Source organism: Puccinia triticina, chromosome 10A (genome assembly GCF_026914185.1).
Source record: "Puccinia triticina chromosome 10A, complete sequence".
Taxonomy (NCBI): Eukaryota; Fungi; Basidiomycota; class Pucciniomycetes; order Pucciniales; family Pucciniaceae; genus Puccinia; species Puccinia triticina.
The window spans coordinates 5,192,106-5,264,194 of NC_070567.1; the positions used below are offsets into that span (position 1 = coordinate 5,192,106).

The 72,089-nt window shown below is 47.5% G+C and overlaps 4 protein-coding genes across 4 annotated transcripts; 2 read left to right on the forward strand and 2 right to left on the reverse strand.

Annotated features, from left to right (window-relative positions):
- Nucleotides 1–20,910: 20,910 nt before the first annotated feature.
- PtA15_10A520 (uncharacterized protein) lies at nt 20,911–27,707 on the forward strand (the record flags this gene model as incomplete). Its single annotated transcript, XM_053160704.1, has 9 exons — nt 20,911–21,362; nt 21,465–21,747; nt 21,859–23,204; nt 23,275–24,747; nt 25,835–26,555; nt 26,615–26,740; nt 26,865–27,164; nt 27,259–27,497; nt 27,581–27,707. 9 exons carry the CDS (start codon nt 20,911–20,913, stop codon nt 27,705–27,707), a joined length of 5,067 nt encoding a protein of 1,688 aa, XP_053024651.1.
- Nucleotides 27,708–32,546: 4,839 nt separating this feature from the next.
- On the forward strand, nt 32,547–34,906 carry PtA15_10A521 (uncharacterized protein; the record flags this gene model as incomplete). Its single annotated transcript, XM_053160705.1, has 10 exons — nt 32,547–32,607; nt 32,759–32,869; nt 32,996–33,317; nt 33,397–33,490; nt 33,560–33,624; nt 33,694–33,795; nt 33,879–33,998; nt 34,087–34,491; nt 34,560–34,634; nt 34,696–34,906. 10 exons carry the CDS (start codon nt 32,547–32,549, stop codon nt 34,904–34,906), a joined length of 1,566 nt encoding a protein of 521 aa, XP_053024652.1.
- An 8,622-nt stretch (nt 34,907–43,528) lies between these two features.
- PtA15_10A522 (uncharacterized protein) lies at nt 43,529–43,819 on the reverse strand (the record flags this gene model as incomplete). The annotated part of the gene is made up of 2 exons (XM_053160706.1): nt 43,529–43,538; nt 43,611–43,819. The coding sequence occupies 2 exons, from the start codon at nt 43,817–43,819 to the stop codon at nt 43,529–43,531; spliced, it is 219 nt and encodes a 72-aa protein (XP_053024653.1).
- A 13,459-nt stretch (nt 43,820–57,278) lies between these two features.
- Nucleotides 57,279–57,747, reverse strand: PtA15_10A523 (uncharacterized protein; the record flags this gene model as incomplete). The annotated part of the gene is made up of 3 exons (XM_053160707.1): nt 57,279–57,414; nt 57,479–57,607; nt 57,677–57,747. 3 exons carry the CDS (start codon nt 57,745–57,747, stop codon nt 57,279–57,281), a joined length of 336 nt encoding a protein of 111 aa, XP_053024654.1.
- Between the last annotated feature and the right edge of the window lie 14,342 nt (nt 57,748–72,089).

Below are 72,089 nucleotides of genomic sequence, written 5' to 3' on the forward strand. Positions count from 1 at the left end.
GCCCAAATCCTACATTTCTGCTGGTTTTCAATGATTTTTTTAACGTAGAAGAATGCTTCAAAAAACTCCCAAAAAATTCAGAGAGGCCAATGAGAAGCCTGTCTATTGATTGGTCAAAAAAAAACTTCAAAAAGTTGCGTATTTTACCCGCAGTGCGCGAAGTGTTTGGGAATTTGCGCACTGTGCAGTGCGCAAAGTGTTTTTCACAGTGCGCGAAGTATGTCCGAAAAAAAAATGATCAATATAATACAATCAATATATGCCATATTGATCAATATATGCCTTCCCAAATTCATCCATGTTTGTAGTGAAGGTCACGGGACTGGGCGCTGTTTCGAGCTCAAGAAGGACAAGGAAGCCAATCTGGTCGAGCAGAAGGGCAATAATTTTTTCTTGCCCAATGGGGCACTTATTCCGTTCGATTCCTCGCGGCCCATACGTCACGTGGTTGCCTCTTATCAACCTCCCGCGACCGCAAGTGTAGTCACACCAGAGTTTCGCGCTACATGCGGTTCTCTCGACCCCTGGTACCCCCCAGCTGTCTCTTCTCAATCCTTTTCTGGTTCCTATGAAGCGGACCCGGCACGGAAGAAGCATGAGGCGCCTAAGCCTTATAAGGCGCCCGCAGTTCCCCTTTCTGCTGCGCGGAAGCCATCCAAACAGTCTACGGCGCGTGCTCCTAGTCCCGATGTAGATGACTCGGATATGGAAGCCGAATTGTTTGAGAGGGTTCCAGCTCCTCCGGTAGTGGACCTTTCCCCCCCGGAGCCGACTTCTTCCGAACAACCAGCCAAGCCGACTAGCGCTGCGCCCAAGGTGCGCTTCGAGCGCGGTATCTCCAAGGATCATCCAAATGCCGTTGAAGGCGTGCTCAAGAAGATTTCCGGCCTCAAGGTTCCGGATCTATCGGTTTCGGAGCTTTTAGCGGTGGCGCCATCTGTTGCGGAAGGCATGAAGCGATGGGTATCGCGCAAGCGCGTCGAGGTTGGCTCGGAAGAGCTGAAGGTTTCTTCAGGTACTTTGGCCGAGGGTGTGGACTTCAAGGCAAATGGATTCGAGCCTCGTCTCTATTCGTGCCCGTTGGGCTATTTGCCGTGCCTGGTGGGAGATGAGGAGAGTAATGCATCTCCTTTGGTGGATTCTGGATCTCAGCTTAACCTTATCTCGGATATGATGGCTAACAAATTCAATATCAGCCCGCGCGTTAACTTCAGCTCAGCAGTCTATGGGATTGGCAACCAAGCCTGTGAACTGGTTGGCGTTGCTGAGGACGTTCCGCTTCGCATCGGCAAGTCCATCGTGGGCACGTGCCACTTCTGGATCACTCAAATGGCGGGCCCCACGATTTTGGGCCGACCCTTTCTCATGGATTTTGACGCCACTCTTAGTTTTTCTGCAGAGGTTGGCGAGAGGATTTTACTACCAGACTCAAATGGGAGAAGGATAGAGGTCTCTCTCTGCGCGACGGATTCGGGACGATGGGAGCGCGAATTTCCTGGAAAGGGAAAGAAGGCTATCCTGACGCGCTCCAACACGGCGCGCGACGGCCCGATCGAGGGGCGTCGTTTTTTATGAGTCAAGTTGATTCGTCGAGCGGCCGTGTTAATCTAGGATCTCGCCCACGCGCCGCTGGATCAACTCTTCATCAAGAGATTCATCGGTCTTGTTTTTCTTTCTCATCAAATCATCAAAACACCAAATCTAAAAAACATGAAGAAAACGCTAAAACCCTCAAAAACATAACATCAGATCTTAGTTCACTTTCTCCCTCCGACTCTCTTGGCTCGTCTCTTCTGGAATCTTTTTCTCTCGTTGGCTCGGTTCTTGGCGCGTTTTCTTTTGGCAGTGGTTTATTGGCGCAGGATGGAATGGAGGATATGGGAAATCCACGGAGGTTTGGGAGCCAGGAAGTAAGTTCCTCCCAGTTATGCACCTCCCAGGGCTCTACTGCACCGTCGTTAGCATTACATGCCACATCTGTGAGCCCCGCTGGTTATTTGCCCCACTTTTCTGTTCCAGGTGGCCTTCCAACGTCTTGACCTCGTCTCCGTGAAGAGAATAAACTAGATACGTCCTATGGCGTCCTCCGCAATGAGGGTAATCTAGCTAGACTCCGCGATGAGCCTAAACTCCCAAGCCTCCGCAACGAGGAAAAACTAAAGATCCTCCGAAATGAGGTAAAACTACGGTTTTCCTTGAATTGTGAGGATGACGTGGTGGGATTTGGCGTTCCGTGGAGGCAATTGGGAATAGAAGTAAGTTCCTCCCAATGTGCACCTCCGAGGCGTGATGCTGCGCAATTTTTCAAAACCCTACCCCGTGCCACACTTGTGAGCGAAGTCTTTCCGTTTGGTTTTGCGTTCTCAGATAAGGCGGCTTTCCAGGATGGTGCGGAGCATCGCACTTGGAGTTTGATGGAGCGCGGTCTGCGCTATTGCGAGCAGATGTTGTTGGCGGATTCGTGGGCGCGTGGGGAGTTCCTTTCCTTCGCCACAAAATACAAACCGGTGGCGCGCAAGATCAAACCAGTCAATCAAGCGATGCCTCAAGGTTTGAATCCCCCCTTGCAAAGTCCGCCGCTTTCACGTGATCCGTATCGCGGTCTTCCTCGTTCTCTCGCTGGCCCTTTTTTTCCGAAGGGGCGCGTCACGGAGGAGCGGCTTGCTGTCGTTAATTTTGGCCCGGAAGGCTGGCTCAGGCCGGCCGAGTTGGATTTGATCAAGAACGTCTTGGCAGAGCGGAACCTTTCCATAGCATTCTCGCCGGAAGAAAGGGGTCTGCTCAAGGAGACCTACGGCTTGCCTTATATCATCCCCGTCGTGGAGCACGAGCCGTGGCAGAAGCGCAAAATTCCCATTCCCGCGGCGAAGTTGGATGAATTCATTAAGGTCATCCAAGAGCGCGTCAATACAGGCCTTTACGAGCAGTCGACGTCGAGTTATTCTTCACCGGTCTTCTGCGTTCTCAAGAGTAACGGCAATTTACGTGTGGTCCACGACCTTCAACCGCTGAATAGAGTTACGATCAAAGACGCCGGTGTTCCTCCGGCCACGGAGGAGTTTGTGGAGTCTTTCGCCGGCCGTGCCTGCTATGGGCTAGGGGACATTATGGGCGGCTACGATGAGCGCGCGTTACATCCAATCTCCCGACCTCTCACCACTTTTGACACCCCTCTTGGCAGGTTTCAGCTCACGCGGTTGCCCCAGGGAGCAACTAACTTGGTTGCGGTCTACCAAGCTCAGATGGTTTGGATTCTCCAGGACGAGATTCCGGATCACGCGGGAATCTTCATTGACGACGGCGGTATTAAAGGCCCCGTATCCGATTATGACAACGAGGTCCTTCCTTGGCATTCCGGCATACGCCGCTTCATCTGGGAATACGCGACTACCTTAGAATGTGTCCTTTTTCGAATTGAAGAATCAGGGCTTACGGTTTCCGCATCCAAGTTGGCGGCTTGCGTGCCTGCGCTGGAGATCGTGGGGCACGTTGTGTGTAAGGAAGGACAAAGGATGGCGAAGGGCAAGGTCAACAAAATTCTTTCCTGGCCGACACCCGTCGATGCGTCTGAGATCCGCGGCTTTCTGGGCGTAGTGGTTTATGTGCGCATCTTTATCCCCGCCTTATCCGAAATCTGCCTCCCTCTTCGACGCCTGACGCGCAAGGACGCGGAGTGGATCTGGTCGCCAGAGTGTGAAGAGGCCTTTCAGAAACTCAAGACCATCGTGGGTCAGGATATCGTCCTAGTCAAGATTGCCTACGGACCCGACGCGGGCAAGATCAAACTAGCTGTGGACTCCAGTTTCTACGCCGCCGGAGCCGTGCTCACCCAGGAGGATTCCAACGGCCTGGATAGCCCCGCTCTCTATGAGTCTTTACTGTTTTCCGACGTGGAGTCTCGGTACTCACAGCCCAAGCTGGAGTTGTGCGGCGTAGCACGGGTCCTCAAGAAACTTCAGACGGTCCTTTGGGGACAACACTTCGAGCTTCAAGTTGATGCACAATCCCTCATCCAGATGATCAACGCCCCGAGCTTACCCAACGCGCCGATGACGCGCTGGGTCGCGTTTATTCAGTTGTTTTCCTTTGATATTGTCCACCGCCCGGGCAAGTCATTCACGATGCCGGACAGCCTTTCGAGGAGGCCCATGGACAAAGATGAGTTCATTCCAGAGTCTGATTTTGATGAAGACAAGCCGCACATTCGACCTTTAGCCTTCTCCTTAACAGCTGCTAATGGCGAGTATTCAGGCTATCAGCAGGGATTTTGGAGGCATCTGGAGCAATATCTCTTGGATTTCGAGGTGCCGGATGGCATGCACATCGACGACTTTTGGGCACTGAAGCGCAAGTCTGTCGATTTCTTTGTTCAGGCGGGCCTCCCCGTGCCCGCGGATTGTGATCACCATCCCTTTAAAACAAGATGAAGTACTCGAGAGTTTGCACGAGGGTTTGGGCCATTGTGGAGAGGTGGAGACGTATCGGCGAGTCTCGGAGAGATTCTGGTGGCCGTCTCTGAAGAAGAGCGTGGTGCGCTGGTGCAAGAGCTGTGAAGCATGCCAGAAGCGCGATCTTCGCCGGCCAATGGAGCTTTGCGGACCTTCAGGCGAGAATTCTGTTTTCAGACGTGTAGCCATGGACGTCGTGCACATCAAGGCGGCTGGTGCCCAATATCTCATCGTGGCGCGCGACGATTTTTCGGGCTGGGTGGAGGCCAAGTTTTTAAACACCCTGAGTTTGGAGGCCGTGGCCACTTTCCTTCATGAAAATTGGACTATGCGCTATGGTTTGGCGCGTTCTTACTCGACGGACGGTGGCTCTGAGTTCGGTGGGAAGCTCGCGGAGATGCTGCGAGAACTCCCGGGCCAGCATCGCGTCTCGACTCCCTATTATCCTGAAGGTCAAGGCATGGTTGAACGCGGTCACGGTCCTCTCAAGGCCGCTCTTGTCAAGCTCGCCGGAGAAAGTGAGAAGAATTGTAGGAAGTATCTTCCCCTAGTCTTGTTTGCCGATAGGATTTCAACCAAGCGCTCGACTGGGTACTCCCCGTACGAGCTCGTCTTCGGCCAAAGGGCCGTACTGCCCATCAATCTCGAGATGGAGTCGTACCTTGGGATTGATTGGGATGAAGTTCAAGACACGGCCGATCTTTTAGCAGCGCGCTCTCGGCAACTGGAGCGCAGCGAGGACGTGCGCGAGCTAGCGCACCAGAAGATGATGAAAGCTTGTGAAGAATCCATCAAGTTTTGGGAAGAGAAGTCTGCAGGTCGGCTCAGGACGCCGTTGAAGCCTGACGACGTGGTGCTCGCCTACAACCGCGCTCTCGAGGTTCAATGGGGCAAGTTATTTGCCAATTGTTGGAGCTTCCCCTTTCGCGTGGTTCGGCAGGTGCGCGGTGGGTCTTACATTCTGGAGGAGCTCGACGGAACACAGTTGGCGCGGCGCTTTTCAGCGGACCAGGTCAAGAGGTATTACTCCCGCGGAGGAAGAGGAGACCAGAAGTAAGTCCTCCCAATGTATGCATCTCCGGGTAGCTACTACCGCTTTTCAAACCCTACTCTATGCCACATTCATGAGCACCGCCGGCGCGGCGGTCCTTGGTCTTTCCTCTTTCCTGGCTTTCTTCAGGATCTTTAGGCGCGGTTTTTTTTCTTCCAAATTTCGACGGCAGGCGCGGAGCAGTCTAGGGACAGACTGCATTTGGGGAGGAGATGTGGTGCGCTATCTGGTACACGCGGTGTCAGGATCAAATTCGTCGATGGTGCGCGGACGGGCGCGCAGTTTCTTTTCTCCTATGTAGTGTGGTGGCCTCTCTTTATTTTATTTCCTTCTTTTATGTTTCTTCCCTTTCTACATTTGTTCTGTTGTTTTGTTTCTTATCGGCGCGTGTTGGATGGTTTGGGCTAGGTGGTGGGTTGGTTTTGTCTGAGTTTAGTTGTTTTGGTTTTGTTCTTTGTCTGTTTCCTCTTTTGTGTTTGTTGCACGCGCGAGTGTATGATGAAGGTCCTGCTGCATGCTGCGCCCGGAGTCTAAGTTCTGTCCGAACTTAGACAATGGAACGGCATGGGAGAGCCTCTGAACCATATTTTCCATCAAAATTCTATCGATCTTCATTTATCCATCACAATCCTGAGCATTTTTCTGGGAGCTTTATCCATCCCGCCAACTTGCAGGACTCTTATCACGCACGTGGCGTAGCTTGTCGATCTTCCTCCTGTCTGACTCCGCCTTCCGGCGCCCTTCGACGATCTCCTTATTTCCCACTTTCCTCATCCTTCCCGGCTTTTTCTTCCCTTTCTCTTCTCAACTCACAACCCCGCCGACGCGCGCTCAACGTCGTCGTAAATCAAAAACCCCCCTACCTCATCGCTCTCAGATCCCCCCTTCTTTCCGCGACCATCCCCGGAGGGCATTTTCCCTAAAATCTTTCCCCTCCAACAACTGCCGCCGCCTGGCACGGACGGAGTTCCACACCGACGAGTCAGGACAATTTACGACACCATGCCTAGACAAACGACAGGGGGCCGCAACCGGCCGGCAGCAACCCCGACCGCATCCACTGACAGTCCTTCAAACACTGAGGGGAGGTACAATGGCCTACCTCAAAAAGAGTACTTCTGGCGCATACACGCATATCTCGATTCCGTTGGCCTCTGTCACTTCTACAAACGCCACTGCGGCACGGCACCCGGAAACTGCCCAGGACCGATGGACCGCACCCGAGTTATCGTCCCGGCCGACTTCCGACATCCAGCGAAGCCGGACAACTACACAAGGCCTAAAGCATGGAGTAGCCCACAAGGACCCTCGGCAGCACGCAGTGCCACAGGACCGGGCTGCCCGACAGGACAACCGGCGGGAGTGGCAGGAGTCGTGGAGGAGGATGAGTGGGATGAAGACGAGGAAGACCTGTTCCCCATCTGGATGTAACCTCAGCTGCAGCCCTGGGGATGTTGGACGCACACATCCCATACTCGGCCAAAGACATCACCGACTTGATCACGGAAGACATGGAAGAAACCGCAGTCCAACGGCTGACCAATTCCTCCCCTTATTTTGACGCCGCACTCAAAGCCCGCGTAGCGGTCATCCTCGGCCCTCTGTCAGATGAACAGTACGTACACCCCACAATGTCCCCCACACGCAAGCTCCACTTATTGCATAAGGGCAGGTGCTTACGGGGACACATTTGCACAGTCCGGCCCCCTCGACTCCCAGTGAAGCACCCACAGACCAAACGAAAACCTCTTAATCAAGATCGGGCCTCGCGCGCCCCCAATCCCTGCCCTTTTTTCCTTATCCCCATGCACTCGCCGACCCCTCTCTTCTTCCTATGTGCAAACGCCACGGTCGATCAGACACCGCAGCCCCCCGCGGCCCCGTTACCGCCACAATCAGACGGATCAACGCCACCTCGCCATTTGCACAGTTACCCCGACACTCAGACCACCACTCCCTCCGATACCTCACCGCCTTCCTTTCATTCTATGCCTCCTGCGATATTCAACCCTCATCACGGCCTCCAACCGCTCCACAGTTCTGGGTCTTCCCATAGGGGAGGAGATTGTAACCCCCCCCTTCGGAGGTGTCACAAGCAGGATCACAGGATCCCAAATAACGATCCCGCTTATAGTCTCGCCCTTCCCCCGCCCCTCCTGACTTGGCAGAGATTGTCTTGACATCTCTCCCGAGTCAGGTAAGCCCAGTCTTTTCCTATTGCTTCCTTCCCCCTCGATATTGTGTATTTAGACTAACAGAGATTGTCTTGACATCTCTCCCGAGTCAGTCTGCAATCCACTCCACCGCGGTTCTAGAAACCGCTCGAGGCTCTGCCTCTGCGCCCTGAGTCCCTGTCCCAGTGAAGAGCTCCGCCCCCGGTAGCGGGCTCTTACAGTGCACCAGAATGGAATTTGGGTTCTTGACTCCAGCTTGAGCTGAGGCTTGATTCAAGCTTGCTGCATCTCAACTGCAAGCAGTTTCTAGAGTTTGTCTTGCAGTGAAAAGTGCTGTGCTGACTCTCCAAACTGGGGAAATTTTCTTTTGGGTGGTTGGAGATCTGGGGAGGCTGGCTGGCTGCTGGGTGGGTAAGTCCAATTGGGCGGGGAGGTGGGGCTGGGTCGGGGGGCATTTTGGTGGGGGGGGGAGGGCGGGGGTATGGGAGAGAAGGAGTGCAAAGAGTGGAATATTTGGAAGAATACAGGGGAGGGGGCTGAGAAAATAAATTTTGTGTGTTGGATTCTCAGGCTGCTGGAACCACAAGCTTTTTGAGAATGGCTTTACAAGAAAAGTATGCATGTACTTATCCTTATGTTGTGCCAAGAAGCAACAAAGGGTAGTTACGCTACGCTTAACGCGTAGATAACGGTAACATAACAGAATTTTTTTATCTACACGTTACGCGTAACGGTGGTGCAATTACGTTATTGCACCACATTAAGCCGGGTTTTTTCATGCTTGTTGCGTTATCCGGGCGCGCGGATCCCCTGAGAACGGACAAAAAATGCGGCTAAAAAGCCTTAAATGGTCTGTTATTGCGTTATCCGGGGGATAATGTGATAATGGGCCTCAAAAATGAGGCCCGTTACGTTACGCGCGGGGCCTAAAATGGCCCCGTTACTAGTAAAGTAATGGGGGGCCCTGGATAACGGGGATAGTTACGTTACCAAAATTGCGCGGATAACGCACCAGGGGAGAATTTGACGCACTCTCCAGAGAGTGCCTGACTGTAATTTTATGTTGTTCTGGGTCTGATGTCAGTCAGATGTGTATTAGGAAATGATTGATAAATTATTCAGAAGTCAATTGGAAGTCTGTCATAATTTATGAGGAAGTATCACAGGACCTCATGCAATGTGGTATACAACTGTTGCATTCTTTAAGGATAACTCAATTACAACCTATACTGAAATGATAGTTACTCAATGCCCAATTATTAATCATTTATGGTGAATTTATGTTGATCAATTTGTCTATCTGCAAGAGGTTTCACACAACATAAATGTGACTAGCTGTGGCTTTACTGGCTTTCTGACCAGTTTTTACTTGACATGGAGCTGTGAAAGGCCCCTCTGGTGATCTGTCACCCCAATGTACGCGCGTACACAAAGGTGACATTGTAAAAATGGAAAACAGATCACATGCATGTGCGTGGAGAAATTGTAAAAAAAAAAACCATAAAAACAACTCACAAGCTTATATGAGGCTGTCTAGCTGAAATCTGGGACCAATTACAGCCTCCAAGCTTGACTTGACACATACTTTCACCCTATTTTCATCCTTTTTTTGTAAAGCCCGCGCTCCGCACAGACTTCACAAAGGTATCACAACCCCTGTCACGGGTTCATCCTCTGGCCTACACGTAGTCCCTCCTCCCCTTACCTAGCTTGGCAGAGAATCATTGGACGACCTCTCTGTTGACGCTAGGTAAGAGTTTTCCTTTTCTCCCTTCATCCAGTTGTAGATAGAAACTAATGAGAGAATCATTGGACAACCTCTCTGTCAACGCTAGAAATAAATCATCCGACCGTTATGGAGCTCCGCTCGGTGCTAGGCAGGCGGCAGCGCTGGGAGGGGAATGGTGTTGGGTGACTGCCCTCACGGATGGTCCGGATGAGTTGTAGGGATTTGGGTTGATAGCGTTGGGGAAGTGGTTTTGAGATGTTTTGCCGGGGTTTGGATCCTCGGCGGCGGTTTGTTTTGATGGGAAAGGATCTGGGGAAAGCGGGATGGATTCTTAGGAAGGGACTCTTGATGGATTCTTTGGACTTGGATTCGGAAAAAAAAAAGATCGATGAATTGATAACCCCTGACTTGGATCAGAACAGGTGCTATGGCCTCCCCTCCTCCAAGTTCGCCTGGAACTTGGATTCCTGGAGACCTGTCACAGACATGTCATCATCTCACCCACAACAGACAACAGAGGAAAAGGAAGAAAAAGACAACACAAAGAAAGAAAAAGGAAGAGAAATGAAACCAAGAACTACAGAACATGAAACCAAAAAAAGACAAATCAAGGAATAAGGAGGAACCAAGAATAATGGAATAAACATGATTGAGAAAAACAAGGCAGAAACAAAACCAGAAAAGACAACAACTAGGAATAAATCCACAGACAGATCTGTGTTAGGACCAAGAAAGAGAAGATGAGGAAAACCAGAAGGGAAGTGAGGATAGGAAGAAAAGAGAGAGGGGAGCTGAGAGGGCTTGGGAAGATGAGTCTTGAGGTTTGAGGATCTTGAGGCTTGAGTCTTGATCTTGAGGGTGGTTTTCTTGAGGGCTGATCTTGAAGATTGAAACTGAAGCTGACTACCTTTTTTTTTTTTTAAAAAAAGTGCTATTGATTTCACATACCGCACTATTAATCTAACTACTGATATGTATATACAACTATACGTTCTAGTATACTGGTGGAATAATGTCATGAAACATGTGACGTAACAAGACACATGTGATAACCAGCAGTGTGTGTAGATGAAATGTATGAAAAGGAAGAAATAGAAAGATGAGAGAGAAGAAATCCAAGGGTGAAGAAGTAGAAATAAAATATAATCTGTACGAGAGGAAAGAGATAGAGGAGGCCCACGGATTGAAACAAACTGAAAAAGAAGAAAATAAAATTTATGACAGAGGATGAGTAGGATAACTAGTAGCTCTGGAGTTTGGAAAAACCCCAGCCCGTCATCCCATCCCACCATGTGTTTGTTGATTCAGTGCGCTTTGAAAGGCCCCCGCCACCTTGAGCAAGCAGCTGAGAAGAAATAGAAAAAGGGACTACTTGGGTTATCCCCCAATAACCCAAGGCCCGTCGGTCTTCCAGGAATCTGGGCTGAGGTCCCTAGTCCATCGCATGTACGTACAGGATAGGAAAACTTATAACCAATGAAGAAAAATTAAGAAGGAAACGGAAAATTAGACGGGCGTAGATCATTCAACGATGTATTTCCTGATGTTGGGAAACCCCTCGGTAGTGAGTATGAAGCGTGCCACTTCGTCCATTGCTCTGGGGTTATCCATGATTGATCGGAAAGAGTCCGGGTTGACCCTGCATTCGGCGCACCAAAGATTTCTTTTCAAGTCCGCTCGAGCTTTCTTGTATCGGCTACAGAACATCAGGAAATGGGCTGCGTTTTCTGGGACAAAACAGTTAGTGCACCTGGGGTCTAAAATGGATTTGATTTTGAATAAGAAATTTCTTAGAGGGGCACTGGTCTGCCCTCAGTTGAAAGATATTCGCCGCCAGGCCTTTCTCTTGATTGTTGAGCGCTTGTATCACTTTTGTGCAGTCTTTGGAGAAAGGAAAGCGGCGGTCTTTGTTGTCCGGCAAAGTAACCTGTTCCTTGAGCTGGGTTTGGCATTGTTGTCTTGCCTTGAGGCTTGAGTCTTGATCTTGAGGGTGGTTTTCTTGAGGGCTGATCTTGAAGATTGAAACTGAAGCTGACTACCATTTTGACCACCACACTGTTGGAGCTAGAAACCCTAGGCTCATCGCCCGTCCCCCAAGCCCCTGAGACGTTCCAGTGAAGGACTTGTCCGAGTCCTTACACTTTTTTTTCTACTCCAAACCAAAGCAACGACATTCGCCCGTCCCGTCCCGCCCCGCTCATCCCGTCCCGCCCCGCTCATCCCGTCCCGCCCGCCCCGTCCCACCCAATCCTGCCCGCCTCGCAAACTCCCTGAGTTTACCACTGGATCAACCCTGGGCGCCGTTCTATGACAACAAGACAGTCGAATACCGAGCCCCTTGTACCATTCTCAGACCCCGAAGCCGTTATCCGTGCTGCTAACAACAAACGCCGCAGACAAACACAATTTGACGCCCTCCTGCGGAACAATCCAACTAATCCGACTTCTATCACCCTCCCACAATGTCTTCCCCCAACAATCAACAACCGGAGGCTGGAGACGGTCAAAGTGGCTTGGTTATTGAGGAGATGCTGGCAGCCATGTTGGCCCTCCAGAAAACCACCCAGATCTAACTGCAAGCCGCACAGAAACTGAACAACTCCTGCCTTGATAGGCTGGAAGCAACTGCAACCACCTCAAACATCAAATCCAAAACGTCTCCCTCAGCAGCTTTGGATGAACCCAAATCCGACCGCATCGACTTGCGCCGTTTCAAATCGCATGGACCCAAGTTCCGCGGTCCGTTCCAAGCCGTGGAACCCTTTTTGAACTGGATCCGCGGGGTCCAGATCCACTTCACCACACGAGCCATAACCAACGACAATGACAAACTGCACGTCATCAGCGGCCTCCTCGAGGAGACTAATCTTCTTGCCTTTTACGCCACCAAGGTCAACAACTACATGGGTAAACCTTGGTCTGACTTCAAGACCAGACTTTTCGAATATGCCCTCCCGCAGTCTTGGAGAAGTGATCTCAAGGAGAAGATCCAACATATTGCAATGTCGGAAACCGAGTCTTTCGCCACCTACAGCACCCGGGCCCGTACGCTACAGAGTATGTTCAATTTCGATAAAAAGAGCGCTATCTGACCATGCCTTGGCAGAGCTGGTGGTCTATTGTATGCCTCCAGACCTCAAGGCAAAGGTCAAGGAGTGGCAACTCCTCGACTCTCCCGACTTCAATTACAGCGCTTTTGAGCAGCGCTGCAGCTTATTCTATGAAAACCTCCCACAACACCGTTTCAGCCCTACCAATGCAGCTCTCCCACCCTACGACTGCAACGACCCTGATATCATGTGGCGCATCCACACCTACCTCAATTCGGTAGGCAGATGTCACTTCTGTAAGAAGACCTGCGGAAATGCGGCAGGCACCTGTCCGGGTCCTTGCGATCAGAACCGCGTTATGATCCCCGACTTGTTTGTCACTCCCCCTAAACCTCCCAACTACTCAGCAACCCGGGCTTGGAACAGCCCTCAACCACCACCTAGACCTCCGTCCTCCGCGCCGGGTCGACCCTTGGGACGGCCAGCGGGGGTAGCGACCTTAACCGACGAAGCTAACGAGTGCCCTGCCCTGTCTGCAAGTGCTATTGCGCTGTACTCTGAGGTTGATGGAGCTGTTCAATTGAATGCGCTTGCGGGCCTCACCCTTGACGAAATCGTGGAAAACGAGTGTCACCCCTTGTCCGACGCTGACTTCATTAACGACACCACTGAGAACCCCGTCTACTATGAGGATTGTGGCCTCGCAACAGCCACTGTTTCTGGAGAAGATCACGCGGACCCCGCCTTCAATGAAGATTGTCTTGGACATTTATTAGTGGACAAGACCAAGTGGGTTCCCCCCTCTCTTTCTCCCGCCCGCCCACTTCACCAATTTCACAATGGACGTTGCTTACGTGGTTGTGTCCGCAATATAGGACATCAACTTAGCGCTTTCTTATGCAAATCTCACACCTCACCACACCAGTTACACACTCGTCTCCCTATTGCGGTTGCCATTCCGATGCACTCATCAACACCTATGTTCCTTCTCTGCTCAACCAGTCCTCGCCGTCCGTCTTCCCCGGCACCTTGTCTACCTTGGCAACCTCAGACGCCCAGGACTACTACCACAAGACCGGATTCGGTATCAACAACTCAATCTGTGCAACGGAAGCGCCCCGCCCCGCCTTGTAGCAGTCTGCAATCACCTTTCCCTATGACCCCCCTTTCTTGTTCATTTATTGGTCCCTTCCTTTTTTTTCTTCCTTTCCTTCTTCCTCTCCTTTTATAGGAGGGGAGACTGTAAAGCCCGCGCTCCGCACAGACTTCACAAAGGTATCACGACCCCTGTCACGGGTTCATCTTCCGCCCTACACGTAGTCCCTCCTCCCCTTACCTAGCTTGGCAGAGAATCATCGGACAACCTCTCTGTTGACGCTAGGTAAGAGTTTTGCTTTTCTTTCTTCATCCAGTTGTAGATAGAAACTAATGAGAGAATCATTGGACGACCTCTCTGTCGACGCTAGAAATACATCATCCAACCGTTGGAGCTAGAAACCCTAGGCTCAGCGCCCGTCCCCCGAGCCCCTGAGACATTCCAGTGAAGGACTCATCCAAGTCCTTACAGTTTTGGCTCAATTATAGATGATACCTGCCTTTTTTTAGGGAAATATTCCAATTCAGCCGGGCATTTCAAATAATTCTCACCGGTGTGTACATGTTGTTGATCTGGAAGAGGCCCAGCCTGTAATTTTTAACAACCTTTTATGCGCACACATGAGGGAAAAATTAGCAAAGTGAAAACAACAAAAACCTTCATTAGCATGTGAATAATATGAATTGAACCCCAAGAAATCATCCCCATCAACAAACAGTTCAAATTGAGTTATGATTTGATTGTGGCAATTGTGTTTTAGTGGTTTCAACTGTGTTCTGATTGATTTACAGTTGACTTCTGCATGAATTCTTGATGATTGATGGATGAATACAAGATCAGTTTCAGAACAGCTGTGGATGAGTTCAAGCATTGTTCATTATTTCTTACACTAACTTTACCAAAAGCATCCAGTGCAGTTCTGGAAAAAGGGTATGGTATGGCACTCTCTGGAGAGTGCGTCAAAATCACCCCTGGTGACGCAACGTAACGTAACTGGGATATGATCCAGAAGACTTTAGATGTGAAAATCAACAAGCATGTCTCCATATTTAATAATACATGTTATTATCTGAGTCTGCATGACTTGATTGGACATGTGGGTCAACTGACATCCTTCTGCTTGATTTTGCAATTGACTGACAAATTATCTCCTCTGACATTTTATTTCCCAGGAATTGGCAAATCCCATTGTTCACCCACATATGCAATTCTACCCACATGACACCAAAGGGAATAACATCAGGGCTCTGTACCAAAGTGAAAAGTGGCGTGAAAGTCTTAACCGAGAACACCGCGTCCAAATGGCACCTTACAATGGCAAACACTACTATATATTTGAGCCAATAACTTTGATGGATCACCCAGATAGTCGCATTGTGGTGCCAATATTTTTCTACCAGTATCAAGATGAAATATGGGGCAAGTGTTTTCGTGCCAAATTTTCCAGACCAAATCAGTCTGGTAACATGATATTCTACATACGGGCAAATATTGGATATAACGACCAAGATTTGCTTGATATTCCTGTCAGGAAGTTCAACAAGTTATACTCAGAAATCCGCCATCAAGATGGATCATTGCTTATGTCAAAGTGTGATAATTTGCTATATGGTAAGCAGTTAATGAAACTCTTCACATGATAGTATCACCCCTACTTTTTGTCTTGTTTTGACAAGTATCACCCCACCTTTTTGTGTTGTTTTGACAGAACATGGCGCCCCAATTGGGGCCGACCCTATTTGCATACCCAATCCCTGGAGAGAGAGGGCACGTAAAAAGATCATTCGACATGTCCCCATTACCCTCTACTCTCTTTTTTTTTGTATCTATTTTTTGAGAGGGGTTTCTTTTTTTTTCTTAAAAGACACTTCAGGTAACCAGTCTCAGAGATGGAACAAACATATTTCTTACTATTTCACATTGGGAGGACTGCCGCCTGAAATGACCAACATGGAATACAATTGTCATTTTATTGCAACCTCCAATGTTGCTTCAGCTTTGGAGATTGGTGAGCCCATTGTTTCAGAGATCAAGTGAGTGAACAACACATAATGTATAGTTCCTTTCATTGTCTCTGACATTGTATAATATCCACACAGACATTTGGCAACTCAAGGTAGCATAGCATTTGATGCAGGTCTGAAACACGAAGTATTGTATATGGTGGTCCCACTTGCTTTCCTTGCGGACTCACCTATGTCTGCAGAAATTACAAGCACATTCAACCCAGGTCAAGCCAATAACCCTTGCAGGATGTGTCATCTCAGTACTCAATCAAAAGAACACCGGTGCAGTTTGGAATTCCTCCTTGCCTTTTTTGGCCTACCAGCTTTACCCATTGCTAGAAAGTGGCATGAAACCAAGAGTTGATCTCATGAACTTTGGGAGCTATACTATACAAAATCCAAGAATCAATTCAAGTTGAAAACTGCAGAGTATGGATTGAAGGACCAAATAACACACAGGTTGATGGAATTGCATACTCAGAAGGTCCATGAACGGGTCAGAATTGCCCAACTTGCAGAACACTCCAACCAAGAATATTCAACTCTTATTTGGAACTAGCATCATTTGATGGATGTAATGACACCCCAGTGGAGATAATACATGTAGTACTCCTAGGATGTGTCAAATATCTTATGGCTGACCTTATGACAAATAGGATACCCAAGAGCAAATTGAAAGAAGTGGAGGCCCGCTTGCAATCATTCAACACCGATGCCCTCAACTTTCCACAACTTCAGGCAACTTACATGATGGCCCACCATTGACCCTTCATTGGTAAAGATTTCCAAATCATCTTGCAGGTTGCAGCATTTGTGTTGTTTCCTTACATGACCGAAGACATGAAGAATTTTTGGTACTCAATGTGCTTTATGTCAAGTATGGTTTTTCAGACAGTCATTCCTGACATGGAAACCTATATCGAACAACTGGAAGGGGTTATACGGGAGTCCATGTATCACATATCAAAAATGTCTGGCAGGTGGTCAAATAAACCCAAGATCCACATGCTGTTACACCTACCTCAATCAATTAGACGATTTGGGCCCCCAATCCTATTTTCCACTGAGAAATTTGAAAGTTATAACGGAATAGTCCGCACTGCATCAATCCATTCCAACAGACAAGCACCAAGTCACGATTTAGCCCTGACTTTCAGCAACTATCACATTGAGAGGCTATTATACTCTGGCGCCTACCTTCATGATTCCAAGACAGGGGAATACTTTCAAGCCAAACCTAATGTTACCAACATATTTAAATCAAATGTCATGATCCAAAAATTATTTGGGTACAACTCCACCTTAGTCAACACCATGAAATCATACCCCTGCTTACACTCAAATAAACCAAATATCCCAGAGGCAGAACTTGAACTACTGCAAGACTCAACCCAAACAGCAGTGTTAGACAAGTATCTACTATCCATCTGAATGCCAAGGAAACAATTCACAAGGGGATGTTTTATTTGGTATGCTAACCACAGGAAAATTTTAATTATGCTATCATACAAAAATGCACTGACAACCTAATTTTGTGTGAATAGGAGCAAGGGGGTCCAAATCAAGTTGAAGTTATTGCATGTGTCCAATAGTTGTGGGAGGTCACCCCAGGGAATCACTATTATGTGAGACGTGTGGAATGTCAGAGAGGACACATCAATTGTCATACCTGAATGCCTACACTGCAGAAGAGGTCCAGCTATGCTATTGTACCTGTCCCAGTAAGTAAATTATACATAAACCTCAAACATTATGTCACCAGGAAAATTGACAGCAAAATCATTTGATCAGTGGATTAAGTGTTGCCTCAACATACAGCATAATTGCATTGAAGGAGGGTGTGCTGCAGTGGAGGCAGCTGTGCCAGTGAACAAGCGACAAGACGGCACATCTGTCTGTTATCACATCCAACACACTAATCACAATAGTTATCTGTTGAATGCATTTGCACATCACGAGGCTCAACGCCACCGCCAGCTATCAGGATTGCGGCACATGGTTGTTACTGGATCACAGATGATGCAAGCATTGACCGAGGGACTTCAGAAGTGGCAAGGAGAAAATGATGGTGATGACGTCAGTGATTAGATGTGAATCCAAGCAATTAGATGTGAATCCAAGCTGGTAGTTATTGTTATTGTGTGTGAAATCAGCAAATTATGAAAAAAAATCTTTGGTACTTGTGTAAATGTTTTACTGTTTTTATTTCTCTTACCCTACCCCTGTGGAGGCTGTTTGGCCTTATATTTTACCTTACAATTTTACCTTACACCTGTGTATATTTTAAAGCATGTTCAACTTGTCACCAGATTATACTGCATGATGGTGTTGAATTGACTCAGAGTTACTCTTCAGACTTAAGTTGGCAGAGATATGATAAGCAAAATTTATCATATCTATTTTTAAGGAAGCACCCAAGAAATCATATAAAATTATCTGGAGAATAAGATAAAGAATGCAGCAGCATACAACACAAAGTTTTCTGACCAGTAGCAGAAAATAAAATTCAGGACAAGCCTGGAAAAGATAGGTGGAAGTGTAAGATACACCACCGGGCCTGTTTCTGACATCCCAGACCGTTGCTGCAACGGTCTGGTTCAGCAGACATGTTCCCAACGGGCCTGCATCGTCTATGTCAAGCGACCCGTCGAGCATGCGGAGGTCTGACCGCTGCAACAACGGATGGAAATAATCCGTTGTGCAGACGAGTTTTCAACGCAAAGACAATGTTTGGTGTCTTGATGAAGACTCTGACCCCAGGAATCGAACCCAGGACCTTCATGGGGACCTACATATGTCGCAATTCCGGTTGCTCACTTCAACCGATTGTGCATGGTGTTTGCTAATTGCACCATGCCCTGTGCCCCCCCTGCGGGTACCGGCGAACCACTATGCCTCAGTCCTGAGTTGTGTCCCCTTTTTGCGCGCTCAGATTCCCCGCCCGACCGATTGCAAACCGCGGTCCCACCAATAAACCAACGGTCTGGTGGGCCCAACGTTTATCAGAATGACATGAGTGCCATGTTTTAACGGAAGCCGCTGCAGGCGGCCCCTCCGAAGCCAAATCAGTGGGAGAACATTGTCCCATCGGTGAATTGCGCCCGTGGTGTAAGCAAGAAAAAAAACATCGCCAATGGAGGATGAACAGGGGAGGGGGGGGGAGCAAGGCATGTGCAGAACAAGGGATTTCCAGGACAGGATTGGGAATGTTAATCCTGGTGCAGTCTCTTCATGGCTTCGTGGACCCCGCCCTTGAGCAAGACTGCCGGGCCATAGCAGATCCCCAGTTTGCAGAGCCTTCGGATCGAGGTGGTCTTGAAGATTGACCAGTGGTAGAGGGAGTGCCTCTCAATCGCCGCATGAGTGTGGGAGTCGCCGGGCTGGATGTGGCAGAGGTCGAGATAGGCCTCCATTGTGAGGTCACCATCAGAGGGGGGGGAACTGGAGCTTGACTTTGCGCGCTTCGGGTTTGGCGGGGTTGAAGAGCCTGATGACTGAAGTTGGTCGACAAGTAAAGACGGCAACGGCTTGCAATCTTTGGCCTCGGCACGTGACGGGTTGAACATGTCCGGGCAGAGTGCCTGAAGCCTCTCGATGGTAGACTTGCGCTTCCGAGGTACCAGGCGCCACGGGGGAGGGGGTCTGTCATCGTCGCCTGAGAGTCCGTCATTGTCGCCTGGGAGAGGGGCCGGAGCCTCATTGCGGCGAGGCTGCAATTGGGCCTGAGCCGGGTGGTGCGAGCCATCAGTGCATGGCCCAAATGGTTATCAATATCAGGGCCAAGATGGGAGGGAGTTAACTTACGTTTTGGGAGATACCACTCTGGTTTTCTCCTCCTCCGTCGTCGTGGTGTGAGCTACACCACGGGTGCAATTCACCGATGGGACAATGTTCTCCCACCGGTTTGCCTTCGGAGGGGCCGCCTGCAGCGGTTTCCGTTAAAACATGGCACTCATGTCATTCTGATGAACGTTGGGCCCACCAGACCGTTGGTTTATTGGTGGGACCACGGTTTGCAATTGGTCGGGCGGGGCGTCTGAGCGTGCAAAAGGGGGTGCCACACCTCGGGACCAAGGCATGGTGGTTCGCTGGTCCCCGCAGGGCAATCTGTGATCACGAGGGCACAGGGCATGGTGCAATCAGCAAGCAACATGGGCAATTGGTTGGAGTGCACACCCGGAATTGCAACCTATGTAGGTCCCCAGGAAGGTCCTGGGTTTGATTCCTGGGGTCAGAGTCTTCATCAAGACACCAAACGTTGTCTTTGCGTTGAAAACTCGTCTGCACAACGGATTATTTCCATCCGTTGTTGCAGCGGTCAGACCTCCGCATGCTTGACGGGTCGCTTGACATAGACAATGCAGGCCCGTTGGGAACATGTCTGCTGAACCAGACTGTTGCAACAACGGTCTGGGATGTCAGAAACAGGCCCGGTGGTGTAGGTTCCCGGTTTTCCATAACGTGCAAGGTGGGTCGGAGGCAAGCTGGGAGGGCGAGTTTGCGATGCGGAGACGAATCGCAATGGGGGAGATATCCATGTTGGATGCTTGACTTGAGTTCATATCCTGCTGGCGATGATCGATTTTTGAACGAATATTTCTGGCGATGTTTGAATTCTGTTCGATTGTCGGTGGCTGAGGATGATAGTCGAAGTGGAATCAAAATGGCCTCGAAAGCGGTTCGGAGGGCAATCAAATGAGTTTCGAATGGCAGTTGAATAAGGTTTTCACCGGAGTTTCTCCGGCAAATCCGGCGGATATCCCGGATATTTGCCGGATTGAGTTTCCACTCGATTATTCCTCGAATTATTTCCCAAAAATTGGGAAAAAAATCGAGGAGTATTCGAAATCCCAACAAGTGGGGCCACTTAGAATTTCTTTCGATAATTTTCCGTCACTTCGAACGGCGTTCGGAAAAGACGCAACGAAGTGCGTCCGTGGTGTATAAGGTCCTTTCGGAGACGCAGGCTTAGTTACTCGGGTCACCCTGCGATACTATGAAGAAGACCCTACATAGCACGTCCTGACAAATTTCAAGTGTGACCTAGTATGTAAGCCCGGGACTCCGGAGACCTTTCATGAATCGAAACACCAGAAGACACCATCAGAAACCGGTCAAACGAGCGGGTTCGACCAGCCAGCTCTGAGGTGTTCTACGCCCTGTTGGATACAGGTCTTGACATGTTGATGAATCTTCATAAATACTTCTCCTTTTGCCTACTCACACCTGATACACGTCCCAGTTACACTGTAGGGAAAACCTCCGTATATTCCTCGTGAGATCATGGCTGATCACGAGCGCTCCCTCAAGTCAAGTTTGCTTCCGTCACAGCCGCTCACTCTGGTTCTCAGCTGCTATGATACACTTGCCTCAGCGGAACTCTTTACGATCCATCTTTTGTGGCCTGTTGGCCTTTGTCGATCTCAAGGGCGTGATTCCCGGATCCCAAGAGGCAATCACGACCGACCTTATAGGAACTGCCCTTGAGCAAGGTCCGGCCATCCCGACAACTCCACCATCTACCAACGAGCTAAGCAATGCTGCTCAGCGAACATACTCTCCCCACTTCAATGATGATCGATTCTACTTACAGGAGCCCTCTTCGCCGGCTGGCTATCACGAGAGCACCTGTCCTGGAGATTTATCCAATTATTACTCGGCCACAATTGTATCCCTCCCATCTAGCCCCACGACGGTGGTTACACCCAGGGGCTCTTCAATGCACATGAGACACCAGATATCAATGCAGAAATTGTTCAATCCTGAGCTGGCACAAAGAATCCTCAACTGTGTGCCATTTACACCAGGGTGAGCAACTTCAATGCTTATACACATATTACGAGAAGCTCCGGCACCTCCCGTTTCTGAATTGACATAAATATATCTTTGAAAAAAATACCAAAAAATAAGGTATCAAAAAGACGAGGATGACTTTCAAATCCACGATAGCATTCAGAACCAAGCCAAAATCGGAAATCAGGTAAAAGATCCGCAAAAGCCTAAAGACAATCCAGTCATCCCGTCAAAGGTTCCCTTTGGACCAAAAAAAACCACTGAGATCCGATCATCAACAAATTGTGGCCTTGAGATGGATCCTGACCGCTTTATGAAAGTCAAGAATTTCATCAAAACATTTGGGGTTGTTATCCCCTCTGCAGTGGCTTACAACAAGCGGCCCGGGTCCAATTCGCCTGTAAGTTGTGTTTCTTGTTTGTCTTGCCTTATCATCGTACGATTCCGCTCTGCTTTGCGGGGCAAGCATTGGGATAACATCTTCTTTTGCAACTCCTAAATTCTCTCAAAGCATGGCTCCAAAGAATGCCTCTCGAAAAATCCCAAGGTCGGCGGGCTTGAAGAAAACGCAGATCGGCTAGATGAAACTTCAGCCTCAAGTCACACGGAGTGCTCATCAGTATCCGACATTCTTTCACAGGAACACCTTCGTGTAAAAACTCCGGGTGATCGAATTTGGAGAGCAAAGCGTCAGAAAAAATTGAACAAGAAGATGCGCATGAGTTCTAAAGCTACCGACTCGAAGAGCACCCCAGAACAGCCCCCGCGCGGGTATGAAATTGAGTATCCGAGCCTGACGCCTTTGTCTGAAGAAAGTAATGCCGCACAGCGAGGACAATCAATTCATCCACGCCAACAAGAAATCAAAGATGAGGAAGCAGCTCCAAACCACATAAGACAACAAAAGCAGGAATATCTCCGGAAATCTGATCAACAATTTCCACTCGCAAAGTCTCACGGTTTGAATGAAAATATTGATTCACCCCAAATCTCTCAGCCTACGGTATCTCTTACGTTGAAACAGAAAGGTGATAAAGTAAAGGGATCACCGCGTCAAAGGCCATCACAATTATTGGGACAGTCAAAAGGAACAGGCACAGAACCTTTGCAACCCTCTCGGAGTATCTTGGACCAAGATGACCCCCAGGCCAAAGAAAAAACACGAATTCTGATGGGAATAGTGCAACCAATAAGTATAGACTCAGCTCCTCAAACCCCAATCCAGCCAGCGACGCCCCGCAAGACCAAACAACTACACGCTTCTAGCGGCTGGCTTTTTCAACAAGCCAAGAAAGAGGTCTCCACAAAATCAAATGAAAAACATGAAAGAAATAAGATAAAAGTTGTTTCTAAGGATCCTAGGGATAGCTTAACAAAACTTATCCATGAGAGAGTGCATCCTTTAGCTGGAAAATCAAGCTCCACAGCCACTCAAAAATCTTTACTGCCACAAAATTCTGTCCAAGAGCCTAAACATCACTCAAAAACTTCTACCAACCCTGATAGAATTTCAGCCTTGAATAATGAAGGTCTTTCTAACTTACCCAAATCACCATTGCCAGTCTTTGCCCAAATCATCAAATCAGATTCAGGAATTAAAACCATACCCTTGCAAGCAAGCCAAATTACTCATTCTCCTGCTGATTCTCTGGAATCTGTGTTGTTGAAAACTTTAACTGTAAAAGAGCACATACAAGATCCAATCAATGGTCCTGAACCAATCAGGATTCCAAATACTCAGGCTATTGAAACACTTCAGAAACAGCTTGACCAGCTTACATCAGAGAGAAAAGAGGAAACATCCCAAGACATAAACAACACTCTGAAAGGTTCATCAATACCTGCCCACAGCCCTCAGTGAGTCTATTGATTTATTGCAAACGTTTTGACCAAATCAATGACTAATTGTTGCATCAAAAACAAACAGACATCCTGCTCAATTGAAATATCACCATATTTCAACATCAAATCTCATTCCAACACAATCCATTCCGCCAATGGGTTTGAGCGAGAGAAGGCCTACCAAAATATCTAGGCTGATGTTCAGTCTCACCCAAAGAAAAGACAACCCACTGAATAAGATCACTCCAGAAATCAAGGCACTCAGAGACTCAAGTTTGGAACCACAAAGCTCATCAATGGCCCCAGAAAATCTTAAGGCACATGCAAATAGCAAGCTCTTGCATTCACCCCCAAGCTTCACAACTGATGATCCCAATCAGACAAGAAGTTGCCATGGCATCATTTCACTTGAAAGCGCTTTTGGAGACATCATTGGATGGAAGAATTCAGAGAGTCGTCGAAGCCCTAAAAATAATGTGAAAGGTGGTGTTCATTTGGGTCCAATGCTACCTCTGAGACGATTCTTCCGCGTTGAAAATCGCTCGACACATGTACAAGTGGGATTCATTACAAAGGATGATTACGACATACTTCGTTCACTCTGGAGAAAGGACAGCAGCGGATATAAATCAGCTGAAAGTAGCATCAGGGATGAAATAGGAACCTTCGAGGGTACCCGGAGACTTATTGCCCTTCGACGTCAGATTCTCAGTCACACAATCTCCCGTGAGTGGGCTGCGGTCCGCGAGTTATGGTATGGCGGTAAAACCAAGAGTCGAAAGCTTTCCATTTCTTTTGAAGACCTGTATGGCTTGTCTTCTGACCCTTGGAAAGTCCGAGAAATTCCGATATCTAGTACATTGGCAAGATCAAGCAAAGAGATATGGGAGGCGAAACCTTATTGCGTGGACACATGGGGCAATGCTGAAATGGATCGGCAGATCAACATGCGATCATATCTTGCGCATAGAACTAACCCATTCTCCTGGTGGGAAGACTATTATCTGAATGATGAAAGCAAATTGTTTGGTTTGGACATTACGACGATTCTCAAAGTAGGCGACTCGCTACAATTCGGGGCCAAGTTCCTGGTTGGTCGAGGTTTTGGAAGGCTTTCGATCGACTCGGCATACGCTCTTTTACTCGAAGTGATGACGGACACCAATCGACCACTACCATGGATCGAGTCTTCAGAGCGGGCATGGCTCTCCCGGTTGCCTGAAGGTTTATACGAGGAACGACTTCGCCGACTGAGTCAACTTATTTCGGATCGGAAACCCCAAATGAACCCGCTTTCAACGGAAATACTGGCTCGGAAGATGGGTACAAACTACTTGAAGATTGTCCGTGGCGCTGAATACCGGATGGGCGAAGAGTTGATTTGGGTTGACAAAGGATACCCGTTGAATGAATTATTGGAAGAGATGGAAAACAGAAGGCCGACGGTCTTTAATCGAATGCCTGATCTTCCAGAACCACGGCGAATTCCGACATGGGAGGAATTCAAAGATATACTAACTACCAGTGCTCATTATTTCTTGAATTTTTATTATAGAATGTGGGCATAAGTATCTATTAAAAAAGTTGTTTAGATTATCTTCTTACAAGTTTGGAAACAAACGGTAAAGGAAAAAGGACGCTTCTGGACGTACCCGTGTCGCATATAGATGAGCCCGCACTGCACAGGAACACCCCTTGAGAGCCGACCGACTAAGTGGGATTTTCCATCGACATGTTGGCGCAGACATACTTCAGCTTGGCGGAGAGAAATCCTGTTTGACAATCAGGTACTGGGCACATCTTGTACCTGCCCGCGGGCCACTGAGGAAAAATATCTTACTCATACCTCAGATTGGCGGGGAGCATTGAGTTGGATGTCACTGCTCGCTGGGTAGAAACCGTTCTCGGAAAGTATCCAAGGTATTTTATGAGGCGGCGTGCTACGCGGCGAGCGAACACACCAAGTGGCTATAAGGGCCTGTACCACAGGGTATGAAAGTTGCAACAAAAGTTAACAAGGAGATAGCCGAGGAGGAAGCCTCCCCGGGAGCAGGGCACACTACTCGCTGGGCAGGACTAATCTTCCTCCGAATAATCTGCAAGCCGAAGAAGGCCCAAGTATTTAGGAAGATGTAGCCCAGGACCTGCTGGCCGAGAGCACCTCGTACCAGCTGTTTGCCAAGGAAAATTCATCAGTCAGCGGGTGGAAAGTGCTTGCCTATGAATAAGATCCATCCCCTTCGATTCCATAAACAGGTACGAAGGTCTAATACTGGGAAGGCCAAGCATTATAAGAATGTTCTGAGATATCATATCCGAATCCGCGCGCCTGCCGGAGAGATCACGGTGCCGGCCCAGCAGGTGCGCCCGCCGCAGCAGGGCGAAGGTCGAAGTGGTATGTAGTTGCCACCACACCCGGCATGAACAAAAAACACCACCCAGCGCCCACCACCCGGCCAGCACACGATGAACATCAGAACCAAACCCAGCCTGGTCCTGCCCAACCTCAACCCAGCAGCCGAGCCCAGCCAGCCAGCAGCCGCCGCCGCCTCAAGCTCCTCATCCCCACCCGCCTCCTCGTCCCGCCCCGGCTCCCGCAGACCGCCGCTGACCATCGCCTCCGTCTCATCCGTCTCCCGCAACAGGAACCTCTCCGTCAGCAGCCAAGTCAGCCACCATCGCTCCCAGAACTCCATATCCAGCTCGATTGGCGGCCATGACCAGCCGGCTCACTCCCCCTCGAGCACAAGCAACCGGTCGATCGGCGCAAGCGTCTACCCGACCACCTTCTCATCCACCTTCGACCCACTCGCTGAGGACGGCGGCAAGCTCAACGACCCCCAGAAGATCATCGAAGATATCCAGGCGGCCATGAACGGCATCAGCTCCACCAGCCTCAATCCGATCGTCCAGGACGGAAGACCCTGCTCGAACAGGACTCGCTCCGGTAGCTCGACCTCTGTCATCAGACCCATCTCCGCCCGAAGACCAAGAACAGCGGAGACGATCAACAAGACCCACAAGCTCGTTGACCCCAACTCCTCAAACTCACTAACCGTCCCCTCCGGAAGCACAGACAATCTATCCGCACCAACATCAACACCCTCCACATCCTCCTCGTTATCCTCAGTACCTTCGACAACTACCCGAGCAACCAATCATGACCCTGCAAACACTACCATCCATCCAGTACATCAATCCACAGACCACCACGATCATTCGGAAGATTTCTCAGAGGATCAAGGATTTGAGGAAATCGAATTCGAACCATCTGATCTAGAGGTCTTGAACTCGCTTGGTGAAGGCGCGGGGGGTGAGGTTAGGAAAGTACTACACCGGCCTTCTGGCTTGTACATGGCTAAGAAGGTTTGTTGTTCTCTCTCTATCTCTCTTTGAACTGTCAGCTGACACATTCATCCTCCCAGACAATCCCTACCTCGCCAAACCCTTCTCTTCATCGACAGATCTTGAGAGAACTCGCTTTCAATAGAGAAGTCGCTGATGGAGAATCGCCTTCAATCGTTAAATACTATGGCGCATTTTTGGAAGAGGTTGGTTGATTGGTTCTTGGGCAGAAATTGCGCTCGTCAGAAACTACATCATTCTCGAAACAGTTAAGAAACTGAGCTTGATTTCATTTTTGAACCCTCCACAAAAAATACAAAAACTGAACAGAATAATACCCAGATAGCCATCCTAATGGAATACTGTGAGGGAGGATCATTAGAGGCGATCTACAAGAGAATCAAGCATCGGAAGGGAAGAATCGGGGAGAAGATCCTAGGCAAGGTAGCCGAATCAGTGCTCTCCGGGCTGAGCTATCTGCACACTAGACATATCATCCATCGGGATATCAAGCCCTCTAATATCCTTGTCACCAGAGACGGCCTGATCAAGATCTGCGATCTCGGCGTCTCCGGTGAACTGATCGGCTCGATGGCTGGCACTTTCATGGGCACGTCTGCTTACATGGCTGTCCGTCCTTCTCTCCTCCATTCCCTTCTCTTGTCTCCCAGAACACACAAAACTCATGCAGAGCGCAATTCACCTGTTGATTTTCAATACACAGCCCGAACGGATCCGCGGGGAGACATATTCGATCACGTCCGACGTCTGGTCCCTAGGCCTAACGCTATTGGAACTAGCCATGAACCGGTTCCCGTTAGTGAACATGCACGAGGACGGATCGGCGACGCCTTTACAGCCGTTCGAGTTACTCCAGACGGTCGTGACTTTTGAGATGCCATCGATGAACGAAGAGGAAGGGATCGTCTGGACGAAAAGCTTGCAACACTTCATCAAGACTTGGTCCGTCCTTTCCTTGCTCTTCTCTTTCGCATTGTCACATCTTTCGCTCATCAATCCCCCCCCCCCCCCCCCTCGTTGTACAGTCTGGATAAGAATCCTAACCAAAGACCAGGCCCTAAAATCCTACTCGAGCAGCACCCTTGGATCACTAAATCTAGGACCTGGACCCCTGACGTCAAGACCTGGCTGATCAAAGTTTGGGACTGGTGATCCCCTTAACATCCTCCCCACTTTTCTCTTTTTATACATCATCCACCTTTTTTCTGTGTATGTACTTGTGTATAGTGTCTTTATATAGTTTTACACCTATGGACGTGGTTTTCTCCTTGTTTGTTTGTTTGTTTGTTTGTTTGTTTGTTTGTTTGTTTGTTTGTTTTTTGCGGAGGGGAGAAGTAACAACACTGTGTACATAGATGATAAGGGGAACTCTTCTAATTATGTTACCAGGGATCAGATTAACTTCCTGAAACCAAATAGACTCTGGAACCTCAATTGCAAAGTTACAGGGTCTAACTTGAAATAATGTTACAGGGTCTAACTTGAAATAAAGATGCAGATGAAAAGTGGAGGACACTGAGAGGCTTGAGCGCACTGGTCCCAGTTGCTTGAGACCAATTGAAATCTATGTACTAATTCACCAGTACAACCCTATGAATCTTCCACAACAGAGTGTCACGGTCTAGTCTATGGAGAGAAAGAGAGTCTGAGGTCTGGGGTTCTGGGAGTTCTGGATCCTAAGACAGTACATTATGAAAAAAACTCAAGAAAGTGCTGTCAGTTGACATGCAGCATACCTGAGTTCATTCCTAGTTGAGACCAGGCCCATACAAATGAATCCCAGGGTGGTACACCCTGAAAAGTTTGGAATTTCCTCAGCTCAAGTCCATAGTTCAAAATGCACTAGACTGAGGTACAGGAAGCTTGGTCTGAGGTGCACAGACTCAGTCCAGAGGCAAATGCTCAGCTGCCCCTGACTCATCCAAAGTCCCTTGCATTGGAGGTCACGGGTACAGGCTTGACCTCCCCATCCCTCTGGGTCAACAAGAGTAAGCGCCCTTGTTGACAAATAGGAATCCCACCTGGTCAAAAGCTATATACAACGACTTCAACTGGGAGGAATCCCTCCTGGTCAATAACATTACTGGGAGGAGTCCCTCCTGGTCAACTGCCATACACAGCAGCCAACTGGGAGGAGTCCCTCCTGGTCAGCTGCCATATTGAGCAGTCAACTGGGAGTAATCCCTCCCCACTGGGAGGGATTCCTCCCAGTGGACTGCTGTGTGTGGCAGTCAACCGGGAGGGACTCCTCCCAGTGGACCGCTGTGTATGGAAGTTGACTGGGAGGGACTCCTCCCAGTAATTTTATTGAACAGGAGGGATTCCTCCAAGTCAAAGTTGTTGTATAGCAGTTGACTGCAAGGGATTACTCCCAGTCAACTATTGTATCATATTGTGGACTGGTCTCCCTCCAGGTCAACATGGGCCCCAAGTATGCCCTTGTTGACCACAAGGCATTCCTCCTAGTTGACATGTGCACTCATTCTTGTTGATGGGGAGGAATCCTTCCCAAGGTTGGTCAAAAAGGAGTAAACACCCTTGTTGATGATCAATGAGCACCAGTACTGTGCAGGTGTTGAGGCAGATGGCTCAGGGACCCTAGGCAGATGCAAAGACTGTGCGCCAAGTCCAAAACTGAGCTACAGTCTTAAACCATACTCACTATCTTCTTTTGATGCTGAGCTACTCCATGATATATCATGGAATGAACATGGATGAACTTAAAGTCTCACCCTGGATTGTGCATGTCAACTGACAGCAATTGCTTGATTTTTTTCATAGTGGTAGATTGCAGGATGAGGAATCAGTCTGGATCTTCAGACTCTTGTGTAAGCTATGTACATGGCAGTCTGAGCTGCAGAGACTCTGCTACAGCTCATAACAGAGATAACATAACTACCCCTCACTTTGTTTGGCCCCAGCTGTGTTCACTTTTCAGAGCTAAATTTAAGGCCTTTGTGGGTATATGTTGAAAGAATATGGAAGACTAAGATTGATTTCTTATTAGAAATTCTGTCTACGCTAGATGCAACTTTTAGTTTTAGATAAATAAAAGTTGTTGTTACCTAAGAGCAAGCAATAGACCGCTGTCTACTAGTTGTATGATTTAATGTGAAATAAAAGGATAAGAACAGTGTTCTTTCTCCGACTTGGTGAGATTGTCCTGCTTTGACACACCAATCATCAGCTCAAGTAGTTTTATCACTTAATAGACCTCTTTGGTCCTTACTAGGGTGGAGCTTTCCGCTCCCACTGTCCGGCTTGTTTAGCTTGAGTTAAACAATGTATGAGTAACAAACCATTGTCTGTTTCAGACACAAAACTGTGCTCTCATTTATTCTGATATTTATCTCCTTTTGCTTAGCTTAGGACTGAGAAACTTACCGATTGTCTCTTCTACTCTTTGAGTGGAATCAGTTCGTTCTGCCTGTTCCTTTTCAAATTTTTCTAAAGGAGATAATGATTTTGCCTTCTTAGCTTTTACATCCAGATCAACACAGCAGTTAGAAACTAAGCTGCTTACCTTTGGCACTTAATTTGGTTATCCTAGCTGCAAGTGACTTGCGGCCGGGATTTTCCTCAAGCCTAATCTTCCTTCCCGTGTGGCTAGAACCTGCATTCATCAAATGATGTGATCAGTTTTTTCTGCCCCACTGTGGCGGGTTGGGCTGTGGTACAAGGTTTGCTTTGCTTACCTGTATCCCCAGCTGTTTGAGATCACGACCTCTTTCTCAATTCATGAGATTGAGGCCGTCCACCTAGGTATGTAACTTCACATATATGATATGGTTATTAGTAACATAACAGTACCATAGCAATTTTGGGTCTGTTATTGTTACCAATAACAGTAACGCATACATGCACAATACAGTACAGCTTTTGTGGGAGGCATGTATTTTAGATTCTGTTGCAATTCTGCCAGTGCAGAAGGGTAGATATCAGACAAGATATGACTTGGAGAGGGCCCTCTTTATCTTGTTATATAGCAGTTAGTGTGTTACTAGTAACATAACACAAGTAACACAGCAAAAAATTGGTCTGTTACAATACAGGCCAGGGATTAAGATTGGCCGTTACTAAAACCAATAACACCTGAGAGTGTTAATGCAAGGTGTCACACTACACGGATAACGGTGGTTATTGTAGCATATTGTAGCTACCCACTGTTGCCTTAATGTTTTTTTTTTTTTAAAAAATTGTTAAAATACACAGCAGCAAATAATACTGATCAATCAGTGCAATTGATCAATTTTTTAAAAAAATGTTCATAAACACCTTAAAATGTGTCCTAAAAAAGTTTTGTAAATTTCAATTGTGAACCCCCCTAATGAATGCCTCCTGCTGTTAAAGCTCAACAAGTGTCACCCTTTATCCGCCAAGCGCGCCCAAACTTGCAGATGCCAGCATGCCAACCCACCTGGAGCAGTGCAGATGTATTTCTTGATGGTGGCAGCTGGCCTGGTAACTGGTGGTCCCCTAGCAGGGGCTACTTTAGTTCATTTATTGCAGTAAAGCTGGGCATAAATTGCCTGTGTGTGCAGCTGGTTCATAATTGGCACTGATTTCAGCCACTTTTGGAACCACTTTTTAACTCTGTATTTAACCAGAGAGAAGCTATAGCTGAACTTCAAAATAACTGGAAATATCTTCAAAGAAAGTCCTGATTATTGTTTATAATTGGGGCCTTAACTGCTTTGTTCCCTTCCCCTCATTGCCTAGCTCACAGGGTTTGATGTTATACAGCTTGAAACCCCAGTCAAAGGAACTGCAAATGAACTATATATAAAGCCCTTGTCCTCAGGCTCCAAGTTTAGCTCACAGCCCACCCATCAGGTTATCTGACATCAAAATTTCAGCTGTCAAAGCAATGGATCACACCAAAGTTCCATTCTTATAACAAATGTTTGACAGTCAATGAGTGATGTGTGGGTTGGAGCCTGTTGGTGCTTATTATTTGAATAGCCCCGTTCACGTTGGATGTTTAGCATTGTTTGTATCGCACGAAATTTTCAAGCTTGTCGTAGTCTTCTGAAACCACTAATAGTAATCCTGATGGCTGATAAAATGTGATGAAAACAGTATTCATTTCTTGGATCTTGACAAAAACCACATTGTCTCCAAAATAGTTTTAATGAGGAGAACAAGGTAAATGCACAAGGCTAGTGATCTACGACCTGTTATTGGATCTCTGCCACGAAAAATATTGATTATTCCGCAACATGTTCTGGATGCAAATGCAAATCTGTTTTCTATGGCCGGTCCTAGTACTTCTCCCGAGACCGGTGGTCGACAAATCGGGCAGTTTTCATGTGGTGTGACGCAATTCATGTGGAATTCGTGGCCACATGAGTTCCATCGTCTGCTTTCTTCACCTGCAATCCATCCTTGCCGGCAGGTCTGACAGCGTCTTTCTATCGGTGTTGCATGAGGATCTACTGCTTCTTCCTGTCCGCCGGGTACATTAGCAGAAACCTCTTCATTGAGTCGTGGATGAGATCGCCACTCGAACCCGACCCAACCGATCATGAAAAGGCACGATCGCGAAGCATCTTCCAGCGAGAATCTATTGAAAAATGAAATATAGTACACTGCCTCAGATTCTATAAAAAAAGGGGAACAGCAATGAAAGGCCCCCAATACCAGGTGAAAAATCAACTGGGCGGCTATGTGGTATGGGTTAATTGAGTGATCGGATTCAAAGCCGGGCCTATTATCCAAGAGCGCAAGGCGTGGTTGTGAATGAATGTCTGGTGTTTGATTCGATTGTATGTTTGCAATAGTTTGCTGGAAAGACACGAGAGGAACATGCTTGTGGGACTAATCTGTTACATGCCTTGTAATTGGTAGCTCGACAGGTCCCTCCCTATCAGAGGGTCGCTTCGCGACAGCGCTGGCGCGCCTCCGATCGAGGGGCTTAGTTAAGTTCGGTGGGAATCATGGAATTAACATTAAAAATGAATCAAGAAACAGATTGCAGCGACATGGAAATCAATGAGTGAGAAACTTGCGGCCCTTGGCCTTGCGCCTGAAGATGATCTTGCGCCCAGTTTTGGTTTTCATGCGAGCCAAGAAACCATGTCTGCGTTTTCTTTTGATTTGAGAAGGTTGATAAGTGTTCCCTCTTGAGATAAATCGAATTCCGCCCAGAAGGAGATTGTGAGCCTGGTGATTGAAGATACCCTGGTGTTGTTGTGTTGCCCTAGAATCGAGTATCGCCGAGTCTCGCTGGGATATATTCATTGGGCAGGCCGCATTGGTCCTCAAGATCGACCTCGTTCCACTAGCCTGGGTGAGCGGCGATATAGACGATGAGAGTGAGTGATAGTAACTTTCTGTTGAGTGATTTCAAGAACACAGATTTGAATGTGATGGGTCAGTTCAACCTCTTCATGACTGGAAACTTGGGGCCAACTGACGGTGTGAGAATGATTTTTTGTGAGGTCGAGCCAACTCGACCAGCCGTGTTTGGCGAATCGCTCGATCGGAAAACGAAGATGAGCGCGAGGCGAGAAGTGGTCGGAAAGAAGCGTTCAGCGCCATCTGGGTTGTCCAGTGGGTTTTGAAGTCTGTTGCTGCTCGAGTTGGGTCTGGACCCGGCTGCACCCGGGGAGTGCCCCAGCGGAGATTGGCCCCAGCCAGCCGAGATATCCCCCTCGGCATACCAGGCTGTCCAGCCCACGAAGCACCCGCCAGCAACCATGTGGAACCAGCTCGCCACCCGCTCCCTCCTCCGCTCCGAGCCCCGTCGATCAGCTCCAGTGCGTCGGCTCACGCCCGCCGTCCTCCCCCAGCCAGCGCCGCTCCGCACACACGCCACCGCCCCGCCCAGCACCCTCGACAGTCTCGGCCCTGCCGCCCATCTCACCCGCCGATGGACCAAGGAGCAGGTCAAGGACGTCTACGACAGCCCCTTGATGGAGCTCGTCTTCCGAGCAGTTGCGTCTCTTCCCACAGACGGACTCCCCCATCACGCCAAAAGACTGACGCATGTGCTCCTCCGCCAGGCTACCACCCATCGGGCCTACCATGACCCAAGCAAGGTCCAACTGTGCACCCTTCTCAACATCAAGTCAGTTATGTCTTCTCGGGAAACCCTGTGACTCATGCTCACCTGTTTTTCATGTGGTCCGAATCGTAGGACTGGCGGCTGCACCGAAGATTGCTCTTATTGCGCCCAATCTTCTCGCTATTCGACCGGCCTCGAAGCCTCTAAGCTGATCGACATCGAGCCTGTCCTAGCGTCCGTTCAACTGTCTTTAGAGAAAAAAATCACCCACATTTCCTTGAATCAACACTGATCGAGCCTCTTGCGATTTGCCTCAGTGAAGCGCGGAAAGCTAAGGCTAACGGATCGACTCGCTTCTGTATGGGCGCCGCATGGAGAGACATGAATGGCCGAAAGAACGGCTTCAAGAAGATCTTGGAGATGGTCAAGGAAGTCAGGTGAGTCCCACGACCACCGACGCACCACCACCCAACATCCAGCTCCTGAGCCCAGCTGATGACCATGGCTTCTAAACAAAAAACCCAGAGCGATGGGGATGGAAGTGTGCACGACGCTCGGAATGCTATCGGCGGAGCAAGCGGCGCAACTGAAGGAAGCCGGGCTGACGGCGTACAACCACAACTTGGACACCTCGCGGGAGTACTATGGGAAAGTGATCACGACGCGGTCGTACGACGAGCGCCTGGAGACGCTGGCGAATGTGCGCGACGCCGGCTTGTCGGTCTGTTCCGGCGGGATCATCGGGCTCGGCGAGGCCGACGAGGACCGGATCGCCTTGATCTGCCAGATGAGCCAGCTCCCTGCGCCCCCCGAATCTTTCCCCGTCAACGCTCTCGTGCCTATCCCCGGAACCCCTCTGGGGGAGAACGAGCGCGTCAGCTTCCACGAAATCTTGCGCACTATCGCCACCGCTAGAATCGTCCTCCCAACGTACGCTTCTCTCCCCCCCCTCTTTCTCTTCCCTCTTCTCTCCCCGTACTGACATTCCATCTCGACAGATCGATCGTCCGGTTCGCGGCGGGAAGAAACACCTTCAGCGAGGCCGAACAAGCGATGTGTTTCATGGCCGGCGCGTAAGTATCTTCAACCCTTCCCCCCCGCGACAGAATATTGAGGATGGTTTATGGTGTGTAGGAATGCAATCTTTACGGGCGAGAAGATGTTGACGACGCCGACGTCCGGCTGGGATGAAGACATCTCGATGTTCAGTCGCTGGGGCATCACGCCCTTAGGCTCCTTCGCCGCGGACAAATCCCAGGACGCTTCTTCTTCTTCCAGCGCCGAGACTATCGCCGATAGCCGCGCGAGCAGCGCCCAGGCTCCGGCGGTCCAGATCACCGCCTGACCTTCCCCATCTCTGTGACCCTCTTCTCCTAGCATTGATATGTCTACGTTTTCTTGTACTTGTGGTGTGGCTATACCTCTCTCTCGCTCTCCTCCTGAACATACCCTCACTGATGTTCTTGCAAAAAAAAAGCTCATATGCATACACGGGCTCGAAAGAAAACCAGAATATGTGCCTGTTCTCAAACTGTTGTATGCAGAGATCTTGCGTGATATACCAGCTGTTGTTGATGTACACATATATCCATACATGACCATATATGAATCTCTTGATTTGGCTTCAGTTTTGTGTATGCATCAGAACTCCGGCCAAGTAACCAATGAAACACCAATGAAATTGGCAAAAGAAGATGGACAAAAAAGGGGTACTTGGGATTGCCTTTGACTAAAATCTACAATACATGTTGCGACAAACTGAAGCAACAGAAGCAAGCATTGAGTGTGTGTTGGAAGGATTAATTGCAACATGGAGAGAGACATGAAGAAAATAAGAAAAACAGAAATACTAACCTGAAGCAGCAGAAGCAAGTGTTGAGCCTGTGTTGGAAGGATGAGGAAAGGTCCAACCAACACTCACTGCAAGAAAAACTCTAGAAACCGCTTGCAGTTGAGATGCAAGAGCTCAAGGCAAGCTGTGCCTCATGCAAGAATCAAGCACTGATTGAATACATGGACATTGCATAATTCATACAAGAGTGAGGCTAAGGTACAAAAAAACTGCGTACAGGCTCCAAAATACTGATTTGATACCTGTGAAAATTCCCCTTTCATGTGCACATACCCTTTTCATGTGCACATACCCCTTTTATATGCATTCACCCCTTTCATAATATGTATATACCCCTTTATGTGCACATACCCCTTTCATGTGCGTGGATCCCTTTCATGTGCGTGTATCCCTTTCATGTGCGTGTATCCCTTTCATGTGCGTGTATCCCTTTCTTGTGCGTGTATCCCTTTCACAATGTGTACAGTGCCCGGAAGAAAGTTTTCATTAAATTTCTTTTGACAAGAACACATACAAACCATGCCTGCCAATTTCTGATTTATTAGGAGGATGGACAGAAAGGTTCCAAAAGAATGAATATAAGTAATGTTTTTGGAAAAAATAAGTGCATACTAGCTGAAAATATTTTTTTCATTAAATGATAATTTTGGAAAATCTTTAATACTATTCCAAAAAAATCGTGAATAATCAGAATCAATAGACTGAAATGTGACGTGAATGATAATAAATGAAAAAAATGAATCCCAAAATCCATCCTAAATTTTAGTTTGCAGTGAAAACACCTCAGACACTGTTTTTTTGTTACCTGCAGTGCAAATTTGCAATTTTTGAGGTACTTTCCCTGCCCACAAAAATTTAGGATGGATTTTGGGATTCATTTTTTTCATTTATTATCATTCACGTCACATGTCAGTCTATTGATTCTGATTATTCACGATTTTTCTGGAATAGTATTAAAGATTTTCCAAAATTATCATTTAATGAAAAAAATATTTTCAGCTAGTATGCACTTATTTTTTCCAAAAACATTACTTATATTCATTCTTTTGGAACCTTTCTGTCCATCCTCCTAATAAATCAGAAATTAGCAGGCATGGTTTGTATGTGTTCTTGTCAAAAGAAATTTAATGAAAACTTTCTTCTGGGCACTGTACATACCCCTTTCATCATGCATTCATGACCCTTTCATGTTTACATGTCCCCTTTGAGGTTTTTACATCCCTTCCAATGCCCCTTTCATCATTCAGGTTTACATATCCCTTTCATGTGCAAATACCCCTTACTGCACATACCCCTTTCATGCATACATACCCCTTTCATGCATGCATACCCATGTCATCATGTGCACATATCCCTTTTATGTGTTAATACACCTTCTCACATTCCCCTTTCATGCTTACATATTCCTGTCATATACTAAAATCAAATAAAAGGGTGCTCAGGGGGATGCTCATTTTCAAGGTTGAAAATTTGCCTCAGCCTACTGCATGAGCACTAGATAATGAACAAGGTACAAGCTCAAGGTGCACCAGCATGGAATTTGGGTGCTTGACTCCAGCTTGAGCTGAGGCTTGATTCAAGCTTGCTTCATCTCAAATGCAAGCAGTTGCTAGAGTTTTTCTTGCAGTGGTACCGCTGCTCCAGGTTATATAGAGATTTGAAAATGAGAAATAAGGTGTCACAGCCTGTGACATACAGGTGAAATGAAAGATTGAAGCATACAACTGATTACCCACCTCAACAATACACTCCCCCACTGCACACCAATCCTACCCTTGGATGGCCATTCATTCTTGCACACCAGACCTGGACTTCCTGAAGCTCAAGAGTGGACTAGAGTATGTGTGGATGCAGGGTACATGCACTGGGAGAGAACATGCTCTGCATGCAGCTCTAATGGTAAACCTGTGTGCAAGAGCTTCCAGACTGATCAGAGAAAATCAGCTTTTCTTTTTGAGATCTGAGGCAGAAGTTTGGGATACTGATCTCCCCCCCGCACCATCCATTTCTTTCATGCAGGGAGACGCTTACGTGCCCCCTCCCCTGTAGTGTGTAAGCCACAACCTCTCTGTCGCCAACCACCATTGCCAACCTCTTATCAGCAATCCCACTTGGGATCCCCAATAATCATTCCTTTACATTCATTGGTTCCCACGTAGCTATTCTGTTTTAATTCTCCAAACCCAACTCAGCCAACCCATGCTCCGCAAGCCTGTAGACGACCTAACACCTGCAACAGTTTATCTCAACACACACCCCTGTTTGCCCCCTATTCCTCGTCTTCAACCACCCCACTTGCACTCGACCTCCACCGACCGGTCCCTCCCTTTTATAGGGGGGGGGAGGGGGGGAGATTGTGAAGCCCCCCTTGACATTGGGTCTTCACACGAGGGGTTATGGGATCACCTAACCCCCCCCTGCGAGACTCGTACTTAGACTGGACCTTGCTCTCCCCTAGTCAAGCAGAGACCTGATCTCTCTCAACTAGGTGAGCACCTTTTCCTCTTGATTTGTCTGTGTACCTAGCCAGAGAGATCTGATCTCTCTTGACTAGCCCTTTGCAAATCTAGCTACCCAGTTTGGAACTAGAACTCAGACAGCCTTTGCCTTGTCTTTGCGCCTTGTTCTTTGTCGTCTTCAGTGAGGGTTCATTGAACCCTTACAGGCCGGCAAAACGACCGGTAACCAAGAGGAGTACGCACTCCTCTTGATGGCTGGCCCAAGGCCCGTTCATTGGCAGGAGTACATACACACTTCCCTCAATGGACAGCACAGACCGGGCATTGAGGTGCATGTACTCCTCTCAACGCCGGCCTGCATTGGCATTGAGAGGAGTATGGATTCCTCCTCCCAATGACCGGTCCTTGTGCTGGTCATCAAGAGGATTGTGGACTCCTCCTCCCAATGACCAGTTGTTATGCTGGTCATTGAGAGGAGTGTGGACAACTCTCAATGGCCGGCACAAGGACTCGGTCCTTGGGCCAGCCATCAAGAGGAGTGCGTACTCCTCTTGGTGACCGGTCGTTGTGCTGGCCATCAAGAGGTGTGGTGTGTGTATGTACATACCCTGGTGGCCGGCTGATGGACAGCCAGCCAAGTGTTGCGCAGGGTTCAAAACCCCACTGAATAGTCAGATGTTGCTGCGGTCTGCAGTGACATCGAGATGCCCGCAGTGTGATTAAGACAACATGCCAATGGGGACTTCCTGCAACAGTAAGTCAATATAGGGATGGTAGACCCCTTACCACCTGCGGGATTCAGCCATCGGAAACTTGTACCAAGAGTGTCCAATGGTTGAACTGTCATAACATCCTTTGGACACTCCAGCCCAAGTGTCCAATGGATGGTGATGTATGGTGTCCATTGGACACTCTTGATCAAGAGGATCAAGAGTGTCCGATGGACAATGGTTTTTGGTGTCCATCGGACACTCCAGACAGAGCGTCTGATGGATGCTGAAGTTTTGGACCCAAAATGTTGAGAGTCAAGTTTGCTCCTTGACTTGAGCTCCTGTCACTCGAAACAAACATGTCATGCAAATATCACTGGACACGCTTTGCCTCTTGGTTTTCCTCTAGACTCTCAAATTTTCTTCTGGCTCATCTCACGATCTCGGTCATCTGTCTTGCTCATCCTCGTTTCCAACTCAAGTCCGCGCTCATCAAACTCGACCGGAAGATTTCTCACACTGAATTTCTCATCGCCAAATCCAACAAATTTGACTCGCTTAAATACTTGACATCTCTCACTCCTTCTCACTTTCCTCCGGGGAAATCGCTCGACTTATCTCTTGACAATATCATTGATAGTCTCAAAAAATCTTCAAACTTCCTGACTATCCGTTCCTCCAGAAGACCGCATCTCCAATCAGTCTTCAAATCCTTCAAAGCCTCAAGACTCCCTCACTCAACTCTTTTCTTCGGTCTCTGCTCTTTCTTCCTCATCATTATATCATCTCATCTTTTTGTCGTGCTCAGCTTCTTTGTTGTGTTTGCCTTCAGTTTGATTCTTAACACAAAAGATGTCCATTGGACACTCCTGATTGCGAGTGTCTGATGGACATTTTTTTTTGGTGTCTGACTGATGGATTGGAGGGCCAAGCATCATCTGGACGCATCTGGAAACGTCTGAAGTGATGCTCAGCGCACCTTGTGTCCGCTGGATGCCCCCCGGACATCCTCTGGACACTCCTCAGTCAGAAACGTCCGCGGGATGCAGGGCATTTCCAGAAATGCGCCCTGTGGTGTATAGGCTGGTGCAAAAAAAAAGGAAAAATTATAGTGGGGAGAGGCCCTCCTTTTATGTTGGAGGATGAGGGATTTCTGCTGCAGGAAGCTCCTTGTGAGGGATTTCTGCTGCAGGGGTTCTCACCTACACAGCCTCTCTACACAGCCACAAATACAAACAACACAGCTTTGCTGTGCTAGATACACTTAAACTCCACAGCCAAACATTTATGATGTACAAACTGACAAACAAATACACAGCCTTCAGCAGAAGGTTCTGTGAAGGCTGGACCAGATACACCCTATCTCCACCTCCAAACAACACAGCCTCCTGATAGGCTCCTCCTTAAACAAACAAATACAAAGCCTCCAACCAAAGACACTGTGCAGGCTGTGTTAGATACCTTCTAACTCCACCTCCAAACAACACAGCCTCCTGATAGACTGTTCCATGACCAAACACCTGCCTAGAATGCAAGTACCCTTTCCCGCCCAGAATTATGGGGTCTGGGGCTCTCATCTTCTTCCTCCTGTTCCTTCCTTCCTTCCTTCTTCCTGCACGCTCCTTCCTTCCGTTTCTGGTTGAGAGTAGTCCTTACTACAAATACTTCCTTGGTTTGTTATATGTGCCTAACTGTTGATGTGATACTATCTCCTCCTCTTGTATGATGACTGTACTGTCTCCACCCTCTGTTGTATACTTTTTGGCATTGACACAGGCACAGAACACCACACCGCTTGGCAATTATTTAAGTTCCTGCTTTCAGACAGGTCACCCGCTGTGACTTGGCTTGCCATCCACAATGATGATAAACAGTTGATCTACTTCAAGGATGGCAGTGACATAGCCCACAAACTAAAAGTAACTGAACCAGATGAAACAACCCTAACAGCCTTCTTTGAGGCAAACACAAACAACAATGTTGGCACAAAATGAGTCCATGCTAGATTGTTTTTCTACAAAGAAATGCCGGAATACTTCACATGGGACAAAGCAAAAAAAAAAAAGGAAACCTTGCCAACACAAAACTGCTGCCATCGGAAGGGCGTTCTCCATCTCCTTCAACGCCGGCGAGAAGTTCAACCTCCATACTCTATTGCTCCACAGAAAAGGCTCAACGTTTTTTGTTGACTTAAGGACCGTCAATGGGATTTTCTCACCAAAACATCAGACTGCTTGCAATCTCTTGGGATTGTTGGTTAATGATGTACTCTATGACAACCCTCTCAAGGAAGCCTCGACTTGCCGGACTAGATTCGAGCTTCGGCACTTCTTTGCGCTCATGCTCGTGTTGTCCCCACCTTCTAACCCTTCGCTGCTTTATCAGAACAACTGAGAACCATTGACCAATGACCTAATGAAGCTCGACCGGAAGGACCGGAATGGTACTATTTTAAGTCCAACTTGAAGGCGAATCTTTGGGCTTTTCAAACTCGAAGAAGCTTTACAGGGGATGAACTCCTCCCTTACGCGGGCCGGGATTCTGCTTTCCAAGGGAGACAAAAGAAGAATTCAACACTTCACCATCTCTCCCGGCGAAACAGAATCTCTTGAAAGTATCACCTGCAGGTTAGACGATTGCCGGTCACGGTTCAATACAGGGCAAGAACTTTTCTTTTCAACCATCAAGCGGACTTTGGACACCGCCAAGGGACAAATATTTTACTTGGACGGACCTGGCGGGACGGGCAAGAATTATCTTCTCAATTCTCTAATTGACCTTTGCAAATCTCTCGGCAAAAGATCCGTAGTCGCTGCATCTTCAGGAGTGGCGGCTCTCCTACTCGGCCAAACAGCACACTTCACCTTTGGCATTCCTATTGATCTCAAGCCCAAAATAGAGTGCTCATTTGAAACACAGCACAAGCTAGGACTCGAGCTTGCAAACGTTGAACTCTTAATTTGGGATGAAATAGTAACAATTCACCAATACACAATTGAGGCAGTCGACAACTCTCCGTAGGTGTCGTAAGTCAAACAAACCATTTGGTGGGAAGCTTGTGATCTTTTTGGGAGACTTCAGGCAAATCTTGCCCGTGGTCAAGTTCAATGAGTTTCCGCCTTCATACAACGCTCCACTCAAATTGTCGCTTCTCTGGCGGTTGATTAAGACATTCCACCTCACACAGAACATGAGGATTCAAATTGACGACGAACAATCCAACGAGGCACAACAGAATGTAGAGTTTGTAACTTTGCTTCTAGGGAACCGGCCAGCACAAAGACTATCACATTGTCCAAATGCCCCAAGTTGCTCAATTTTCAACCCCAAACAAAGACGAAGCAAACAGGAAGCTAATTGATTTTGTTTACACTGAATTATCAACTCCGCCTTTAAACAACCTCTCTTGCGACGTGGACTACCTGTCCAAGAGATGTATTCTAGCCCCATTAAATGGCGGTGTAAGGAAGTTAAACAAAGATGTTTTGGCTTGGCTCACAACTCCACTGGTCGAGTGTTGTTCAATTGACTTTCCGGACCCAGAAGGCTTAGATAGTCTGCCCGAGGAGGTTCTTAACAAGCTAGTATCCCAAACTTCCCTCAACACCTCCTGCAACTGAAGGTGGGGATGCTAATCAGAACATGGATATTGAAAAAGGTTTATGTAATGGTTCTCGCCTCACCTTGATGAGAATTGGGCACGGATCAATTGATGCTTCAGACCCTCTCAATGACCGGTCCGTACCGGGCATCGAGAGGGGTCTGTACTCTCGATGACCGGTCTGTATACCGGCCATCGAGAGGGATGTGTCCTCTCGAGGGACAAGCCGGTCATCGAGTGATCGATGACCGGTCTATACCGGCCATCGAGAGGGTTGTGTACTCTCGATAACCGGTCTCGACCGGGCATCTAGAGGGTTGCGTACTCTCGATGGCCGGTCTATACCGGGCATCGAGAGGGTTGAATCCTCTCGATGGCCGGTCTATACCAGGTATCTAGAGGGTTGTAAATCTGGCAGGTATTCTGGCATCTCAAGCCTGCGGAAAAGCTTCTAAAGCTAAAAATTACAAGGTGAGTCAGATCTGGCTTTACAAGTGCCAGATCTGATTTTACATGGCCGTGTAAATCGAAGGGAAGTCCTCCACTACTTTATTTTGTAAAAATGCTTTTATACTTAAAATATAAGCAATAAAAACTCTTCAGTTTTTACAATTCTTACAGTGGGCATGCCCCCGGGGGACGGGCGTGCATTTATCAACGCCCCTTTGGGGGCGGGCACTTTGCGCCCAGGAGGAACTCAGGTAAGTATGGGGTTGGTCCTCATGATAGCTGGTTTGACCGGCCAATGTTATAAATGGTGTACACTCATTTGCGCCTCCTCCAATATGATTGGAGGGACGGAGCTAAGTTCGGCTCAAATATGACCTTTATGTATGTCAATGATATATCTTCCTTGCGCATATTTAACTTACAAGACTAACGATTGACCTAGACGCTGTGAATGTGACAACGAGGGGGTTATCTGGGAGATTATAAGGGACGGTTGTGATGGATTAGGAGGGAGACTACCAGGGAATCATTGTCCATCGTCATATTTGCTCGCAAGGAATGCAAATCAGATTGCTACTGATCGCTCGCTGTGACCGTAAACATGGGATGCGATGATTGATTAAGTACATCTACGGGTGCACATTGGACAGCATGCACGCGTGTTAACATCGAAGAACTTCGATTCCTGCAGCTGATTTTTGATAAGTATCATTGTTCCCCACACACAATATAAATACATTTGTAGTTTCAGTAGAGCCCGAAGATTTTCTGAAAACTGGGGATTTGGATAAGAGATATCTAGACTCACCGTAGGTGTAGAGTTGGCCGGCAAACTGCATGCAGCAATGATAAGGACAAGCAAAATGAGGGGGTTCGACATTTGTGACATGGCGGACTAGTGATCACTAGTTAGTTGCATATATTCATCATCATCATCATATTTGGGATAAGGACAACGACTAGTGGAAAAGGCTCACGTCAACAGGTAATAATTGGTTGTTGTGAAAACGAGTGCTGGATCGATGAGCGAATGTGGTGCGCTGAGTTGATTAGCTGGTTTGTTGTGGAGATGGTTGGAGAGGAGGTTTCTTGGCGAGGAGTTTACTAATTTGTTTATACGCTGCTGCGTAGCCTCGTAGTTCACCCAGGCCCGCACAGAACATTGTTGGTTGACCCTGCAGACCATCGGTGTGAATGATCAATGACGAGTCGACTCTCAGGCTTGGCGTCCGCCAGCGAGCAGTCTCTCGGCAGCTCTCGGCCCGCCCGGCCCAGCTAGCGCGTTTACACAAATATGTTGGCGGATACATACATATTATTCCGGGAAATACATAAACATCTCACGCAGCTTTACATACTATTTACAATACCGGATAGGCTCCCAGGTGGAATTTCTACATCATTTTTTTTTTCAGTGGATGGTGGTAGGTGTTGTTTTGGACACATGAGATTATGTAGAAACAAAAGCTGATTCTAATGGCACGGGAGGCTGTGAAAAAATCAGAGGGGTATGCAGTGATATGGGGGTTAGAAAGATTTTTTCAACATTTGGCTGGGCAGCCTCAAGCCAAATGTTGGACATTAGGCACAAGTCCCTCCTGCAAGCGGGAGGGTGCTTGCGCCCCGCGAGCACAGGGAGGGACTTGTGTTAAGTTTGGTCAGGATTGAGCTTAACAAAGCCTCTTGAACGGGCGTCCCGAAGGGACTCTCCGTAGGAGAGGCTTACCTCCAAAGTTGTCCGCGTGGCCTGAGCAATTTGAGAAAATGGTGAAATTTTCACCATTTTTAAGCTCAAGGATCATTTGAGCAAAAGCAAAGCCCTTCAGAACAATTCTGATTTGGTAAAGTTGTAGCCTTGCTTCTTAGGCATTTTTTTTTTTTTTTTTTTGGAAAAAAAAGGTGCAAAATAGCCGGTCGCTTGCAATTTGCAGTTGGTCTTGTTCCTTCCTTTTGGGAAGTAAAGTTTGAAAGGTGGGGAACTGTTTGGATCATCGGACCATAAACCCTCTCACGGTTTTTTGACTTGCTGCAGCCAGGTGCTGATGTTAAATACATACATACTAGTATCTGATCATCAATTCATCATGATTGTTAGTCGGAATGGTGAACAATGGATCTGGTTCATGCCTGAGATCACAGAAAATAATCAGTCCTCCAAGCGTTGAAAGTCCTTTGCAAACAACGAAAGAACTGTTCAAGAAAATAATGGCGATAAGAAAGAAAAGCTCAACAACTCCCTCCAAACTTCCTACAAGGTCATCCAAAAGCCCGATCAACTCAGCAAAATCACCGCTCAAGTCATCATCATCTAGCCCGAGAAAGTCATCAAAAAAGCCCAAACAGTCACTGAGCGCGGATAGTTCAACTACTGGTATCCATGTCCTGAAAAAGGTCTCTGAGAAGAAAGACAAAGCCTTGGAGATGGAAATTGCTACTCAATCAAAAAGATTTTACGGCGGTCAAGAGGCAAAGCCACTTCAGATCAAGGCAGTAGCCAGCCTGGTACAAGGACAAAACACCTTCCTGTTGGCCGGCACAGGATTTGGAAATGTATTTTAATCTTTTACCCTCCTCCGCCAGCCCAGTTGTTTTGGTACTAAACCCACTGGATGCTTTGGGCAACAACCAGGTGGAAGAGAAGAAGAAGTCTAATTTTACGGCAATCAATCTGACAAAGCTTACCTTCAATAAGCGGGTCGCTGAGGAGATCAAGTCCGGAGTGTACAATTTTGTGTACCTCAGTCCTGAGATTTTCATGAACAACAAAATGTGGGATTTGGTTTACTTCAGTTTGGAGTTTCAACAACGTCTGGGCCTTTTTGTTGTCGATGAAGCCCATATGATCTATGTATGGGGACTGGTTGAAAGCTTGCATGGAAAGAAGTCATTTTCCATAATTATACGGCATCAAGATTTTTCAATATTCCATCCATGTTATGGTAAAATAGGCATACATCTACAGTGCCAAAACAAAGCTCCAATCCTTTTGCTTTCTGCAACATGCCAGCCGATTGCTGTTGATTCTATTTTGAGAAGCATGAAGTTGACAACCAAGCTGATCAACATACACCACCCCCAAAAGGAAGGCAATGTGCACACATTGCCATGTTCAATAAATTGTTGATACCAAGGTATATCACACGGCCAACCTAGGTATTACAGAATATCAACCTTGTTGTTCCAGAAGTTTTTTACAGAAGTTTAACCCTCTTACAGGAGTTTAATTCAGTTGTCACAGAAGTTAAACCCATGTAATAAAAAATTCAAGAAGAAATTTCAACTGATAATTTTAATGAAAATATTTTTTGGTGTGGTTTAAAACTCATGCCCTGGAGTACCCTGTCATTGGTTTAAATTCCTTTGAAAGTGCATTATTGCCGCATATGTAGGAGCCTATCTGCAGGGGTTATCATTCTGAAATCTCCATTTAGTTGTTGTATTTTAGCCAAATGGAGGTACAATAAAAGATTTGAGAACACAGTTCATATATATCTGTGTAATACTCTTCAATTTTCCTTGTATTGAACATAAAATTGTTACGGACCTACTTTGCGCAGCAGCGGAAAACTCTTCGCGCACAGAATTGACCGTCCCCCGACGTCGAGCCCGCTGTGCGCGCAAGCCAAAAAATACTTCGCGCACAGTGACTTCCCCCAAAAGAAGGAGGTGATTTTTCCGGATTTTTTTTTGATTGATCAAAAGAGGGGGTCTTACTTGCCCCCTCCAAAGGTCTTGGGGACATCATCGGAGCTGGGGGTACAATATAGTGGAGAAGCTGAAGCCAGGGGAGACCTGGGGGTGTAGACAGTGCGGGAAGCGGTCGGCGGGGCCGGCTGGGGTGGCTCGCTGTTCGGGATTGATAGGAGGGGCTGGATGGGCAGTCAGAGCATGGGGGAGGGTGGTTGTGAAGGGAGCGGGGAGGCATGTTCATATCATCGCCGCAAAGTCAGAGGGGAGGAGACGAGGTTCTGGCCCTCAAGGGCAGGGAGAGGTTCCAGGCGGAGAAGACTTGAATATTGGGTTGAGCAGCCTGGGAAGCACGGATTGTTCTCTTTAAAAACCTCAAACAAACCTGCAGCCCCCCGGAAAGGGCTCCACTGCTCAAAAACAACTGTTGAAGTCAAACCTGTGGGTGTGAACCGTGGCTGGGCCCCCAGGGAAGGGGCTACACTACCGCTGGGTGTCAGCGGTGGCACAGCCAGGGTCGACCGTCTAATGACGGAGCCCTAGTGTTCTTGTGACGCAGGCAGGACGCTCAAGTCCTTTCTGGGTCACCGGTGTGTGGGGAAGCCGCGCTAGTGACTGGGCACGTCCCAGTCAGTGGCACAGGTGCGACACGGGGACTTGCAGGCACAAGTGTGTCCTACCGCGTCGCACAACGCCACGGCTACTGTCGCGTCATTGTTGCGGTTCCAATTCACGCGGGGTAGTCCCGCTGTGTACCCAGCCCCTCGAAAACAAAGTTCGAGGGGCAGCAGCTCCGGGCCCGGCTATCCCCCAGCCGCCGTGCCGATGGCCGGCACAGGCCATCGAGCGGAGTTGCACACTCCCCCGATGACCGCGTGCATGTGGCACAAATTACCGGTCATTGAGGGGATTATGTACTCCTCTCGATGGCCAATGTATCCCGGTCATCGAGTGGAGCACGTACTTCCCTCAATGACCGGGTCCGTTCCGGTCATCGAGGGGAGTACATACTTCCCCCGATGACCGGGTCCGTTCCGGTCATCGAGGGGAGTACATACTTCCCTCGATGACCGGGACCGTTCCAGTCATCGAGGGGAGTACATACTTCCCTCGATGACCGGGACCGTTCCGGTCATTGAGGGGAGTACATACTTCCCTCAATGACCAGGTCCGTCCCGGTCATTGAGGGGAGTGTTCACTCCTCTCGATGACCGGAGCAATCTCGTCATCGAGGGGAGTATGTACTCCTCTCGATGACCGGGTCCATGCCGGTCATTGAGAGGAGTACATCCTTCCCCCAATGACCGGGTCCGTTCCGGTCATCGAGAGGAATGTTCACTCCTCTCAACGACCGGAGCTTGGTGACCTGGTTGCTCCGGTTGGCGAGAGGAGTGAACACTCCCCTCGATGACCGGAACGGACTCGGTCATCAAGGGAAGGATGATGTACTCCTCTGGAGAGGAGTACACTCCCCTCGGTGACCCGATTACTCCGGTCGTCGAGAGGAGTGAACATTCCTCTTGATGACCGGAACGGACCCGGTCATCGAGGGAAGGATGTACTCCTCTCGATGACCGGCATGGACCCGGTCATTGAGAGGAGTACATACTCCCCCGATGACCAGATTGCTCCAGTCATCGAGAGGAGTGAACACTCCCCTCGATGACCGGAACGGACCCGGTCATCGAGGGAAGTATGTACTCCACTCGATGACCGGGACAGAGTGGCCATTGAGAGGAGTACACAATCCCCTTGATGACCGGTAAATAGTGCTAGATGCACACATGTGTGCTGGCCGGCCGGTTATTGGGGGAGTGTGCAACTCCGCTCGATGGCCTGTGCCGGCCATTGGCACGGCGGCTGGGGGATAGCCGGGCCCGGAGCTGCTGCCCCTCGAACTTTATTTTTGAGGGGCTGGGTACCCGACCACTTAAGTCTTAGCAGGTGAAAAGTCCCCGGGGTGGGCTATCGGGGTAGCGGGTGCCTTTTTTTTGGATATTAATTATGTTTTTTTTTTACATGACAAGGACACCTCCAAAAAATCCAATATTTTTTGGAGAGGGCAGTTAAGACCCCCTCTTTTGATTAATCAAAAAAAAATTGAGAAAAATCCCCTCCTTCTTTCGGGGGAAGTCGCTGTGCGCAAAGTATTTTTCGGCTTGCGCGCACAGCGGGCTTGACGTCGGGGGACGGTCGATTCTGTGCGCAAAGAGTTTTTTGCTGCTGCGCGAAGTAGGTCCGAATTGTTAATCATGTGTTTTCTCAAATCAGTTTCACTGCTTAGTTGTTGTTTTTCTATGATAAGTTAATTTTCTCTTTCAAATTGAATAAATAATTTTGTGTAAAAAATGGTTGAAACAGGCCAGGTGACTTTGTCCAAGCCGTCTACGCTTTTTCTCTTCTGCACACTTTTCCGGATAAATCTTTGCCGCAGCGCAGTGCTTATGAGCAAGATTGATCCGTAGACCCTCGTGGTCCCTACTGTTAGGGTAGGTTTTCACTAGGGTCGGTGTCTGGGTCCCGGTGGAGAGACTCACCTAAAACCTTGTTGGTTATTAGGTCACCGTGATGAGCCCCGGCCTATAGAAGTGGCTGGGCACTGGTGACTGGTGAGTTTCCCTCCTTCCTTGAGGCGGAGAGAAATAGGTGCCTCTGGCAAGCGGAGAAGGTGAGGGCTAGCGCTAAACCCGTGCCGACCCCCCCTCTCCGCGGTGTCCCCTTCCCTTGAAGAAAGTAGGGTGGGTGGGAGGTCCGAAAGAAACTGCGTTGAGTGCGAGAGAAAACTGTGAGCGGAGGCGCGATGATAGCAAGGTGTGGATGTCGAAGTGAGGGATAGGTCACGGTGGAGGGCTCAGGTGATGCGAGGGAGCTCTTGGGATCTTAAGAGAAAACAAAGATCCAACCTGCTACGCTTGGTCCCTAAGCTATCCTAAAACCTCCCTGAGCCCCCGGTCCAGTCCAGTTCCACACGCTCGCGTGCTTGGACCTTGCTGACCTCCCCTGACGGTCCGATCCGCTCCAAGAAAATCATCAGTCACATTAAAGATGGTGGAAGTTCAAAATCATTTGGGTGGAGGTTGCAGCGCTGCAACCCCTACCCAATCCCAGCAGGTATTAGCCTGTCCCATCCAGGAGGGTATGGGTCGCCAGACGCCTTGGCTACACTTCTGGGCGCGCTGTAACCCTGCAACATGTACCAGGGCTTAACAGGTATATCCTGTCCCTTCCCGGTGGGTTTGGGTCACAGGACAGCCCTAAAACTGCCGGGTACCCTGCGAGTTCCAGCCTAGGTGCACATCTACCCTAAAAGCAACTTTGGACGATTGTCCAAATTCACCTGGCCTTGATTTGGCCTCCCTGAAAAAGTACAAACTCCGTTTTGATTCAAAAGGAGGTATGACCTTCATTTGGACCCCCATCAAATGGAGGTTGTACACCCATCAAATGGAGGTTGTACACCCATCAAATGGAGGTTTTACACCCATCAAATGGAGGTTGTACACCCATCAAATTAGGTTGTACACCCATTGGTTGGAAGTACAACCATCTTTTCATCAGACATTGCATTCACATCCAAGTTTTGACTACGCGCACACCAAAAAGCGTAGACAGTTATGTACACCATTATTTTTTGGTGGGCAGGGACACATACACCCAGATACCCGGTCCTTGGTCCCGTACGCCTGCATAATTGGCGTACAGGACTGGGGACACCACTTCCCCAAAGTCCAGCTCTCCAAGAGGAATACATAACTCTCGGCGAGATTTACTTTGACCAGCTCGCCGAGAGGAATACACACCTCTCAAAGAGATGGACTTTGAACAGCTCGCCGCGAGGAATACAAAACTCTTGGTGAAATGGATTTGTACCAGCTCGCCAAGAAGAATACATCCCTCTTGGCGAGCTGGGCTTTGACCAGCTTGACCAGAAGAATACCCTTAGCAATCTGGTTTACAAATTCAGCTCTCCAGGAGGTATGTATTCTTCCTGGCGAGCTGGTACAAATCCATTTTGCCTAGAGATATGTATTTCTCCCGGCGAGCTGGAATTTGAACAGCTTGCCGGGGTCAATTGGCTGGGGTTTCTTGGTGTACTTTTCCCTGCACACCAAAAAACAATTGCATACACACCTGTGTCTGCCTTTTTGGCATGCATGTAGTAAAAATTTGGTGTGCACTTAGCATGACCCAAAATAAAAATAAAAGAGAAAAGGAGATTTAGAACTCTATTCCAACTTCCCTTCCACGAGGGGGAGTGGAGTTCTGACTCACAAGAAGCTGCAAGACCCACATTCAAAATTTTAGATGCGCCAAGGCAGTGTAAGCAACCTCCTGGGAGCCAGAATCCTAATTCTAGCGAGTTTTTATGTAAGGCCACAAATAATTACACATCTTATTATAAACTGCACACCTTTGGGTTTTTTCAAGGTAGAAGGTAGGAAGAAGCATATATGATTTTTTTAGGTTCAAAGTTGAGAATATGTAAGAAACATATACAACAAAAGTTTCAGCATTATTTGCTCTGTTTACAGCTGTTGTTATATATATATTTCAGCATGGCAATGTGAACTCATTGCCTTCTTTTTTTGGGCGGTGATAATTTGAGGCAAGTTGACTCAGCCCAAAATTTGTATCATCCGCATCACTATGTCAAAATCTTTGAAATCAAATCTCGACCTATTGGACGTTTTTGCGCCGAGAGACAAGACCCCAGACAAAGACATGATACCTAAACTGATTTACAGTGGAACCCAAGCACGGACACTCACTGTTTTGGAGGTGTTGGATATAGCGTGAGGAAAACCTGGGGCCTGCTTAGATCCGTGTAATTCTTTTTTGAGGAGGTTCCACTCATGCACAGGAGACAAAGACAAGGAAGAAGTTATCCAAAGTTACTCTGAAGAGAAGTTTCCGATAATCTCATCAATCATGGCGCTTGGGCTGGGCCAAAATTGGAAGCGGGTGAGGAGTGTAATCCACATGGGAAGAGGCAACCCACTCCACGCACATCGCCGTTCCCACCCGATCCCGCACGTCTGACACTTTCCCGCACTAGTCCTCCAGCTCCGCCCGCTGTAAGACTCAAAAGTGGTAATGAAACCCTTTTGCTGAATGGTGAAGGGTATGATGGAGTTGCAAGCTCTGCCCTTCTGTTATCAGTCAACAAGACCCACCAAGCTCAACTTGGCAAGTTTTATTAAGTGATAGGTCTGGTCTGTTCCAGATGAAATCTGTTTGAATGGCAATGTGTAAGTGTTTTAATTACTTTGTTATAAGGGTTGAATTATTGTTATAAGGGTTTTAGGATTTGAGTGTGGATGAGTGTTGGGTGACTTGTGAGTTCTGGGTGAGGAACTGGGGAGCAGGCCACTGGGGGTGGAGAGAGCTCCTTTTATAGACAAAAGTGGAGTCCCAAAGGGGCTTGTGGGTTAGGGTTTCAGCTAATCTAGACAACAGGGTGAGGGATTTTAGCTGGTGGAAGTAGATACAAATGATGTCATAACCCCTCAGGGGCGCATGGATGGTGTCAAAATATACCACAGAACATTCTAACGCATGCATGAGGTGACAGTAGACTGCATGAGCTGTCATACAGGGGGAATTAGTGTATACACAAAGTCTGAGGCTGCAGAAACAGTGTAAATGATGTCATACTATGTATATAAAGGAGTGTATGTAGTTAATATGTAATGAGTGTAGCCAAACAGGGAGATGTATGTTTGTATCCTGTGATGTGTATATGTGTACTACTGTGGAACTTGGGTTGAGGCAGGTGACAGCTGGGTTCCTGGGGCTGGCCGTGTGATAGGTGTCCATGAGATGTAACTTCCACACTAAAGGGGGTCCAGGGGTGCTTCCAGTAGTGACTAGGGGTGAAATTGGCCGTAGAATCCATTTCTGGGTTCCATTTGATGGTATCTTGAGGCCTAGTATGAGTAATTATGTGGCAAAGAAAAAACTTTTTATTTTTCCACTTTTCCGTCTACCACACCGCGTAGCGTAACTCTTGCCGTTACTGCGCTCAGGCGTTAGCGCTAATAGTAACGACCAGTTGTAACCCCGGGCCCGTATTGTAACGGGCCTGATTTTTTTGGTGCGTTACTTGCGTTACTAGTAGCGTAACGCGTTAACCACCGGTTAACGAGATAAAGAGGGGCAAATGGCCCCCTCTGGATCATATTCAGTCCAATATCTGCCCCTCTGTGCGGGCAGATATTGTAACGGATGTCAAATTTGAAAGATGCTTGGTGTGTGATATCGTAACGCCCTTCGGTTACGGTTAACGGTAACGGTAACAAGAGAAAAACCGTTACGATATTGGTACGTTACCGATAACCGTACTGTAACTACCCACCATTGCTGACAGGGAGATGTATGTTTGTATCCTGTGATATGTATAATTGTACTACTGTGAAACTTGGGTTGAGGCAGGTGACAGCTGGGTTACTGGGGCTGGCCGTTGTGGAACTACTCAAAGGGCAGAATAGAGCTTGGAAGGGAAATGTATAGCAACACTAGTACTAATGTAAGCTATGCAAGGGTGCTGATGAGGCTGCCTTCCTGACTAATGCTGAGGGGATGAGAGTAACACTAAGAAAAAGAAGAAAAGGTGTGGCTGATTTCTACTTGATCTTAGGAGCTAGTACTATGAGCTGACTACTGTCTACTGAGGGTGAGAGGGTTGGAGGAGTGATGAGAGAGGGGAATGCAATGGCAAGGTTCAATAGCAATGGGTTCAGGAGCAACTGCACTGATATCAATGGATGATGAGTAATTCCTAACTATAATTTCTGTATCTAGAATTCTGCATAAGGTACAAGTGAAGGGGGAAGGACAGTTCTTATACAAAAGGAAGGATGAGCACAGACAATGAGGAGTTCTGGCTATGGGAATAAAGGAATGTACAAATGGGGAAGAGTGATGTGAACATAGTAACAGTTTGTAATGATGAGCAATGCTGAAAAGGGAATGCTGGTTATGGGAATAAAAGAATGTACTCATGGGGAAGAGTGATGAGAACATAGTAACAACTTGTAATGATGAGCACTACTGAAAGGGGTAAGCACAGATCCAATGATGTAATGTCTACAATAGGCATAGAACATAATGAGTAATGTATGTAAAGGTTTTAGTATGTGAGAATATATCTGTAAAAAGAATGTAATGAAATGATTCCAGCAAGTTACTAATGAAATGAATATTGTAACTAATGAAGACTGTAGGTTTTCTGTAAGTCTTATATCCTCTATAACTACTGAACCATTGAAGATAAGGGGGTACTATGTATGAGTGACTGTAGGTGAAATTTGGCGTAGAATCTGAATATGCAATAATAATGAGGTATTTGTGAAGGGTTTATGGGGAAATGGGTAATGTAATGATGAATATATGTAAAGGAAAGCAATAAAATACTACTTATGGTTTGGAATGGAGCACCACACCGTGTGATAGGTGTCCATGAGGTGTAACTTCCACACTAGAGGGGGTCCAGGGGTGCTTCCAGCGGGGAATAGGGGTGGAATTGGCCATAGAATCCATTTCTGGGGTCCATTTGATGGTATCCTGAGGCCTAGTATGAGTAATTATGCCGCATAGAAAAACCTTTTTATTTTTCCACTTTTCCGTCTACCACACCGCTCTTCCGCACGTCACTTTCCCAGACTCCGCTCCTCTCCAACGCTTGATCTCCCACCGTCCTCTGTCTAGCCCCCGCCAGTCGGTCTCTTGTCACCGCCTCCACCCCGGTTCCACCCGCTGGTGGAACCGGCTTTGGCTGTCCTGGCTCACCCGCTGACGCGCCGCTGCTACCAGTCCACCTGTGTAGTCCGCCGCAGTCCAGCCCTGTCTTTTCTGCTCCAATCTGCAATCTGTGCATTCTGGTCCGCATGTGACTTTCCGTAAGCTTTCCTAGCGTTCTTTTCTAACATCATCCTCAGTGCTTATGTCACCAGAATTCACTCCGTCAGCCACTGAGACAATTGTCCATGTGTCTACAATGATAATTACAATTCATGTAACCCAATGGCTAAAGGCTACCTTAAGGTTGATCTTGATCCTGTGTTCAACCCCTCCTGTTGTCTTATAATCCACACGCTCTCTGGCAAGCATCAGCTATAACAACGGCATCATTCATTAAAGGCCTTTCAACCTTTCTGGATTCCCAACACCAACATCCAATGTTGGCTCAAGGAAGCAAGAAGCAAAGACAGCTCCAAGTACCATTCTCGCATAGCACAGACTTGTATAGTAAGATTAAATTAGCAAAGGATTGTCTATTTGAGCAAGGACTTAACTACTCCACCAATCAAAACTGGGCTGCTCAATGTCCCCAATGCTTTGGCCCTAATGAAAATGAGCAAAAAGCCAACCACCAAGAGCCGGACTTCATTCTTGCAATGGACGGCAACTATCAGCAAAGGCACTATGCGCACGCTAGCAAAGACTCCCCGCTTGACAATCAGTACCCACCAATCTTTCTCCGGCCGTCGGAGATCAGTTCAAGTACCACACTATGTGAGGAAACAGAGGTCCATGTAGCCGGTATTGATGTAAGCATTCAAGGTGCTCATCTGATATATCTATGGTCTACTCCTCATTTACTAACACCTTGTGCTTATCATTTAACCAACCTCAGGACCCATGTGCAAAGTTGCACAAAGTTGCCGACGACACCCGGGATGCGACCACTTGGGAAAAGTGTGATGACAGCGGGATGTTTGGGAGTGCATGCCGGCACGATGTCCCATTGCTGTATGCCAACATATTCAAGACCGGTGAAAAGTAGGTCTACTCTTCATGAACCAAATTGGCATTACACTAAGACTGCTGTTTGTTTGCACATTAATTCAGGCTTTATTACCCAGTCTCTGTTGTGGTATGCTTTATGGTATCCCATATACCAAAATCAAAATTTTCTGCTTTTCTTTCTTATTTCTGTTAGTCACAAGGGGAGATTTTGACGCACTCTCCAGAGAGTGCCATACTGTACCCTTTTTCCGTAACTGTGCTGGATGCCTTTGATGAAAGTAGTGTGAGAATTAATGAAAAATTCTGGAACTAATCCACAAATGATCTGAAACTGATCCTGGATTCATGCATAAAACATCCAGAAGTCATGCAGAAGTCAACTGGAACACAACTGGAATGCGGTTGAAACCACCAAGACGCAATGGCCACAATCAAAGCATAATTCAATTTGAAGTGTTTGGTAATTAAGATAATTTTATTGGGTTTCAATTCATATTATTTATATGCACATGAAGGTGGTGATTTCTCTCACTTTGCTAATGTAACTGTCATGTGCGCATGTTTAAGTTTGTTACAAATCACAGGTCAAGCCTCCCGCAGATCAACAACATGTACATCCCTGTTAGAATGATGTGAAAGGCCCATCTTAATTGGCATATTTCCCTAAAGAAGGCCGGTATCCTAGAATTGAGCCAAAAGAGGATGAAAGTAGGGTTAAAATATGAGTAAAGTCAAGCTTGGAGGTGTGTGATCCCAGATTTCAGATAGACATCCTGGCTTCTTAAATATATAAGCTTGTGAGTTTCTTTTGTGTTTGTTTGTTTTCCAATTTCTCCACGCACATGCATGTGAGTTTTTTTCCACTTTGCCAATGTCACCTTCGTGTACGCGCGTACATTAGGGTGACAGATCACTGGAGGTGCCTTTCACAGCTCCATTACAAGTAAAAACTGGTCAGAAAGACATGAAAGCCCCCGCAGGTCACATTTACGTTGTTTGGAACCCCTTTGACATAGAGAAATTGATCAACAGAAATTCACCATAAATGAGTAATAATTGGGCATTGATTAACTACTAGAGTTCAAGGCGGCTTCGCCGCTGCAAATATGAGGTGCATTTCTATGGAAAAAGCAAAAGAAAGTACACAAACTACTTTTTTTCTAGACCACAAGTGGATATGGATGCACACCCAATGAGCAGAAGCTATCTGGAAAGTGGGGAGTTGAAATATAATATGATGGAGTTTCAAGTGGCTAGCTGCACCCCACATCCACTTTTGTGAGTTGCTGTTCAAGTTTTTTTGTCAAAAAAACAAAGTGGCAAAAGCAAGGTAATCTTTACTACATACCAATCCAATGAGCAGCTTGATTTGTTTTTCCACAAACTTCCTTAAGCTCCAATCTGCAAAGTTAGACACAATCAATTTTTTATTTTCTGTGCTAAAGAGGTTATAGCACTTCTTTGCCCTTCCCAAATCATCCATGCTGGTATTATTTGGTCATTTCTAACAAATTGGTATTCCAACTCCCAAATTATGTCAAGGAATTCAACTTGTGACTACCAAAAACTCTCTGGACCAATTTTTGAATCTTCTTTGAGTGCATTTTCTTTCATCCAAGTTTCATCATCCCAAGTGGCCCTATTGTTTGGATTTGAGAAACCACCAGCTTTTGTTTTTTGATTGCCATTATAGAAGCTGTTTCTTGTCAGTTTAACTTTCAACTTCTTTTCCGAATCCCACCAGAGTAGGTTCAGATGCATGTTATCAATAGCATCTAATGCTTTGATTTGGTTTTGATGACAAATGCAAAGTTTTGATTGGTGCCTGTCATGGTTTCTTTTAATATTGAGAGGAAAATTCAATATGATTGACTCAAGGACCACAAACCCTAACAGAGACATGAAAGTTTACCATGGTCTCTTTGGTCATTTTGTGAGCTTTACAGACGAGAAAAGGGTGTCAGTGTCAACAAGTGCGCAGAAAGACTCAGCTCTCAGCTTGATCATTGCTGTAAGGTAAGCAGCTATTGACCATGCCCCGGTCAAGCACTTTTGTGTGGTTTTCTTTTAGCCTGTGCTGATATGTGTCTGCTTGATACTCTACAGAGGTAATCGACCAGATCAGCAGAGACCGAATTCATCTGCAAGACCCGCAGCACCAAACGGACGACGGAGCTCGTGGCAAGCGATACAAGTCTACAAGAGCATATCTACGTCCTGTAAGTCCCTTTTTCCACACACAGCTTAGCGTCGGGCTGGGGCGGGACGACAAAGCTTACAAGGGAGAGGGATCCGTGGGCCTGGTCGTCCTCGAACAGGGCTGGGTTGGGGAGGATCATTGTTCCGCTGATGCAAGGAAGCGTCAGTGCTGGTGAAGCCTGCGGGGAGGGGAGAGAGAGAGCATGCATACCTATCAAAGAGGGCGAAGGTGTAGGCCTTCAGTGGCGGCCCGGTGGGCAGGAGCACCAACTCGGAAGCCGTCGGGTAGCGAGCACAACTTTTTGGCAGTCGGGGTCGAAGGTCACTGCTGGGATCCTTGCTACACAGGATTTCCCCCAAAGAGACTCAGAGCGAAAAGGCTGGTGTGTTTGAGAAGGTGAGGAGAGACGGACCGGTGTGGAGGGCGGAGACGACGGTGGAGATGAAGGCGCTGGACGGATGCTGTCGTTCAACAGACATATGTTGTCAATGGAGAAAACCCGTGCGGCTTTTCCAGGCTCACTTCCAAGCAATTTGAGGGTCACAAACCGGGAGCTTTGGGGGTTGGCTGAAGCAACACAACACAAAGGGTCGTAGGAGGGATTGGGCTTGGGTGCTTTGGGGACCAAAAAAGTGTGCTCGAGGTGATTTTGCCAGAGAAGAGGCACAGAAAATACCTAGACGATGGTTGGGATGACAATTTTATGTTGGCAACCATTCGGATAAGCTGGAGGCGTGGGCGTGGCAGAAAGCAGCTCATAAGGGCAAGTGTTGTCTATAAAAGGGGGGGGTGGGTTCGTTTGCTGTCCCACAGCCGAGTCCAGCCGCTGCAATTCCAGCTGGTGGTTTGGTTCAAGGCCCTCCGCTGTTGCACTTGCACAGTTTGAGGGGAAAATACTTGTTGGCCCCCCTTTTGCATAATGCCTTCAATGCGGCGCGCTGGGAGCCATCCTCTCACTGTTTTTTGACCCTGCTAGACAGGGATGGACAGTGGGCCACGGTACATCAGCTTGCTGATGTTGGGTGGCAGGTTGTGGGCTTGTGGATTTGTGTATTGTTTTTTCATTAGGGGTGTTCAAAGTTGACTGCATAAAATCATAACACCATAAATTCATAAAATTTTAATCTGAAAGAAATGTGTAACACCCAATCACTCAAAAAAGAGCAACAATTCTAAAATAGTCCATAAAAAATGATCACTCAAAAGTGTTATGATTTTATGATTTTATGATTTGAAAAAAATATGATTTCAACTTTGAACACCCTTATTGTGCTTTTGTGGGGAAACCCTTGACTTTTTTTCTACTTTTTTATGTGGGGGAAACCCTTGACTTTTTTTCCTGTTTTTTGGTAATTTGTAGGGGGAACCCTTGATTTTTTTTTCCATGATTCACTGGCTTTAATATACTTGGATTATTTCATGACAGATTTTAATCAAGTTATACTTTGAAAATTAGGTGGTTCTATACAACATTGCACAAGGTCCTGTGATAATTCCGCATCACTTCTGACACACTTCCCATTGACTTCTGAATAATTTATCAATCATTTCCTAATTCACATCTGACTCACATTAGACCCAGAACAACATAAAATTAGACTCTGGCACTCTCTGTAGAGTGCGTCAAAGTCTCCCCTGGTGAGTTTTACTCTTAATCTCCCTTTTCCTCTTATCAATCACTTAATATTCCTCAAGATTCAGTTTCTAGGAACAAATTCACCCCTACTCTTGCCTTACAGAACACTCATAAGGGCACTCACTCAGAAGTTACATACTCTTACACACTCACAATACCCCTTACAACCTCAAACAGTTACATAATCCACATTTACAACACTTAGTTACATACACGGTTACATACATAGCTACATACATATTTACACATAGCTGCATCATCACTTACATACATACAGTGTACACATGCAGGCACTCATGCAGGTGCTAGCTGCATGTGATAGCCGCATGCACTAAGCTGCATGCGCTAGTGGATTTTTGTTGCATAACAACAGCAGGTGACCTGGTTACAGCATGACTACACTAACATACAGTCCTGACCAATCACACCTCCTGATTCAGCCTGCATGTCATAACCCATAATCACCTGTACAGTCCTGACCAATCACATTCACCCATTCAACATATGTACTAGCCAAAAACACTCATGTACCTAGCTAAAATCTCTCATGTGGAGCTCCTCTGGAGCTAAAATCCCTCACTGTTGTCTATAAAAAGAGGCTCTCCTCCCCTGTTGTAATTTTCCCCCCAGCAGACTATGTACTAGCAGACTACCTGCACTCAGTTTCCCCTATAACAAAGTGCACAACTGCCCACTCCACAATATACCAGTCACCCTATATTTTGGTTTTACACACACCAGGGGGGAATGTGTTGCACTCTCTAGGGAGTGCCAAGCCGTAATTTTGTATGCAATGGGGTCTGATGTGAGTCAAATGTCAACTTCAACTCTTTTCACTTTCTTCCGAATACAAGGGTAACTGTAGGTCAAGTTGTTTTGGAATGATCTGTAACTCAATTCCAACACATGAACATCTCTTGGCTGAAGTTTTGTGTTAGGTTCATCATGATAACAACTGTGGAATTGAGCTTCAATGCACACAAGTGTTTCCAAAAATGTACCTATCCGTATTCTAAAATACATCCTCATTCAAGTGAGGGGGAATAATTTTCATTGCAGATCTTTTCAGTAAAAAAACCCATAACATCATACCATGCAACATAATTTTGAAATGTTGCAACTTTGGAGGATCAGCCAACTGGCTGATGAATCCTTGCAGCATATTTCTTCCATGCGGATTCCCTATATTAAACTGGAAAGAAAGTGGTTTGCCATCAACTTTCTATTCTTCAAGTATCAATCAGTGTCAGAGCAAGGAAAACCTGTGTAACATGCAATTTTCCTCCCATAAATATGAAATATGAAAATACTGGAGTCAATTTTACCTACCATTTTTTCCAAGGGATGAACCAGAAAACAATGTTGAATTGTGAATTTTGAAGAGTTGTCAATTTGGGAATATACACCTTGCCTAATACATGCCTACACACTGTACAATTTTTGTAAATTGAAATAAAATTGACTGAAAAATGCATGTGCTAGAGGCCTAAATAAAGCTTCTCAAGGGAAACACGGTATATTGTTGGATATTCACAAGCGCATCAATATTCCCTTGCTCCTGGAGCTAGCTGGAGAAATAATTCAAAATCTGGTCTGAGAAATCCAAGGTGAGTGGTGAATTATTGAATGCCCACACAAATACCAATGTTGGTAACACATTTTTTTCTTGTAAATTTATCATCTTTAGATGTTATACCCAGCCATTTTACGTGAATCTCCTCCTATCTACCTTTGTTTTGATTTGCATGGTTCAAAAAAATGTCTCTGACTGCTCTCATCACATGGTACTTGTGTAGCACCACCTGTTAGTTAATACTTCTGCACTGCAGACCTGCTTTATCCAGAACACTCAAAATAAGTGGCCTTCAGAAAGCAGTATTTGCCCAAATATGTGAGGAAAGTAAGTAAAAAAACTGTTGTTTGGTGGTTTGAAGGTTGGTACAAGTGAACTATGGGCACAGGGGTACACTTGGATTGGCTAAATATCCCCCTTTTTTACCGGGGAGGGGTTTTTTATTTTGTAATTTCCACCCTCATGTTTGGGCAAACATCAGGGTGGACATTGGCCAGAAGTTTGCCCATGTAACCAAAATTGATGACCAGTGTGTGTTTTTCATTGCTCTGGGAAAGTCTCAGCTCAATTTCCACCACATTATGGCCATCCAACTGGGCTTTTCCAAGCTCGGTGAACAGTATTTACTGCCTGCCAAGCTCAGAAAGGCCTGTGCAATGTGCAGCATATGCTGGTCATTGGGTTGTCGCTTCCCCAACTTGGGGAACCCTGTAATTTGTCCACCACAACTTTTGGCCGAACATCGTGGCAACACTGGGAAGTTACGCTATCCAGGTTGCTTGGATGTCATTTAGTTATTCAGTCCTAAGTGGTGTGAAAAACAACATAAATAGACTCTGTGGGTGTCACAAGAAAGCTTAAATGTTTCTCAACATGATGGGACCTAATTTCTTCCAAGAAATTCATGTTTTTGCTTTTGAAATATCACTTTTGTCATCAAAAATCAGTTATCTAGCCTAAGTTACCCAGATAACTAATTTTGGGTCACAAAAATGATATTTCAACATGAAAAATAGGAGTTTCTTGGAAAAACTTAGGGCTCATCTTGTTAAGCAAAATTCAAGCTTTCTTTTGACACCCACAGATTCTCTATATGTTGTTTTTCACACCATGTAGGACTGGATAACTAAATGACATCCAAGCGACCTGGATAGCGTAACTTCCCAGTGTTGATCGTGGTGGACAAGTGCAGTGGACATCAACCCGCTGCCTCCCCGAGCTCAAATCCGATGACCAGCACCTACTGGCCATCACATGGGTGAATTCCGAGCCCAATGACCAACAGATACTGGTCATCGAGCCAGCCTTCCCAAGCTTGTTAGGCAATATATACTGTCCACCCAGCTCACAAAAGCGCAGCTGGATGGTCAGCATTCCCTGGCAGTTGTGCCAGGAATTTCCCAGCGCAATGTATAGTACTTGATGTTTCATTAATCTGGGAAAGGCCCTCATAAATGAGCAACATGTACTATTCATTAAGCTGAACTTTTAGCAGCACATCTGTGATCAAGTGGAGGATGTCTTCACTCAATGACCGGTATAAAACAGTAATTGAGAAAAGACTCCCTCCTATGAATGGAAATACGAACTGGTCATTGAGTGGAGGATATCTCCACTCATTGGCAGGTATACAAGGTCAAAAATTGTAGGATTTCTATACTCCATGGCTCATACAGAGGATCATGGAGTGGAGTATTTCTCCAGTTGATTTCTTTACAAACCAGTAATGGAGTGGAGGTATTCTCCACTTTATGGCCATAAAAAATGGTAATCAAGTGGAGGGTTTCTCCACTTGATGGCTAGTACACACCAGTCATTGGAGAACACCTGTGTGTACCAGACTATGAGTGGAGAAAATCATTAGTTGAGTTTAACTCACCATAGAAAACAAGATGGGATAAAGATCAGACCAGCATGAGTTGAGTATGAACATATGAACAACTCTCAACTCATATCTGGCAGACTTCTAGAAAGAAATTACGGTCTGACACTCTCTAGAGAGTGCAACACATTCCTCCCTGGTGACACATTACAAAACACTTACACACAAAATAACAACTCTAAATAACACAAAACTCTGAGGGGTCCTCTTTGACCAACTATCATCTGGTTGAAGTCCAGACTCCTCACTCATAACACATTTTAGCAACTTCATTGCACCCACTTTATAACAACAGTTATCTTTTGATAACACTCCACTATCACTACATTAAACCTGCCAATCTGGGATTGGTGGGCTTGTTTTAGTGTCTAGTGAACCAGGAAAGGCAGAGGTTTCCTCATACATCCCTTTCCGCACTCAGCAAAAGGTTCTCAGGAACACTTTTGAGCTTTACACCGTGCTCAGAAGACTGTTTGCCAATTTTCTGGAATCAAAAATAGGAATCCTGTATGATATCAGGTGCCAGTTAGAGACTCATATCAAATTCTTCTATCCTCCATGGCACATTTCAATTACCTGATATTGTTAAAATGATCAACAGCGCAGGTTTTTTGTTGACAAGCAATCAAGTTTTTTATTTGGAACTTTGGTGTTCCACTCCTATGTCTATGAATGGTTGTGTCAGGTGAAATATAATCCACGGCTTAATAAGTGGTGGGGACTATCGGATGGAGAAGGACTGGAACAATTATGGTCTTTCTTGTCTCCCCTCATACCCTCGCTTTGTGTTTCTACTTGGCTTCACAGGTTGAATGCAATTCATGCACTATCTCAATATTATGCCAAAGAGTTGAATGAATCAGCAGGTTTGTACAATACATTTAATTTTGATCATTATGTTATATACACCTACATTTTTGCATTCAATCTAAATCCTTGCTTTATCTGACAGTAGAATGGCTTCAAAGGAAGCTATTGATGGCTTGTAGCACCATTGAAACATCTCTTGAAGCCCTTGAAGTGCTTCATCAGCTACCAATTCTCAACGACCCAAACCGCGGGAATTAGACAAATGAGTTCTTTCAATGCCAATGGGATAATGAGCAAGCGTATCATCGGGGAAACAAATGGTTTGTTCCGGGAAAAGCAAGAGAAGGAACTTGGTCAACTGCTGCGGATGGAAGATCAGTTGGAAGCGGAATGGTCTGAAAACACAAACAATGTAGCAGAAGCAATTCAACGGGCACGAATGGCTTCAACACTCTCACATGAAATTGTGGCGCAGCGAATGAAAGTTGGGGATGCCGTGTTTCTTCTCAACTTGACTGGTTTGTCACTCTTTTTTGTTATTAAATTGAACTATCCTATGATTTGTGCACTCTTTCTGATTTTTACCCAATTCAGAGCCTCAACAAGACAATCTGCTCAAAATATGGCACACTAAAACCAAGACGCAACAACGGTGTGGTAGACGGAAAAGTGAAAAATCAAAAGTTTTTTCTCATACATATATTTACTCACAATACGCCTCAAGATACCATCAAACAGACCTCAGAAATGGATTCTACGGCTAATTTTACCCCTAGTCACCACTGGAAGCATCACCTGAACCCCGCTGGATTGGAACCTACACTTCTTTGGACACTGGACACCCATCACACGTTCAACATACCCAGTCACCAACCTGTCACAAGCCTCAAGTCAAGGATCACAGCATTATGCTTATACACATCACAAGATACAAACATACATCTCCCCATCAGACTACAGTCATTACATATTATCAAGTACTCTTCTATTTCCATATTATGATGTCATCACGCACTGACTCTGCAGTCTCAGAATTCATTTATGCAACCCCTGCATCCACCTGTCAACTCATGCAGTCTACTGTCACTTTACGCAGCCTTCATGCGGCCCTACTGCATTCTTATGACATCATTTATGTACCCCTGACACATTATGACATCATTTGTATCTACTCCCACCAGCTAAAATCCCTCACCCTGTTGTCTAGATTAGCTGAAACCCTAACCCACAAGCTGTGAGCCCCACCTTTGGGGGTCTCACAGGATCCTCTCACAAGACCTTCACATAGCCTTTCACAAGATTACATAAGCCTATTGTACTTAGTCTCAGTTCCTCTCTTCCCTAGTCCAGTAGAGAACCTTGGATCCCTTCTCTCTACTGGCTAGGTAAGCCTTTTCCTTCTCCTCTCTCATCACTCTAGTTGTACTTACAGAGAACCTTGGATCCCTTCTCTCTACTGGCTAGTCCCCAAAATCCAGTATACGTTGGCACTAGAATCACTTCCAGGCTCTTCAGCCTATCCCTTGTGCCTCCTTTTGACCCATCAGTGAAGACCCCTATTTAGGAGTCTTACACCTTTTTTTTCTAGTTCCATCAATCATTGGCTAGCCTTCATTGGCTCCAGCCTCGACTCACTGGATTTTTTTTTTCTTGTCTCTGCCCCATCTGGGAGCATCTCAGTTCACTGGAGCGACTCTAGCGCCGTCGCGTTCTTCTTTTTGAAAGCTTGGTCCCTCTTGGAATCCGGACGAAGCTCCCAACCAATTCCGTTGCCTGGCCAGCCTGGCCTACCAGGACCCTCAGGACCGACCCCAGACCCTCGGAAGCGGCCCCAAACAGCCTCGGACCCAAGAAGCTTGTGCTCCATCCCAACTGAACAGAAGCGCCCGGAGTGCGCCAAGCGGCCCCTGCCCCTCCTGTGACGGATCTGCGCCCACAGAGCCCATCCCCTCCAACGGACGAGAAGCACCCGCCGACCCCGCCATCTTCCGTGACACCCTCCCCGCTCCCCCAACGCTCCGCCGCCGCCGTCGCTTGGACCAGACAACCCGAGCCGCTGCAACCAACCGCTTTGACGAGCTGCTCCCCACCGCCAAGCGCAACCCCGCCCAGGCCGGCCGTCTGCTCCGCTTGATCTACGTTCCGCACCGACGACGCCCTGCTCCACAAATGGCTCTCCGAGTACCGCATCAGCGACTTCAACCTCCCCGATGTCTGAACGCGCCACCTCGCTCTCCTCCTTCAGCAGCCAGCCCGGACACTCCCTCGCAGTCCTCTGCCTGGTCCATCAAGCCCGATCACCCCTTGATCTCGTCCCCACATCCTCCCCCGTGGCCGCCACCCTCTCGCTTGGTACTATCAACCTGCTCGACCTCCTCCTCGCCGTGCCCCTGCGGCCTCTGCTTCCCAATCGCCTCCTATTCCCGAAGGCCTTCTTGCAAAATCTCCTGCCTGCGGAAGCTGCCCCGCCCCACTCCCCAGCTTTTCCAGCGACCTCTGACGTCACCGATGGCCTCCTCGGCCTCGCAACGACCCTCTTGCCTTCCGGACAACCCCCCTGCCGCCCCTGACGACTTCTTTACCTCGCAACCACGCGGCCCCTCTCCGCCTCGCCCCGCTCAACCACCCCCGACCTGATCCCTCATCTCGCTCCGCCCACCCTTCCCCCCTACCTGCCTCCTGCGCTCCGTACTCGCCGCCAGGCCCACACAGAGGCTTCGGCTCAGCCACCAACCCCCACGACCATCAGGATCCACCGGCCCTCCGAGCAGCCCCCACTCAAGCGCAAGCGCCCCAGGCCGCCCCCCCGCCGAGCCTAGCCCCTAGCTGCCGCTGCCGAAGCTGCCCACGCCGCCCCTGCCGCCCTCGCTCCCCCACCCTCTTCCGCCAGCCTCTCGCCACCCCGCTCCCTCTCGTCCGAGAAGCTTCTCCGGACCTTCTTCTCCTTCACAGTCCCGCCCAAGCCCCGGCGACCGTCCACCACCACCATCCTCGTCTCCTGCGCCCACACCCGAGTAAACCAGGACAGGATCATTGACACCGACCTCCTGCAGCCCTGAACACACCCCCCTCTGCCTCTCCACTTGCCAACCAGTCCTGCCGTTGCGCCAGCCCTTCCCTTTTCTAAGGACCACCTTGAAAACGCCCGCCAGCTCCGTCACGATTGCCTGCTACCAGCGTCCTTGCCAGCATCATTTGCAGACCCCTCGATCAGCCTGAAGACCCCTTGAACCCATCCTGAACAAGAAACCAACTGCTAGCCTGCCCCCTGCGGTCTCAGGACTTGAAGGACAACCGCCGGCCACTGTCCCTCTTTGCTCTCCCCTGGCCGGACCTTCATTGGTCTTTGGTCACCATCTATGTACCACCTCCTCGTAACCTCCCTCGCGATAGCTTCCGACGAGCCTTCTTCCCAACCGACGAGCTCTCTGCCCAGCCGACGACTACCTGACCCAGCCGACAACTACCTGGCCCATCGCCGCCGGCAACGCCAGCGCCCTCTTCAGCACCGACGACCTCCTTGCCTCTCCAACAACTCCCAACCCTCCCCGCCGACTCCCTGACATTTCCCTGACTCCCTGACATTCCCCGGATTGTTTTTTCCAGTAACAAGACATCCACCAAGCCTCCCTCTTCCTGCTTCTTCCCTTCCCTGCTTCCGCCTACTCCTGACCTGACCCTTACCCTGAACCCGAATCTGACGTCTGACCTATCTGAATCTGAATCTGACCTATCTGAACCCGACCAATCTGAATCTGAACCTGACCTATCTGAATCTGAACCTGAAATATCTGAATCTGAACCTGTCTCTGTCTGCTCCAATCTGACCCTTCCTCTACCTACTCCCAACCTGAACCTGTCTCTGCCTGCTCCAACCTGACCCTTCCTCTACCTGCTCCTAACCTGACCTTGTCCCTTCCCTGTCCCTGCCTATCCTGTTTTAAAATTATCTCACCCCCCTTTTTTCATTTTCTTCTTCTCCTCTACCTTTCCTTCTTTTATTTTTTTATAGGAGGGGAGAATGTGAGCCCCACCTTTGGGGGTCTCACAGGATCCTCTCACAAGACCTTCACATAGCCTTTCACAAGATTACATAAGCCTATTTTACTTAGTCTCAGTTCCTCTCTTCCCTAGTCCAGTAGAGAACCTTGGATCCCTTCTCTCTACTGGCTAGGTAAGCCTTTTCCTTCTCCTCTCTCATCACTCTAGTTGTACTTACAGAGAATCTTGGATCCCTTCTCTCTACTGGCTAGTCCCCGAAATCCAGTATACGTTGGCACTAGAATCACTTCCAGGCTCTTCAGCCTATCCCTCGTGCCTCCTTTTGACCCATCAGTGAAGACCCCTATTTAGGAGTCTTACACAAGCCCTCTGGGGCTCCACCTCTGTCTATATAAGGAGCTCTCTCCTCACCAGTTGTCAGCTCCTCAGTTCATTACTCACCAATTACAGTCACCCCAACATTTACATTTACAGTCTTACATATACTTAACAACCTACATACATAACAACCCTTACATTAACAATAACAACAAATTATACAGTGTCATCAACAAGCTCGTCTTGAACCAACCAACCCTATCACTTCATTAAAACTTGCCAAGCTTACCTTGGTGGGTCTTGTTATCTGATAGTATAGAAGGGCAGAGTTTGCACCTCCATCATCCCCTTCTCCATTCAGCAAAAGGTTCTCAGGAACACTTTTGAGTCTTACAAGGGAGTCCCCAACGTGATAGGATAATCTTGTTTGATCGACAACATATAACCGATATCAATCAAAATACCAAAACCTCGTCAACGGATCTCGACTCTGTGCGGCAAAAGGAATCAAATTCATCAACAAATCTATCAAACTCAACGGCATATTCAGTTATTCTGTTGAACGACTAGTCGACTTTTAGGAACATCCAAAGGACCAATTACGAACCTCTGAAAAGAAAACTTAACCATCCGAACTGAAAAGAGTAACTCAAAGGAAGCAGCCAGTTATAAAACCTCAAGAAGGGCAAGAGTAAGACCTGAAGAATTTGGATAACTAGGATCCTGTTAGAAGGGAACTCCGGAATTGTTTGAAGAAAACAGCTGTTTATAAAACCTCAAGAAGGGCAAGTGTAAGACCTGAAGAATTTGGATAAGCAGATACTGTTAGAAGAAGTTTCCCAGCACGGGAAAGTTATTTTTAAATATTAAAGAAAAACCCCCAATTTGCCCTGGCAAAGAGACCAGAGACCAGATATTATTGTTTCTTTTTCAGAGCACAGTAACAGGTAGCAGCGGATATTCATATTACAAAACCAGGAATCAACACGAACCAGCATGAGTTTACCGTTCAGTCTACCAGATATGGAGAGCGGATTTGCTCCCTCCACCCCGTTTAGAAACAGAACATTGACAGGAACTTCGGGACTGAATTGGAATTCGGAATCTACAAATCCACCTCCACCACCTAGGAAAGACAAGGGAAAGGGACCAGAGAATCAATTCAGAGAGCAGACTGAAGAGGACTTATCAGACACTGATGAAACTCCACAACCCGAAAATGTACCCCCAAGACAAACAACTCCACAACAACGACCTTCTGGGTACGGAATCCACAATACAGAAAATCAGCAAGAATGTATGTTTCAGCCTCAATTTCAACAACAACAACAAATACCGGTGCAAAACCCGCAACCTATGTATTATTACCCCCAACCGATACCCCAATCCAAGCCAGTCATCATCAAAGAACCTGGGCTCTTCTACAAGGGTAGCCAGTTTATGAAGTTCCTGCAACAATTTGAGCGAGCGGCATATGGTCACGGAGCGTCGGATTGCGAGAAAGCAATCCAGATACCACGATTCATACGAACAGAAGAGTTAAAGTGCCAGCTTGAGGAAATGGATGGATACGATGATTATGATTGGAAAAAGCTCCAAGCAGCAATGGTCAAAGCCTGGGGTGACCTCGATAATACAATCATGTATACTGTGGACGACCTTATCAAAGTAGCTAAGCAACAAGCTAAAGAAGGAATTTCAAGCTATAGGGATTATAAAGCGTACCTTGCAAAATTCACCCCGATCCTCAAGTATCTAGTAAAAAACGAACATATCAACAAAGACGATGACACCGGTTTACTATTCTTAAGTGCCTTCTCGACAGAAAGCCAACGAAATATTAAACGCACTCTCATCAATAAAAATCAGCTTCCGAAGGCCAAGGATGGAAGTAACAAGGCACCAAAATGGGAAGACTTAACAGAGGCCGCGGAAACAGAGGTACAAGTCGACGAAGGTTACACAAATTTCTCCAGTTTCTCCGAATCCACGCGTATCATGCAGAAGGATTTGGATCTTAAGAAAGGCGACGGAAAGCGACGGGAGCAGATGCTAAAAGAAAGCCCAAGCAATAAGGAGGTAGAACAGAAACTACAAGAAGTACAGCAGGAGCTTGCCATGCTTAAACAACAGATCAAGAATGGAGCACCCACCGGCTACAATTGGCAAGGACCATCAGAAAAACAAGAATTCAACTGCGGAAATGCTCGGCCATCAACCCCGCTGTATGAATCCCAGAACTGCTTTTATTGCAAGAGAGAAGGACACCCTACCTATCAATGCCCAGAAGCAGCAAAAGACATGAAACAAGGCTTGGTGAAGCGAATAGGTAAAGAATGGTATTTACCTGACGGCCAGCAAATACCGTGGGTACCTTCAAGACCAATACGATCAGTGGTTGCAGGAGCATCAGCTGAACCTTGAATGCAAGAAGCCATCAAGAAACTGGCGGACTCACAGCAAACCAAAAATGGGAACGCACCCTTCATGAAAACCGCAGTACAAACCATCCATTGGAGCCCTCCTACCTTAGGCGCGGAAAACTTCATGAGATCTCATCCTGTCACTAGGTCAGAAGCTCAAAAAGGCCGACGCAAAGTTAGGATCCAGGAACCAGAAAGAGATGCCATGGATATTGATCGTGAAGAAGAAGAGGACAGATCACCAAAAGAAACTCCGAAAAAGGCGCCTGAGAAAGTCTGGAGCCGGGAACGAGTACCAACAATCCTGAAAAGAGATTCACCAGAGGAAGTTCTACTACAGGACTTGGACAACGTCAAGATTCCCACAACGTTTGCACAACTCACTACGATATCGCCTTTGTACACAGAACAGATCATAGCAAAATTACAAGGACGTCTTTCAAGCAAGAATACCTCCACCACCTACATCGCAACCAAAGCAGCTAAAGTAGCTGCACCAATGACCACCGTACCAGAGGAAGAAGGGCCGTCAGATCCATGCTACTACAGTTGTGCCCTAGGATACGTAACCGCGCAAGTTGGGGGAGAAAAAGTTGACTTTATGGTGGATTCCGGTTCTATGGTCAATGTCATACCCCGATCAGTAGCAGAGGACTTGGAGCTAGAATCTGTGATAGTGAACATACCCATGCAAGGTGTTGGTGGAGCCAGATGCGACATTACCGGTGTAGTTGAGAACTGCCCAATACAGATCGGCCGATTTTCCGGACCCGCCCACCTCTTTATATCACCAAAGGCTCAAGATTGTATTTTAGGGCGACCTTTTCTGTTTGGTTACAATTGCACTTTAGAATACCACAAAACAGGGGAGACTCTCACGTTTCAAGGAAACAAGGGTCGGCGAATTTCGGTACCATTGGCTCGAACCGGACAAGGACGAGGATGGGATAATCAAAAGGATCTCAGTACCAATAATATGAAATCAGTCCCAACATCAGAACCTAGTGATAACGAAGAACATCGAATGTTGAAGAAAAAACCAAATCAGCATTTTTTATAACTACCGGCATCCAGCTAGGGAGTAACTTGCTTCAGCTAGTCAAGCAGGTTATATCTTGGGCACCGGGTTCTCTCGACTGGCCTAAATCATTTCTTCTAAAAAACTTCCAACAAACATCAAAACAGACAAAAATATCTAAGTTTGTTAAAGACAGACAATCACGGAAACAAACTTCAAGGGTTTCCCCTACAATTTAATCAAAAAAAAGAAATAAAATCACACCCAGCCCAAAGCCCAATCTCTACTAGAGAGATTGCAAGCATTGGGCAGATGACCCCCAGCGCGCCGCATTTAAGGCAATTGCAAAGGGGGGTCATCAAAAATTAACCCTCAAACTGTGCACGTGCAACAGCGGAGGGGGTTGAGTCGACTCTCTGGCTGGAATTGCAGCGCAGCGAGTCGACTGGCGCTTTGTACCTGCCAGAGGTACCCCTACTTATAGGCACATTGTCTGATGTTAATCTGACCGCATCCCAACCGTTCCCACCACAACCATAACACATCCTGCCTCTCCAAGCCTCACATCAATCTCGGTCAACACCATCGTAGGGCCCGCTACGCCCCTCACAACGATTGCCCAAGCTCACACATCACCATGCCGCGTATCCATGGTCATGCTACAGCCCGACTCTTTCTCAATCAATCTATCCCCACGACCCGAAAATCGCGACCGGGAACCCCGCTCCAAGCCCCCCGCAGGTCCCGCCCCCATAGACCACTGGCGAGCGTCGACGGCGATCGACAGACGACGACCATCTCCGCCGCGCCCGCTCCAAACGCTCGTTCCCGGAGCCTTCCCCCCGCCGCCATCAATAGCGCTCCAGACGGGAGAGTGAGTCTCACGACTGGACGACCGGATTCGTGGAAGGAAATGGATCGTCTGAAGAGGAGTTGGAGGACGGGGAGGGGCCGTGAACAGAGGAGCAGCGCAGGTATCACGACGAGATGGCCCAGTACTAAGTTGAACTCAAAGCCTACAAACGGCGCAAACGCGAGCGAGACCTCTACTTCACCAAGATCATGAGACCCCGTAAAGCTGGCGGGCTCCGACGAAGGGAATCCACCGACAAGTGCTTCCATCGCAAGCCGCACAATCAACACGGCCGCAGTCGAGAGG